This window comes from Vigna unguiculata, chromosome 11 (genome assembly GCF_004118075.2).
Source record: "Vigna unguiculata cultivar IT97K-499-35 chromosome 11, ASM411807v1, whole genome shotgun sequence".
NCBI classification, from domain to species: Eukaryota; Viridiplantae; Streptophyta; class Magnoliopsida; order Fabales; family Fabaceae; genus Vigna; species Vigna unguiculata.
The window spans coordinates 13,319,817-13,391,905 of record NC_040289.1 but is presented as its reverse complement, the minus strand read 5'-3'; the positions used below and the strand labels follow the sequence as shown (position 1 = coordinate 13,391,905).

Sequence of the window (72,089 nt, the reverse complement as noted above, 5' to 3'; positions counted from 1 at the left end):
ACTGGGAAGCCCAGACAGGCTGGGTGGCCCGATGATCTAGAGGCCTGACGGCCTATACTGCACGATTGTGCCGTCAAGTTCATCAATATGGCCCGGTCCAACCCATCTAGGTCATTGGCCCAATGCTCCAAATGGGTCCAACGACTCGAACGGGCCCGACGAGCTAGATGAGCCAGACAATCCAGACGGGTTCGACGAACCGGACGAGCCCAACAACTCGGATGGGGCCAACGATTTGGACACATCTGACAACCCAGACAGGCCCGACAATCTAGACGGGCCCGAGACTCAAACGGGCCCGACAACTTGTATGGGCCCATTCAAACCTTCAGGTCTATCCGAGTCGTTGGGACCGTTTGGATAGTCTGGCCCGTACGAGTCGTCGAGCCCATTTGGATCGTCGGGACCGTTCGGGTCATCGGGCCTGTCCGGGTCATCGTTCTCCTCTGGGTCGTCGGGCCCGTCTAGGTCGTCGGGTCCGTCCGGGTCATCGGGCCCGTCCGGGTCGTCGGCTCGTTCGGGTCGTCAAGCTTGTCCATGTTGTCCCGCACTTTCGGGTCATCGGGCACATCCGAGTCGTCGGGCCCGTCCGGTTATATGGGCCCAATGATTTGGAAGGGCTAGTTTGGGTCGTCAGGCTCGTTTGGGTTGTCGAGTCCATCCAGGTCGTCGGGCTCGTCCGGTTTGATGGATCAATGATTTGGAAGGGCTAGTTTGGGTCGTAAGGCTCGTTTGGGTCGTCGGGTCCATCCAGGTCGTCGGGCTCGTCCGGGTTGTCTGGCCCGTCTAGGTCAAGCCCGTCCGGGTCGTCGGGCCTATCTGGATCGTCGAGCCCGTTTGAGTCTTCAGACTTGTCTGGGTCATCGGGCCCGTTTGGGTCGTCAACCCGTCCGGTTCGTTGGGCCCGTCTGGGTCGTCGGGCATGTCCGGATCGTGGGGCCCATCTGGGTTGTCGGGCCTGTCCGAGTTGTCGGCCCGTCTGGATCGTCGGGTCTGTCTGGGTGCCTGTCCGGGTCGTCGGACCCGTCCGGTACGTCTGAGTCGTCATGCCCGTCCGGATCGTCTAGAATGTGAGGTTGAGTGAGAAGAATTTCAAATTTCACATATTTTGAGGGTATTTGAATTTCTACTAATTTAGCTAATTGAAATCCTTCAAAAAAATGTTTGCATTTGAAATGCTTTTTAATTTCTCTATCCAAACAAAGTATTTCATTACAAAAAAATCTAAATTCTTCAAAAAAATGAATTGCTTCATTAAAATACTCTATCCAAACACACTCTAAGATAATTTATAAAAATAATTTTATCATATATGCAAAATATATTGTGCAACTTTCTTTCATAATTCTTTCTTTGAACAATATGAGAGGATAACAAACTTCTAATTTCAAGGCAGCAAATGCATTACGCCTTTCACGAAATTAAGTAACGATTACAAAACTAAGAATTCTATTGCAAACAATTACAAAACTAAGAACTCAGGAAAAAAAACAAATGATTACCTGTTGTCCAAAGTAACGAAAACAATGTTTATCCTAATCCCTTAATAGCACGCTCACAGACTCAAAGCTTCTAAGGTTTCATATGCTCACATGTGTAGCTTTTAAAGTTCTAGAACACTTCTGGATATTTGTCTAGTGATTTGAGAATTTGAAAATAAGGTTTTCGAACACTTCTTCAAAATCAAAGCTTCTCGAAAAGACATAATTATACGAAACTTTCGAGTAACATAAGTTTTATGTTTTTAATTTATCGGTTAAATATGTTTTTGTCCCTTAATTTTCAGTGAATTTTGGAATTAGTTCATTTCGAAACTTTGAACCAATTTAATCCTTCATCTTTCGAAATACGTGGATTTAGTCCTTTCAATCAAATTTTGTCAGGTTTATTTGATGTTTCGTACGCATTTCAAGATTATATTTGAGTTGTTTATATTGTTTGACACATTTTTATTTTAATGTTAAGTCAAATACTACTATGAAACTTGCTTGAAATGTCAAATAAACTTAACAAAATTTGACTAAAGGAACTAAATTTATGTACTTCGAAAGATGAAGGACTAAATTGGTCCAAAATTTTGAAATGGATTAATTCTAAAATTCACTGAAAGTTAATGACAAAAACATATTTAACCATTAATTTATTTATTTTGCTTTTATATTCACTATTTAAAATTTGTAGTAAAATAATTAAATATTAGATTATGTTTTAGTGTATAATTAAATTAAGTTAAATATTTATATTTTATAAATGAAATACTTACATACAATTTATTTTTACTTGTAATGTAGTGTAAATAATTTATTTGTCTATTTAAAATTTAAAAATAAAGAAACATATACAAGAAATTATATAGTAAAATATAATAAATTTGTAATAATATAAATTAATTAATAATAATTTTATTTTAAATTAATTAAAATATAAAAAAACAGTTTAAGAGATAATAAATAGTTAAAAAAATTAATTAATCATTTCATTTTAAATATAATTAATAATAATTGTTTTAATACTTGGTATAACATTTAAATGAAAAATAAAAATATATTATATTAGTTAAATGTTATTTATCATTAAAAAAAGGGTTAAAATGTTTGTGGTCCTTAACTTTGTGTGTTGGAATTAGTCTATCTTTGAAACTTTGACTGAATTTAGTTTTCCAACTTTAAAAATTGAATGAATTTAGTTATTTGAATCAAATTTAGTTAAGTTTATTTGACATTTCTAATACGTTTCATAATAACATTCGAGTTGTTTATACCATTTAACACATTTCTACTTTAATGTTAGTTGAGAAACATATTTGAAATGTCAACTAAACTTAACAAAATTTAGTTAAAAATGACTAAATGAGCGCATTTATAAAAATAGGAGACTAAATTGATTCAAAGTTTCAAAAAAGGACTAATTTCAACTTTCACTAAAAGTTAAGAAAACAAAACCATATTTAATTCTTAAAAAATTATATAATAAATATAATTTATAAATAAAAGATTAACTTATATAATAATAAATTATATCTTAATAATTTGTTAATACATTGATAACTTTTTAAATTTTCTTTAATAAATTCATTTTTATTAGAATAATTTGGATATTATTTTTTGTTAAATAGAAATTTTATTTGCTAGTTACGGATTAGTCATAAAATCAATCCCTAGCTAAATGGATTTTAATTTTGGGAGAGAATATTAATAAATCATAGTTAATTAGTTATAACTACGATATTAGTTGTCGCTAATCTCTTGGGCAAATTAGTGAAAAATATCTTTTTTGCTAATTTCCTTAGCAAATAAGTAAATTTGTTGTATTGATACAAAAACTGAAAAAAAAAATTAATTCTATGTTATTCAAATAAATTCTATATTAATTTTTATTTCAATAAGAAAATTTTTTTGGATCATTATTTTTTATTTAATTTTTCTTTTAGTAAAAAATAAAGTAGAAAAAATATTTATTTAAATGAATATTCAAAATTGTGATAGTAAGATATTATAAAAAAATTAAAAAATTATTCTATTTGACTTCCATATTCAACTATTGGTACTCATAATCAATTACATTAACTTTTAAAAAAAAAACCTTTTTATTGGAAAAGAAATATAAATAAATAATAATAAGAATAACAAATAAAGTTGTTACTAGCAATATTACAATTAATAAATTAACTATATAAATAAGTGCTTATTATATTTATTTTTCATTGTTCTTCAATTAATCTCTGTATTCACCTCATTTTTAATTTATCTTTCTTTTTTTTATATTTCTTTCTTCCTCTTCTAAACAAACATATGATAAGAAAAGAAACCCAGAAGTGATCCAATAAATTATCCACGTACTACTATGTGTGTACCTAATTAAGGACGTAAGTGAATGATTTGGTGTCGTGGTGCGTGTGTGATCATCACTTTATGACTTTAAGATAGGTGCATGATTAAGAGCATGATGCTAATTTTTCGTAGATTTGGTGATTGAAGCTAATTACCAGATTAATAATGTTACGTTAGTGGTCCTTTTCTAGACAAACTTTGCAGAGTGTATGGTGAAGGTTTGCAACCAAGGGTGCATCGTTATGAACAGTGGTTGCTTCTCTTTTTTGTTAATCGTGCATGCCACCAATCACCATATGCGCATCCTGTACCTATCATAACAATCAATCATAACCTCTCTTAGAGTCAAACTTCATATACTTTTCATATGTTTCTTTAATTATGCTCTTTCATGTTAAAACTAAAGCTATTGACTTATATATTTTCTCAATAAAGATTAAAGAAAAAAAAGTTGAAAACACAAACCACATGTATTCAAACATTAAAAATATATTTAAACTAACTAATTTTACTGTTCAATCTTTATCCAAATTTTTCATTTTTCATAAGTAGTGTGAGAGTTTTTCTTCCTCTTAAGCACATGTTGGATGACTTTATATGTGAGTAAACATATGAAACAAGTTTAACCTCTTTAATCACCATTAAGATTTTGTTATGACTTTTTCTTATTGAAAAAATAAATGATCTACCAATGGGGTGAGGGGCCAAGGCTACCCGTCCCTATGAAACTTCACCACTGTGAATGAATCATTCAGATGGTGTATATAAGTGCAATGAGAAAATTTTACTACCAATTTTATGAAAATCAAAATAATATATTCAAACTAAACATAATTTTAATGTTTAATCTCCACACAAATTTATTGGAGTTCATTCTCATTATATTGTACAGTATCATAGTTAACATTCATTCCTTTCACATGCACATTGCATCATTCTCACCATATACGTGAACAAAGGACATGGAATAAGTACACCTTGTTACAATTATAGATTTAGGGCTAACTGTTTGCAAATATGTTATTGTCCAAAAACCTATTTAAGATACGTTCTCAAATTGTCCTTCAAGTTGTAAAAAATAAGAAAAGCAAGATTTTTTTTACCTTTATGTGTTTTTGGTTTCTTCTCTCTTTACGTTTCTTCTTTTCTCCTTTGTGGAAGCTTGCCACATGATTTTTGTGTGATGTGGTAGTTATCACTTATCATGGTTATTCATTCTATGATGACAGATAAGTACCGTATCCAATATGATATCAGAGTAGGTTAAGGCATGCTTTGTTCCACTGCTTTTTCTTTGTTCTTGCTAACCTTTTTTTTCTTTCTTGCCTGTATGGGTTCAACTACCAAATCAAAAGTGTCAATGGATAAAAACCTAAATCCTAATAGTCCTTACTATCTTCATCCTGGAGAAAATCTAGGTTTAGTATTAGTTTGTACTACCCTTCTCAATGATCACATACCCTATACCCATGGCCAAGCACTTTCAAGAAGAGTTAGAGTCATCTATGCAAGGTGAAGCAAAGCTTTATTTGTTAGACCATTTTGGAGTATCTCTAGTAGATTTGAAATATTTAGACCTTGTATTATGGGTCATGTAGGATTTCTTTTAGGCATTATATTAAAATGGCTAAGTAGTATAGGGTTTTTTAACAATATTCTTCCTTAAGTTGTAGGGCAATGTTTGCACCTAGCTTAAGCTAATCTTAGGTGATTAATTTTGTAACCCTAGGTTGGTGGAAAGACATGGTGGCCACATGGCAAGCTATAAATGGAGAGTTTTCTTACAAAGGTAGTGGTCATGTGTCACTTTCCTAGTGGAGAATTTTTGCTAAAGTGGCTTTCCACATGACACTCTAGGAGTGGAGAGTTTTTCTAAAAGTTAGAGTGTCACATGTCATGCTCTCCTTCACCAAGATGTGATTTTTAGGATTTGGTGCAAGGTATCATTTTTAGTGTTTTTGGTCTACTTTGGAGACACCTTATTCTATAAATAGAAGTGTCTCCCCCCATGTATTTTCACCTATGAATTGAGTAATGTTATGCTGCCAAAATTATGTCATACTACTTATTTAGGTTACCAAAAGGATAAAGCATACCATGTGGTCTTCTCTAGCTACCTTCCTCTTGAGTTGGCCCAACCTCTTTTGAGAATACACTAAACACCATCATAGCCTCTCCCCTTGCTTGAGTCAAATAGCTTGGAGGAGGAGTCATCATCTCACCACCCCAAACATCATAAAACCGAGACACCCACCACCCTTTTCCCATAGCTTTCGCACCATAATCTTCTTCAGAGATCTCCATCTTGTCTTAAGTCATATAGCTTGGAAGGAGCTTTTTTGTCACTCAATGAGACAAATTATTCTTCTTGTAGTAGATGTATAAGGCACACCTTCTTATCAAAGAATAAAGTGGGTTTATAAATGGGAGTATTGTTGTTGTAGAACTAGAAGATAACAAATTTTTGAAGCTTGGCAAGGTGTAACGTGAATGGTGCTTTCTTGGATCACAAGAACCTTCTCCCTAAAAATTTTTGAAAGCATTCTATACATAAATACTGCCAAAGATCTATGGGAATATTTGAAGGAAAGGTTTTCCAAGGGAGATTACTTCAGGATTTCAGACATGTTACAAGAAATCCACTCTATTAGACAAGGGGGAGGAGTGTTTCACTAATTCCTTACTAATTTAGAGGTTCTTGAGGGAAGAATTAGAATATTTAAGACCAATATCTAATAGTGTTTGTAGTTTCCAATCATTTGAGATCTATGTTAAATACAAAGATACAAATATGTTATGTGTTTCTCTAAAAGGATTAGGATATGCTTACAACAATGCAAGTCTCAAATTCTAATGATGGATCCACTGCCAAGCATCAACAAAGCTTTCTTTTTGGTTATACAAAAAGAGAGGAAACTCATTAGGAACATATTGAATGAAGGTAAAATGCTCTTAGATACTATTGAGAAGAATAACAATTGGAAATCGTAGGACACCTTACCTGATATACCGAATATTCTATAAATATATGTATTAAGGAATATAATGACATAATCAAACTACCAAGATTTAGTCACATATAATGTTAATATATGAATATTTGCACCAACAAATACATCTCAGAATATCTTTCAACCACTTTAGGCTAGTAAAGTTAAATGGGTCTTATTGGGCCGCATCACTTAGCTATTTGTTGGGCCATGTACATAAGCCCCCAGTCTTGGGAGTTTGATTGGCGTGTGAGGCGTGCTTGTTGCGGCACTGATTGGCCTATTAGCCGAGTTGTGGTTGGCTTTTACGATGTTGCAGGCAGGTGGATGGGCCAGTGGAGGTCTAAGGGGAATGAGTTGATCATCTCCAATGGAGGGCTTAAGGGATTGATGGTCCGCATGTAGTACCTTGTTATTTGCCCCACGATGGGCGCTAGTGTTTCGATCCCAAGTCCACCGAGTGACATCGTTAGGGTCAAGCACCATGCATCTAAGGTATTGTCCACTTTGAAGCCGGTACTCCGTCATGGTTTTATCCTTAAAAAGTGCCTCAGATGGTGGAATGAGAAAGGGATATTTAAACCACCTTAAGCTTCAATTCTTAGCGATGTGAAACTATTGGGTGCGGTAGGAACAATTATAATCATGATTCTCCAATTAAATAAAAATATTGTTGAAGATAATTACCATCAAGGTTCTCCCATTAAAATTAAGATGCATCTGAAATTAAAAATATGTTTTATAAAATTAAGATCATATACAGTTATGTAATTTGACATGAATTAATGAAAATTATAGTTTATGAATAATTTAGTTGGGATATTCTCTTTTTAATTTTAGTTGATAGATCAAAATCTTAATAAATATTCAATCTTCATAAGATATTTCGTTTTAATATATATATATATATATATATATATATATATATATATGATTAAACTGAAATCTTATACCTAAAACAAGATAGTGAAATTATATCTACTTAAAACACATAAAAGATAAAAGTGGATGTGACATTTTATGACATTCAAACTACAATAACTTCTCTTTTTTCATTCCACCTACTACTGGTATAATTGTTATTTAATGAAAAGTATCAAAATAAATAGTTTATTACTTTAATAAACTAAATAAGATTTTAAAATTATTAAAGGATCAGATTCAACACAAAAATAACTTAAAAGAAAGTAGAATTTAACAAAGAAATCGACTTTTAATTTGTTATATATATTTTAAATTGTGTGGTTAATTCATACTATATTTTGAAACTTCATTTTTCTTTAAAGTTGACAGTTAAACTAGTTGTTTATATTGCTGAAAGTCATAAAAGAGAAAATAAAATTGAATTTATGTGTTTCGTTCATATTAAACAGATTAAATCACACAGACACACATTTCATGTCAGCAATGATATAATTTGAATGAGAACATGCTTAAGTTAAGATAAAAAGAAAATATTTAGGACCAAATCGAAACTTCACTAGAACAGGAAAGTACTACAAAATGAGATTTAATTTAGTCTTAGATTTTTCATAAAGACATGTGCAAAAGTCTTTATACAACCAATTAAGCATTTCAAAGTGAAAAAAAGAATGCATAAAAGGTTAATTTCTTTCAAGTTTTATATAACATTGCCAAGAAAAAAAAATGTTGATACAATTACTCATGCTATAATTAATACATATATAGTACACAATTCTGCTTTGCACAACATACCAAACATATCAACCAATAGTGAGAGTTCGGTGGCAAAGTTATTTTGGTAAACCCAGCGAAAGATATTATTTTAAATTAGTAGTATTATTATTATATAGTGTGCCATAATGTTTTTAAATGAGTGGGATATTTTATAGAGATAACATAACTCGTTTGAAAAAAATAATATCGTGAGTTGCATTTAAGTTTATCACATTATCAGTGAAATTATAATCAATTACTTGGAAATTAAATGTATATAAAGGTGTTAAAAAAATTGACCCCAACTAAATTATACTAAACTATACTTAATTATAAAATCAATTCTAGCTTATAATAAGACTTTCACTAGTAACAAATAATAGTAATACAACTTAACCCGATTTTTGTCCAATTTTCACTCGACCAATTTCTCAAGCAAAAATATTTTTCTAAAATAAATTATGTTTCTTCTTCTTTCGATCTCTTTCACTCATTGAGTGGAATGTTTATTGAATATTAATACTTATATAATTGATTTATGATTTTAGTTAAATAAGTTATATTATATAACAATGTTTATTGAAATTGATGAAATCGTATTATATGAAAATGGTTGTTGAGATTGATGAGAGTAATTTGAATTTGTGGTCATGTATCTAAAATAATGTGTGAATTATTGTTTGATTTGAGTATTAAGTATTGACACCTAAATTGTAGTATAGATCACCTTGTTTTAATGGTCTAAATTATATAGATTAAGATATTAGGTGATGAGAAGTAGAGGAAGGAGTTCTTACACGTCATGACACATGTAGATGTGCGACTGGAGTTATATTGAACTTATCTTGATTTCATGATTTATGGGTTCACTTGTATATCTACGTCTTAGATTGGACTAGATGTTAGTTTATGGTAGGACATAATAATTTGCGTCTTTCGAAAGGCGTTAGTTGATATTTCACTTGTTGAATATCTTTTGACATATAAATCCATGTGTAGTCTATATGGTTCTTGTATGGTGTGTTTGATTGAAATCAGATTATTTATGAATTGTTAATAAAGTTATTTTTTTTATATTACATTCTTTTATGTTAAGAATTTATTTCCAATAGTTTACCTTTGCATGTGTTGTTGTGGTGTAAATATTTATATTTATGTATATTTTGGGTAAGTTTAGGTTGTATTTTGTATTGATATAATCTTTGTACAAGCCCTTTGATGGATTTATAATATAGTTAATAGTTTAATTTTTTAGGGTGTTACATTTATGGTATCAGAGTGGTCCATCCTTAAGATGACCTAAGAGTTCTGGGTTTATTGTGTTTCTTTTACATGTAGATAGATACATTAATACATCGAAGGCCTTTTGCATAAGTTATTTTGGGCTTTTTATGTCATTCTTAAGTCCAATATCATTACAAGGCATGTAAATTTACATCCATGAAAAACATACAACATAAATTTATGTCAGACCTATAGTAGTGTTCAACGTAAATTTACGCTTGACCTGTAGTAATGTCCAACATAAATTTATGTTGGACACTACTACAGGTCCAACATAAATGTATCAACTTTTAAGTTAGACGCTATTATGTCCGATGTAAAAAAGTTTGTCATGTCTAAAAAAACCTACAATGAAATGAACATTTATGAGTTTATTTAAGTTTAATGTGTTGCATATCAAATGAAGGATTTTGGTAAAGTGGAAGAATAGGTGTTCAACAAAGAAGCCAAACTTAGGACAGAGGTTGGGTGACACAGGAAGAAGATTGAGTTGTACAAGTTAAAGGATATTCAGTACCCTTATAATCTAGATACCATTGAACCTGTTCAACTTAATCCTGAGTGACCCAACCTTTGTCCTACATTTGCTTCTCTGTTCGCCAACTCTTCTTTAACTTTATAAAAATCATTCCATTGATACGCAACACCCCAAACTGAAATAAGTTCAGAAATACTCCTTTCATTGTAATTTTTTTTATTGATGGTAGAAATGAACTAAGGTGGGAACCGATGTTCGATCTTCATTTTAAATGTCATAAAAGTAAAAAAAAAAAGTCGCAAACTTTTTTACCATTATAGCATATTCATATAGTGAAAAACATGACAAACAAAGGGGATATTAATTCAAAGCCATGAGTGAGTTCTCCAATAAACAATCACTAAACAAGTACGTTGACAAATGAAATGCAAAGATTATATGTAAATCATTGTTTGAGTTGTCGATTAAGTATTTATATCTATGTTATAATAGAAATTCCCTTGTTTCAGTGATGATCCAAGTCAGATGGCCTAAAATATCAGGTGGTAAGGAGTAGATGGGGAAGTTCTCACACACTATGACATGTGTAGATGTGCAAACTTAGGTTGTGATGAACTTATCCAAATTTTATGATTTGTGGGTTCAATTTTAAATCCATGTTCTAAATTTGATTAAATGTTAAATGTTAGTAGTTAATATAAGTTATATAGAAGGCATGAGTCGATATTTTATTTTTTAAATATCTATTGACATATAGATCCATATGTAATGTATAAGGTTTTTGAATGTTTAATTGAAATTGGATTATTTGTGGATTGTTAATAAAGTTGTATATTTTATATCAGGATCTTATGTTAGATTTTTATTGTCTTTTTAATAATAGTTTACCCTTATATTTCTCTTATATGTTGTATGATCGTAATATCTATATGAGCAAATGTAGAAACAAGTACATTACAATGAAAATTTTATTTTAACATCATTATAAATGTTTATATATATATATATATATATATATATATATATATATTTTGTATGTTATGTGATATGTTTTATTTAGAGTGTCAAGAATAACTAAACACAAATTTATTTTATATATGACGGATTTAAAATATATTAACGCTACAAACATAATTATTGTTATTAACTAGTTGCTAATATGATATTTGTATAAAATTAAATGATAGACGGACAAAGAATAAACAAAAGTTTTAATTATTTATTTTAATATAAAATTTATATTTTTAAACTCTTTCGAAAATCAGAGAATATTTATAAAATATCATTGAGTTGTAAAACATGATTGTCTTGTCACTTTATATTTAAAATTCTTGATTCAAGTTAGTAGTTTATTCTTTACTGTATATTCTTCTTTTCATTCTATGGTTGTTCTATAAAAAAAAAAATATTAATCTTGTAGGATTTAATATTTAGGAGTTAACACAAATTTAGTTGAATTTCCAAAATATATAAAGAAAAATTTATCAATAAACTTGTCTTAAAGAATTATTATATATATACTAGTAAATATATATATATATATATATATATATATATATATATATATATATATATATAATACTATATATATATATATGTGTGTTTCACTTTTTTTATTATAAAAATAAAAAATAATAAAATTATTATTATTATTATAAAATTAAATATAACAAATTTTTATAATTTTTTTTTGTAAATAATTTTATTTATTTTATAATTTAAAAACAGTCAAAATGAAAAGAATAGAAAATTTATAAAAATGATAAAATTAATAAAATAATTATTTTAATTCAAAAAATTTTAAAAGATAAATTCGAAAAATAAATATGAACACTAGAGAAAGAATCCCTTGATATATAAGTGTTAATTATTAAATAATTACTAAAATTAAACAATTAGTTTTGCAATTATAAAGGAGATGAGAATCTTCCTTTAATTAATATTTTCCAAAAGGGAACCATGGATTCCTCCAAATTAGTCAAACAACAGCATGAACAAACGACATTGCAATGGACAAGAATCCAAACAATTAATGGGGAAAAGGTAATGCATATTTTGATTGGATAAAGTGATTTTTGATTAAAAAAGTGGATCTTTTAGATAGATATGTGAAATAATTAAAATGTGGAACCAACCACCAGTGTCCGGAATATTAGTCGCATTGTCTTAGCTTTGCAATAATAGCCTGAACACTCACTGGGGTCACACTGAGACAATAGATAGATAGATAAAAAGCAATAACTCACACAATCAAGGCAATGTTAGCGGTGCAAAGAACAAGCATTAAATACAAAGGCTAATCACATCATGGTTGGTGTGGTTGATGGGTTAGACCCACGCTCATATTATATATTAAGAGAAACAAATTAACAACTCTAAAGAAAGAATAGACTTAATTGATTATTTTATGTCACGGGTGGCAAAAATTATTTCCTGTAGTTTATATGAGATAAATCATAATTAAATCGTGATATATAATTAATTAGAGAGAAATTTATCATGATTATTATTTATAATTTTTAGTTCATTGATAAGCGCTTAATTTAATAATTAATAGGTTAAATATGTTTTTAGTCTTTAAATTTTGACGCAAAATTGAAATTTGTCTATATTTCAAATTTTGGTACAGTTTGGTCTCAAACTTTGATACAATTTGGTTTCAAACTAAATGAATAGATATTGTCCTCCTAGACCAATTGTGTTAAATATTTTGGCGTGTTAAACAACGTTTCAAGTCAACGTTTAAGTTGTTTACACCAGTTGACACGTTCAAACTCAGATGTTAGAGTGGAACACTGTTTAATATGTAAAAAAACAATAATGTGATTGGATTAAGATGACCATATCCATTTTTAGAGATCAAGAAGTATCAAAGTTTGAAATAGGAATGAATTTTAATTTTGCATCCATATTTAGGGACTAAAAACATATTTAACCATAATTAATGTAAGAGAATTTGTCTCGATAATAATAACTTGGTAACTTAGATACATGATAAGATAGGATAAGAAAGTAAACCAGAGGTGTAGAGATAATGTATAAAAGCAGAAGAAGAAGAAGAAGAAGAAGAAGAAGAAGAAGAAGAACAACAACAACAACAACATAAAAGAGGTGAATGAAGAAAAGAGAAAAATTATTCATGTCTGTGTGTGAGATACAACAAGAAAGCTCTATATAAAAGGCTAAAAACCAAAACAGAAAAGAGAAAAAGAACAAATAGAAAAATAATGCTTAATGAAAGCAAGTGCTGCTTGAACAAGAAAGGGAAACAAAAAAATTGAAACGAAAAACAGCTTGGAAAAACAATTTTATCAGCCCCCTTAAGCTGGGAATAAATATTCTTCATTACCAACTTAGTATATAGATGTTGAAAAGTTGTAGGAGGTGACAACTTGGTTAGTGAATGTGATGGGAAGAAGCTTGAGAAGGCCAACATTTATTTTTTCCCAGACAATGTGACAATCGATCTCTATGTGTTTGGTGTGTTCATGGAAGACTTGATTTAAGGCAATTTGGATGGCTAAGTTGTTGTCAAAATACAAAAGAGCAGGATTGTAGAAGTCAATTTTGAAGTCTTGTAAAAGGTATGTGAGAATTGTATCTCGCAAGTTGAGGCAGTAAACACTTTATATTATGTTTTGAAAGAACTCCTAAAAACAATTTGTTGTTTCTTTGATTTCCAAGAGATAATAGAGTTGTCGAGGTAGATGGAGAATTATGTGATGAACTTTCTAGTTTCAGAGCATGTTGTTCAATCTAAGTCACTATATGCTTTGAGCTAGGGAAAATTATTATTGTGAAAAATAGTGCTATTTTCTGGTGTTCCTTTTAGGTATCTTAGAATTTTGTTGGCAGACTGTTGATGTAAATCAGTAGGTTGGGAAACAAATTAGCTAAGATAATTGACAACAAAAGTAATATTTGAACTAGTGTTAGTAAGATAGATAAGAAGATCAATGAGTCTTCGATATGTGGTGGTTTCAGCTTCATTTAGAGTTTGCCAATTTTGATGATTTTGTTTATGAGAAGAGTAAGCCATAGGTGTGTAGGCAAGAGCGTAATTAAGCATACAAGTTTCTTGTAGAAGATCAAAGGTGTACTTCTTTTAATATGAACACTAGTATGATTGTAGGCAACTTCAAAATCAAGGAAATAAGTAAGGTTGCATAGATTTTTTATGCGGAAATGATGATGCAAAAGAGAAGTGATATGGTCAATTTCCTCAACATTAGTCCCAGTTTGGATAATATCATCCATAGAGATTAGGAGAGCAATGACATGAGATGCATCATGTTTCAAAACAAAGAGTGATCATGAGAAGAGCATTAATATGAATTAGATAGAAGAAAAGTGGAAAGTTTGGCATAGCATTGTCTTCCTACTTGTTTCAAGCCATAAAGGGATATTTGAAGTTTGCAAACATGTGTGAAATCAATGACCGTGAGACTAAGAGGTATAGAGGAAGGCATTACTCACATCAAGTTGTTTCATGAGTTGTAGCATCTGAATGATATTTGATCTTATAGATCCATCTACAACCAATGATAGAGTTTCCGAGAGGTAAGGTGGTGAGAATCCAAGAGTTATTTGTAGTCAAAACATTCAACTCATCCTTCATAGCCTATATCTATTGAGGATGGTTGAAGGCTTTTTTATAACTTTGAGGTTTAGGATTGGATGAAAAAGACAAAATAACATGCTTAAAAATAGAAGACAGGTTATCATAGGAAATATGGTTATGACTGGGATATTTAGTGGTATTATTAATATGGAAATCATACAAATATTTGGGAATTTTCTTGGTGCAAGTAGAACGTCTAGGCTACAAATTAATAACATCATCAAATTGATCAGTATTAGAGGAACTGTTGTGAATATCAGTAACATTTGTATCAATGTGATCATGATTAGCATGGGTATCATTAAAAACCCTACTTTCTTGATTTGGGAACTCGTGCTTCTTGTAACATATACAAACTTTGTGTGACCTATTATGTCACAATAGGTGCAAGTGTTAGAAGTTGTGGCATTAATTGTAGAAGCAGTGGTTCCCAAAGTGTTTGAAACAACAAATATGCATTGATTACCATTTTTGACATTAGTGGCTATGAGACCATCGACAAATTGCCTTTCTTATTGAATTACACAAGAGAAGATCTTCGTGACAAGTGGCATTGGCTCAAGCAAAAAGATATGAGATTTAACCTACTGAACTAATCATTTAAACCCATAAGGAACTGCATGGCTTGATCTTCCATTTTTCTTTGACAAATTATTGAATGAACTTGACAAAAGCACTTGATCTTGCAGTCACAAATAGGTTATGGTTTAAAATTGTCAATTCTGTCCCATATTATTCCAAAAGTCTAGTTAAATATTAGGAAATATGAGATCACCATGATTCAGGGTTGCTGCCTCTATTTGTAATTCAAAAATTTGAAAGAGATCCCCTTATGAAAACTTGTTCTTTAAGTCATTCCTTATGTTCGAGGCTTTCTCACTCCATCCATATTATGCTTTGTTGAATACCAACCGAAATCGAATGCACGAGTTAAGATGCAACCATGTTGTTACATCTTTTCCAAGCAGAAAAGGTTGGATCGTCTTTGTTTTCATCTTTTTTTGGTCGAGGAGTGTTCCAAGAACAAATTTAACTTTGTTCCTCGCATATATAGCAGTTATCATGGAGTGACTCCATGAATGGTAATTCGTTGTGTAAAGTAGCGGTGAAACCAAGCGCGTAGAAGGATTTTCATTTGGATGTAGATATAAAAACTAGGTGTAATACTTTCATCATCCATTTATAGAAAGAACAAAAACAAAACGAAAACAAGAACAAATGAGAAGAGAAAGAGAATGAAAGAAAAATAATAAGAGGTGAGTGGCGCAATAGAACTATTTAAATAAAGAGTTTTGATATAATAACTTGGTAATTCAGATAAATGATAGGATAGGATAAGGGTGTACACCAGAGGTGCAAAGATGATGAACAAAGGCAAGGTACTAAAACAGAACAAACAAGAATAGAAAAATAATGAAAGAAAAATAATAAGAGGTGAGTAGCACAACAAAGCTATGTTAAAGAACAATTTTAATACCATAATAACTTGATAATTCAGATAGTATAAGGGTGTAAACTAGAGATGCAAAGACAATTTAAAAAGCAAGGTACAAAAGTAGAACAGAAGGAGAAAAACATAAAAGAGAAAAATTATTCCTATCTATGTGAGGGATGTTGACATGAGAAGCCAAGGTGGTTTGCTTCTTGAAGATTTGATGAAGATTGAATGAAGCTCTTTTGAACTATCTTGAAGCCATAAACATTAGAATGAAGCCTACATTGATGAAGGAAAGAAGATTTGATGATATTCATGGTGATCAAGGCTGAAACATGTGCTCTCCATGTTGTTATATCATTAAGAAAGTGTGCTTGTAGTTTGTAATTCATGTTGTAGACCTTAAAGCATTAATTAGATGTAGTTTAGTCTTTGTTGTGTTTTTAATCTGTTGAATGGTTTTTCAACAGGTTAAAATGTCTCTTTTAATCTGTTGAATGACTTTTTAACAGGTTAAAAGGCTGGTTGCAGTAGTCTTAAACTACAACAAATTCAATCAGTTGATTTAGTTTTTAATCGACTGATTTCACTTAAGTTAAGTGAAATCAACCGATTGATTTGAAAATCAACCTGTTGAATTTTGTAACAGTTTGACTATAAAACTGTGATTTTCGAAAGAGAGGTAAGTTGATCATTTTAGAGCACGAATTGGTTCTGGAAACTTGTGGAAACTCTCTCCTTCGTGATCATAGGTGTTGCAGTTGTTGAAGATTGATCTTGGATCAATTCTTGAAGCTTTTGGCTTGGTTTGAAGCTTGGAGAAAGTGGTTTGTGGTAGGCAAGATTGTGCTACCACTGAGGTTTGATCTTTCTCAAGCTTTGTGTGTGTGCCTGGTGGTTTTCCAGGTCTGCAAGAGGGTTCTTGCTGTGCTGGTGTGATTTTTGTGTGATTCAAGAGTCATTTGTGGTGTTTTTGCATATTTTGGAAGTGTAAGGGTGGATACTTTGTAAAACTTTTGAAATAGTGCAAAGTTAAGCTAAAGTTGCCTTGACAAACTGGATGTAGCTCAGGTTTGAGTGAACCAGTATAAAAATTTGTGGTGTCCTCTCTTCTCTAACCTTTCTCTCTTGCATTTTCATTTTAAAGTTTCAAGAACTTGTGCGTTAATCATCTTTTTCATGTTCTTGCATGTTTTCATAGCATTTGAAGCATTGAGCATGTTTGTATAATCATTTGGAACTGATCTTGATCATTCTTGAGCATTGTTTCTGGTTTAAAATTCAAATTCGCATTTCTGCATTTTTCCCAGTATTTCAGTCGACTATTTTTCTGTTTCAATCGATTGATTATACCAGAACAGAATTTGTTTAGTAAAATCAATCTGTTAACTCTGTTTTTGATTGACTGAAAGTGTACAGTTCAGTACTGTTTGCATCCTAACTTGGTGATCTATTTGATTCAGTAAAAAATGGTTTTTAGCTTGCAAAGATAGCCTAAAGTTTTAACTAGCCAATTCAACCCCCCTTCTTGACTTTTCAACCATTTCAAAACTAACAAGAGATACAACATGATAGCTCTATATAGAAGGCTTAAAACCAAAAGAGAAAAGAGAAGAAAAAAAAAAACAAACAAAAGAAGAACGCTTAATGAAAGCAAGTCATGTGTGAGCGAGAAAGGGAAATAGAAAGACAGAAATGAAAAACAACTTGAAAAAACAATTTTATCATATAATTGACTCGAACAAATATGTGGGTAAATAATTCTAAATGCAAAGATTTGTTATATCAAAAGTATTTTAATACGGGTTTTAAATAATTGTATCTCATTGAGATAAATAGTAGTATGAATAAAGTTCATTAGTAAAATATTCGTGATTGGAAATATTTCTATTTGAGAAGGGATATTTGAGAAAGGATATATAAATGTAAAATAATTTCATACTTAAAAAAAGAAATGATTAAGAATTTAGGAGTAAGATGAGTCCTATATTAAATACAAATAAAAAAATTAAACAACATATATTAAAAAAATACACACAAACTCATTATTTTAAAATTTTTAAATAAAAATAATAACATATCTTAAATTGCCTCAAAAGTCATTAATATTATATCTCTCTTATCCTTTATTAAACTTCTTTATTTTGCAAAAGGAGTAGCTAAGCTTTGAATTGCAAATATATTAGACTATTTTTACTAGTGCAGGAAAGGGTTTCTACCACGGTTGTTTTGGTCATTTGGCCTCAGTTTAAGACTCAAGGCATATCTAGCCAAGGTAAAAAAAAGGTTCACCTTTCTGCCTCGGTTCTTACCCGAGGCATATCTCATCATTATTGCCTCGGTTCTTATAGCAACTAAGGCATAAAATTCGTTAAAAATTAAAAAAAAAAATCAGAAATGGTTGAACTTGTAAAAACACAAGCAAGCAGAATACGTGAGTCTCACTGGAAACGCCTCCATCACCATTCGCAGATCTCCTAGCGTTTCAACCACCATCAACGGAAACCACCTATGAGTGCAACGTCTCGTTGACCTAGAACGCAGCTCCACCAGTTCGCGAAACATCACCACGCTCATCATCGTCAACCTGCAGTTGAAAAACGCGAGTCTTTACCCAGCACCTCGCGCATCCAAACTCTCGTCCCAACAACCATTGAATCAACTACTATTCGAAGTTCACCTACACCAAAACGTGAGGAAACGCAGCAAGATGAACCCCAACCCTACGTGAAAAGCACCCAAGAAAATGGATTCAAATCGTAAAACGAAAACAAAAAAATACCACAATGCACGGACGAAGGTGGCGCAGCTGCTATTCTCGTCGGAGGAGGCGCAACATCGGCAGCAAGCGAAGAAGGCGAGCATGGCAGTGAGTATGCGATGGTGGTCACAAGACTAATAAGAGAATATGAGATTTCACGCACCAAAGGTTGTTTTCGCGCACCAGGAAGAAGATGGATCTGTTTCTGGATTTAGGGATATTTAACCCACCTTCTACCTTAGTTCAATTGAAAATCGAGGCATATCAACATCAACATCTTCTACCTCGGGTCCTAACACCCGAGGGCATAGAGTAAAAAAAAAGAAGAAATAAATAATTATTTAGTAGGCCACTTTACTGCCTCAGGTTAGTAACAACCGAGGCATAAACTGACTTTACTGCCTCGAGTCAATAACAACTGAGGCATAAAGCTTTTGTTTTAAATTCAAAAACTCCAAGTGGTGGGAGAGGGAAAATTTAGAAAGACTTTAGGCCTTAGGTCCCTCAAAACCGAGGCATAAAACAGGTTTCTGCCTTAGGTCAATTGATAACCAGGACATAAAGCGTTGCATAAATTACAAAACTGCCCCGACTTATTTATATGCCACGTTTATGCTATAACTGAGGCATAAAGCCCGAGTTCCAAAGTGCACTAGTGTCTAGAAGTACTATATCTTTTTCTTTCTAGTATCAATATTTTTTCAAAGCTTGCAACACTAAATCAAACTTACAATAGTAAATCAAGCTTGATGATTACACTAGTTTCCAATTCAGGCTTTGTCATAGTACAAATTACAAATATAAAAAGTTTTAGACCATGATTCTAAATAAAATTTATTTAGAGTGTGAGTTCTTCTAATAAGAATTGTTTGACCAATAATAATAACAGAGTCACATTAGAAATTGCTTTTCAAATTTTAATTTCTCTTCTCATTAATATGATAAATACCGAATTCCAGTATAAATTATAGAAAAAAAATTGTTTAACACCATTTAATGATCATTTGATAATTTTTTATAGAAGTAAAATAATCTTTAAAAAATTTAACTTTTATAATTTTAGGAGGAAGAAGAATTGAATAGTAATAGGAATAATTTCAAATGATAATAAAAAGCTGTTATATTGATTCAGAATTGTCAATTAATCTTTACCTTTTTTTAGTAATTCAAAAGTTAATTTTGTTCGATTAGTCCTGTTTTGAAAACCATGTTCTTCCTTTTAGTCAAAATGTTTTTCTAATGATTTCTGGTTATTACACAGACGATAGCTAAAGTAACCATTTTCTTTTAAAAATCGCAGTTTATAATTTCTAATATTTTATATAATTTTCTTTTTATTCATAAAATATTTTATATAAGTTATTTAATTCTTTGACTTGTTTTCTTTCTATTATTCGGTAATAATATTTTTTATATTTTTAAATAATTTAACTATAATAATAAATATGTAAGGTGTAATTAAGAATATACCTAACTTTAAACTTCATTTAAAATATTTTAAGATATGATACGATATTAATACTAGAATACATAATGAAAAAAAAAATTAAAATAATTCATCGAAGAATAAAAGATGATCTAATAGTTAATTTGAATTTGTTGATAAAGGATTGTGAGAATGTTAGTTTGAATGTGACAGTAAAAGCAAAAATGACTGACATGGTTGTCTGAACAGAATAATAATTACTTTGGAAGTGGATTTTGCAGTTCCTCAAAAGCCATGCATGGAGCATGTTGATATGTACCTTTTAGATTTAGTTTCCTCTCTCACTCATCACTTTTGCCTTAGAAGGAAAGTGAACACATACACTTCAATTAGTCCACACTCTTCCACCTTCTTCATTATATTTCTCAATTCTGGATTTTAACTTCTAATTAAATATTTCACTTATGTATATCTTAGTTCCTTAAGTGAAGTATGGTTTATATTCTAACACGTAGGTTATAGGTTATATTTTTATCTAAATCATAATCTGTTAAATTTAGATTAAAGTCACAGTATCAAATCGTGTAAATTATAACAATTTTAATATAAAATTATTTAAAATGGTTGAATTTTATAATATAATATAATATTTAAAGAATTGTCATATTTTATATATAAAATATAATATTTTTAACTATTAATTTTTAAATTGACATATTTTATACGTAAATTATGACATCTTTTTATGATTATAGTCCAATAATTAATTGAAATATTTATACTAATGTTTATATATATATATATATATATATATATATATATATATATATATATATATATATATATATATATATATATATATATATATATCAAGAAAGTTTAAAATTAAGTGGATACATGTTTCATTAACAAATGAAATATTGATCAATGACAAGTAAATTATTGTCAAAAAAGGAAAAAAGAAGTATATCATGAACTCAAGAATAATTATTTTTAGCAAAAAAAACAAAGACTATTAGCATAGTAAGCAATAACAATAAACACGAAGGAATTTGAACAAGTAATCAACGTAAAATCAACAACATCAAAGACTTATTTTGAAAAGAAAACAGTCAATTCAATCTCGATAACATGTTTCACTAAAAGAAAACATGACAAGATTCTCATTTTTAAAGTTTGAAGAAGAAAAAGAAAATATGACAAGATTCTCATAATGGAAAGTTGAAAAAGAAAATGCAGAAGTCCACAAGATGCTTATCATGACAAGTTTGACAAAAGACAAGATATTTTCATGAAACAATCCTAAATAGTAAAAGCAAGGACAAATTTATAAATTATATAAGTTCTTAGGGGTGACAAAGCGGATCAGATCGACTCGCACTTTGCCCGCAAAATACGGGCCAACGGGCCCGCAAGCGAGTTTGTCTATTTTTTTTTGTTTTTTTTTAATTTATCACAAAGTTTCCAACGTTCAACAAATTGAGAAACTTTAACAAGTTTACAAAATTAAGTAAAGATTTTCGAAAATTGGATGATATATTGATAATTCAACATTTTTATCATATTCATATTCGTACTTTGACATACACGATATACTTTTCAAAGTTTAGAATATTCACAAATACATAATACTTGTCTTTTCCAGTCATACAAGAATTTGGAATGTTCATATAAAAACCCAAAAGAGAAGTAATTGATGTATACAAGTGTAAGTTGTTGTTTTATGTGGGTCAGCATGCCAGACTTCTACAGGCTAGCAAGCTCAATATCCTTTACTAAAACAAGAATGATTTGATAAAAAGAGTATACAATGTAGTGATATTTTCTAAATTTGATCTACAATTAAGATACTACCAAATATCGATAAAAGAAGACAGGTAAAAAATAACTTTCATAAATTCGTAATATCCTTTGGACATTATGAATGAAATGTGATATCCACAAAGATTAAAAAAAAAATGCTCCAAGTGAGTTTCAAAACATATAATTTTTTTATCCTTATATGAAATTTTCCATAATATATTTAGATGATGTCCTAATCTTTTAAAAAAAATATTAGTGAACATATTAATTATTTAGATACATTTATTAAAATAAGAAAAAAATAGATTAGTAAAATCAACTAGAAAAATGAGGATATTTCAAACAAAAAAAAAAAAAAAATATATATATATATATATATATATATATATATTAGGTTTACGTACACCTGTATTAAAGAAATATCTTTTCACATTTATTTTTAATTTGATTTTTTAAATAATTTTGGTATTAAAATAATTATTTTATCAATTTTTTATCTTTTAAATAATTATTTATTTAAATTTAATTATTTTTTAAATTACTAAGATACGTATAAAATAAATAAAAACTATTTACAATAAAATTGTAAAAATTATTTATATTTAATTTTATAGTTACAATAATAACTAATAATAATAATTATATTAGTTTTTATCATCATAAAGAAAAGTAACTGCATGTTTTAACTAATTTATCATACATGATATTTATTGTTTAAAATATAAACTTTAAAATTATATATTTTAAGAATAATATTATTTATATTTAAAAAGTGAAAATTCATTTGCTCAAAGTAATACCCATAATCAATCTCAAACACGTGTGGTGTAACTCGCAAACTAAATAATTAACTAAAAAAAACCCAAATCAATTTAAGGTAAATGATTTTAGAAACTATTGTATTCGTTTTTTTATGAACTATATAACCAACCAAACATACTTTTACTACTAATAACAATACATGATATATTTTTTTAAGTCTATACTAGAGAGAAAAACTCAATAAGAAAAGGACAAAAGAATAAAGAGGCCATGAATTATTCAAAATTCTCCCTCCTCCACTATTCTACAATCACCATCACTACTGAACTTTGACTTTATTAATGGAAAATTTGAAGAGAAAAAATGAGAAAAAAAAAATTAATGAATAATTTGGTACAGTCTGTAATATTGTACTTTATATGAAGTATGAAATGAGGTTCAAAGTTTTAGTTGATGATGTGTGTGGCCCTCAATCAAAACTCTTCATTAGTGGACAAAATTAAACAAATTTGTCAAGTCATTTTCAAATCAACAAGATCATATGGTTATCCTTTCTTATGCTCTCAAAATTTAAATTATTAACAAATTTACCCTTTTTGGATAATGCAAGCATCACTACTATTCTATGGTTTGCAATTATTGTAGGTTCTTAGACCAATGAACCCCACACCAAAATATTGCTCCTTTTTTTTTTTTGCCAATTGGACCACTTATTCATCCCTCTCTTTATGTTAGATAAATATATTATTAAAATAAAAGTAATAACTTTAATATAGTAAACTCTAGATCCAACATTTGAATTTACGATATTACTAAAAAAATGCAAAATTAAGAAATTAATCAAAATTTTAGTTTTCCATGATAGAAAGATGAAAAAAAAAGAATGAAGAATGAAATTGTAGATAAGAAACTAATTAAGGGGAGCCTTGAGTCATATACTAGGAAATAATTTATTGGAATAAATAAGTCAACATATAAGGAACTTAGATTTAGAAGGAATGAAAAAAAGTGATTTGAAAATATAGTGTTATTTATTAAGTAGATATTTGTTAAAGTTTCATAAAGAAAAAAAAAAAGGTAGGAAATTGTTTATAAAGATGAGAAGTTGATTAGAGTATTTTCATAATATTTCATATTTTTGTTTTAAGTGTATTATAAACTTAAACATCTGTGTCTTGAAATAATTTCTGATTTTTTCTTTATAAAAGTTGTATATTGATTAATAAAATATTTATTGAATATTTGTGAATTGAACCTTGAAATAATCAATGACACTACATTTAATTATGTTTTTTTTATAATATGCTTTTTCTAGAAGAAAGTGATATCTTATAATGTATCTGTTGTTGAAAATTAACGATAACTTTATACATAAATAGAAAAGCGAATACATAATTAAAACTTAGATTTTAAGAAATAAAGTATAAAATATAAATGATTAGTCATTACTATTGTTTAAATACAATAACTATTACATAATGATAAAATTATAAAATTTTTAAGAAAAAAATATAATAAAATTTTCACATTGAGAAGAAAAACGCAACTTCATAGTTGATAAAGCATAATATGTATTTAAATTTCTTATTACAAAGTACATTTTCTTTTAATTTTAAGTTTTCGAATACTTTTTTGACAAAAAACATATAAAAATTTCACTAACCCATTATGATAATATATAAAAAAAATTGTCTTATTTAATTTCTATTAAATCTGTTAATTGCATTTTCTTCTTCTTTTTTAACTGGAAACTAATAATTGTTGTATTATTGATGTTCATATGTTCTAGAACCTTGGGTACTGGTATGTATTGCTTCACTTGCCTTCAAAGTGAAACTTGAAACCATTAGGTAGGAGAGGAACATGAATATATATATATATATATATATATATATATATATATATATATATATATATATATATATATATATATATATATATATATATATATATATTATTGTTAGTATTTATTTATGCTGTTTGATGCAACAACCAATAACTTAAATTTCAGTCACCAAAATATATCTAGTAGGATTAAGAGAATAATTAATTTCTCAGTTAAACTAACTAAATAGCTCGATTAACAATGTTCATAATCAATATGTGTTATATTTTGTTTTTCAAGACCCAATGAAAGGTAAAAACATGAAACTACAACTATGCTTATTAATTATTTAAACCTTTTAAGTCAATCACACAAAATGAACTAAAATTAACTTTTTAAGTATATATATTATATACTAAATTTCAAACTGTGTTATTAAATACTACTTGTACAACATATATTTAATTAGAGAATAAAAGGCAACATATAAAAGACTTGAATAACACCTTTCTGAAAACTAAAAAATTATGTAATTAAAATATTTAAATTTGGAATTAACAGACTTAAAATTTAGAAAAATAATTAAAAACTAAAAATGATAAAATCAGAACCCTAAAGAAAGCACTTTAGACCTAGTTTTGTAATTAGGACTCCAGCTCATTTCAGTTACCCAGTACAACTGTCAGCTTTATTTACTTCCACTCACTCAAACACACATCACTCCATTTTCCTTTTATAATAATCATAGTTTTATTTTAATTAATTAATCAATAAAAGAACCATTTTTTTATTGGTGGCTGAAATAATACCCTTCTTCCACTATCAGATCCCAACAGTTTTCTGAACGTTTCAGTACTGACTTGACATCTCTCACCCCTCACCTGAAATATTTGAATTTCTGGACACACAACACAACTATCATCACCTACTACCACGACAAAAAAACCACAATTTCGATTTTATCTTATTTTATTTTAATTATCCTACGAACACCACAACATCACACAATCATTTTGTGTTTTTTCTTTTTTTCTTTCAAATTTTCGTTTGACAATCAGAAATCAGGGAGAAAGGAAAAGGAAAATAGTACAACAACGACACCAACAGCAGCAAGTTCCTGCTCTTCGTTATACCGTGTCTGTCTATCTCTCTCTGTCTCCGTCTTAAAGGCTTTGATTCACAACCCAACACACCACAATACCTTCTCAAACTCTTCTTCTTTTTCTCCTTCTTGTCACTGTTCAAACCTTCTGACTCACGTTCCAGTTTTAGAAACCTGTGTTTCATTATTCATGCGACAAGTTTGAAATTGAACCGATTTTTCACCATCCTTTGAAGTTATCATCATTTGCCTACACAACTTTCTTTTTGTGCTCGACATTTTTTTGTTGTTGCACCAATAAGAAAGTGTTTGGAGGTTTGAATCTCAAAAGGGTCTCTTCAATTTCGCGGCTTTCGGCAATGCAGCGGCGAAAGTCGAAGTGGGGGTGGTGAAATTTCAATCGGGTTGCATATTTGGGTTTAAAGTTGATAAATTTCGGTGGTTTTCGTTGGTGGGTTGGGGGAAACTATGGTGTTATCGGCTTCACCATGTTCCTTGGCGAGAAGCTCGCTGGAGGAGATGCTGGATTCACTTCGGAGGAGGGACGAGGAGGAGGAGAAGAAGAAGGACGCGCCACCGGCGTTGCCTCCGAGGCCGACCTCACGTGCAAGGCTTCCCCCTGCACGGCGGTCGCTGCCGAAAGATTTTATGGTCAGCGGCAGCGAGCGCCGTGTCGTGCTGGAGAACGGAGTTGCTACTGATGAGGAGAGTGAAGTGAAGGAGAGGGATTTGGGGCAGAAGAGGAAAAAGTGTGGTTTTGGGAGCAAGAGGCTGAAGAAGGATGTGGAGTCTCCTTATGTGGCACTTTCTTCCAGTGATTCATCTGGGAAGGTTTGGGAATTGGATGGTGATGATAGCATATCTTATTTCAGCAAAAAGGTAACTTGTAATTAAATTGGGAGAATAGTGATTGATTCCTGATTTCAAATATTTGAAGTGTCATGTTGATTAAAGCTAAATGCATGTTTATAAACAGCTGTTGTAGAAAAAGTAATTCATAATTCTTTGAAAGAATTAGAGAAGTTGAACAAAATGAGTGAAAATTTATCTCAATGATGCTGCATTAATGGCTCAACATTATTTATATATAGAATAGAAAGAGCAAATTGTTTAATTTCAAACAACAAAATTTGATAAAAGGAAGTGGTTGTTTCTACAAAATAAGTTAAACCGATGGTTTTGATCTTAGTTCTTGTTTCTTTCTTCTCTTTTGGTTTTTGATTTTGGAAGGATTTTTTTATTGTCTTGTATTGAATCTCGTTTTAAAATTTGCCTTCGAAGATAAGTATTTTGTCTGTGGTTATTGCGTATTTCAGTTATAAAACTGTACTTCTTGTTCTGTCTTTTAATATGATTGGTGTAGACTGATACGTTGTTAATGGTATGTGATGTGCTTTTCTGTTAAATTTGCTTTCGGTTTTTGGTTGTTTTCCCAGAAGCTTCGTGTTTGGTGTAGGCAACCAAGAGGGCAGTGGGAACTAGGAATGGTCCAATCAACTTCAGGAGAGGAAGCATTCGTTTCACTCTCAAATGGAAATGTAGGTTTCTATGGCTTTTGTGTCTTTGGAAATTAATGTGTAATCTTGAATATGGAATGTTATAGGCTGTTTGTGCCATTAACTTTAACTTGTTCTCCAGGTTATGAAAGTGGACAGATCAGAGATTCTACCAGCAAATCCTGATGTTTTGGAGGATGTGGATGATCTAATTAAACTTGGTTATTTGAATGAGCCATCGGTTCTTCACAATCTTAAATTAAGATATTCTCAAGGGATGATTTATGTATGTGTGCCTGCTTCTCTTGCTTTTCTTCTGAGTAATGTGATATCCTCTTACAATATCTTCCTATTAATCCTTCTAATATACAAAGGAAGTTTTAATTATTAAATGAAAAGTAAATGTAAAGTGTCTTGAAAACACAAAATATTTTTCCATCTGTATTAAGTATGAGGACTAATGGGAAGGTGCTACATGTGGGTTCAGAATTATTCTTTTCTTTTATTTCTATGGTAATGTATATGCTCTCATGTGCTGCTGCTTGTGCTTTTTGAGTGTGTAGAGTAAAGCAGGGCCAGTTTTAATTGCACTCAATCCTTTCAAAGATCTTCAGATGTATGGAAATAAATATGTCTCAGCCTGTAGCCAGAGAACTATGAATAGTCCTCATGTTTATGCTACGGTAGATGCAGCTTATAACAAGATGATGAGAGGTTAATGAAATTATTCCTTTCTCTCTCCTTCTTCACAATCTTTGTATTGTACTAGAATGTGACATTTATAAGGGTTTTCTATTTCTTTTTGTATCTTACAGATGAAGTAAATCAGTCTATTATCATAAGGTCAGCTCCTTACTGCATTTAGTAGCTCTGTTTTGTGCATGACAGTCCTGAACTCATCAGCATTGGATAAGTAATAATAAGATATGATCGCTGGTGTACTTGTTAATAATCATTGTTAGAAATTTGTTTGCAGTGGTGAGAGTGGATCTGGGAAGACAGAAACAGCTAAAATTGCAATGCAATACTTAGCTGCTCTTGGTGGTGGTGGTGGTAATTGTGCCATAGAAAATGAATTTCTTCAGATAAATCGTATTTTGGAGGCTTTTGGGAATGCAAAAACAGCTAGGAATAACAACTCTAGCAGATTTGTGAGTATATACTTTTCCCCACAGTATAGTGAAACTTAGTAGTTTTTCTATTGTTTTATTATTGAAGGCTATGCAGCACTTTGGATCATGTTTAAAGTTGAGCCGTTTAATTGATATACACTTTAATTGGTGCAGGGAAAGTTGATTGAAATTTACTTTGGCTGCACGGGTAAAATATGTGGGGCTAAAATTCAGACCTGTAAGCATGCTCAAGTTGTACATGTTACTGCAAAAGTGCTTATTTATGATCTCCATTTCTTTTGCAATTACTGAGTTGTTTTTTTTTCTTTCATGGCTGCGTTTGTCATATGCAAAAACCCTATGCTAACTGGAACAGTATTGTTGGAAAAGGTAATTTGTGGTGCCTTGTATGAGATAAAAGTGAAATAATTAGGTTTGTTTTCTCTGACTTCTGAAATAACCATGCTGTTTGAGCAGTCCAGAGTTGTTCAACTTGCCCGTGATGAGAGATCATATCACATATTTTATCAACTTTGTGCTGGATCTTCATCTGATCTTAAAGGTATATTTTCTATGCAATGTTCAACTTGTTGGTATAATTGTATACTTTTATCTCTCATAATCATTTCTTGCATGACACAATTATTTTGCTGTGTTATTTGCAATGTGTTGAAATGACCACAATCACAGTCTTAACCTTGATAGTCAACTAGCCCACTCTTTTGTACATTATGAAAGAATTGAAGGTTAAATATATTTTTGGTCACTAATAAATTATCAGATTTTGTTTTTGGTCCCTTCTGATTTTTTTTGAACTGTTTCATTCCTAATAAATTTTGTATTTTATTATTGGCCTTTAAAAGCGGCAACTAAAGTACTTTATTTTATTGATTAAAGAGCTATCTAAACCATTTTTGAGACTAAACAAAATAAAAAATGTATTTGGGTTGATTTTTTTTTTTAATTATTAGGGACCAAAATAAAATCTAATAATTTATTTTTGATGAAAAACATATTTAATCTAATAATTACGTGTTTTTTATGCTAAATGAGTTCTCGTTTGTGATATATTTTTGGGGGTTTACCTACCCTTATGGTTACATTTGTGCAGTTTACATGCTTACATCATAGAACAACTCGTATCATATGATTTTATTCTGTGTTGATACGACGAAGATTATTCTATAAAAGAGCAACTGTTGAAAATAAGTCAGAAATCTTTTATGTTTTTATCACTATATCACTATTTGGGGACAACTGAATTGCTCAATTACCACTCTTCTGCTCTTCCCTCTTTAAAATCTATAAGCTAATGTTTATATAGACATTTAATTTTAGTACGCATTAACTGGCATCAATTTCTGCTTTTAAAATTACATTATCTTTGCAGTGTATTTATTTTCTTGATCAAACATAATTGAATTTACAATTATTTTGACTGATGTAAAATCATTATCTTTCTCTTTGCAGAGAAACTGAATCTTAGAGCAGTAAGTGAATATAAGTATCTAGTTCAGAGTGACTGCATGTCAATTGATGGTGTTGATGATGCCAAAAACTTTGATCAGCTGATGGTATATGACTTGACAGTTAGTTTGGTTTTCAATAAAACTCTTTAACTTCGTCAATATTCCCCTAAGATCTCATGTTATTTTCCCCGTGGCATATGCAATATCCCTAGGAAGCACTGGATGCAGTTCAAATCTATAAAGAGGATCAGGAGCTGATCTTTAAGATACTTGCTGCAATACTCTGGTTGGGAAATATATCATTCCAAGTAGACAGAGACAATCAGATTGAGGTTGTTGACGATGAAGGTAAGATTGGTAGAGACTCTTTAACTTTTATGTATGTTCATTTGGTGTCATTGAGCTCTCACTCAAAGCGGACTAGGACTTACCTGGGATTCTTTGTAATGCTATATCAGATACAGTGCACAAATTATGTTTTGGTTTTTATTGTGTTGGTAAGGAATTTGTAGCAGTTCAGTTATACTGATTGAATTATTAACCCTAGAAGGCATATATGTAATGTATTTTACTTACAACTAATGAACAAGTTCAATTTATGTAAATAATCTAATTCTTTTGCAGCTGTAAACAGTGCTGCCCAACTCATGGGTTGCAGTTCCCAGGATTTAATGACAGCATTATGTACCCATAAAATCCAAGCTGATGAAGATACTATTGAAAAAAAATTGACATTGAAGCAGGTGTGTTACCTATTTGAACATTTCATTGTTTCATTTTCTTTATGTCTATTTGGGTAGGTGGGGTAGAGCATACGGGAAGTGTGTGAAAGGCAAGGAGTGAATCTTGGCCATATATGAATGGTTGAGATTGTTTTACTCAAATCTAATCTTAACGCATCCATTTTGGTTGTATGGTCAAGAACCATGATTAGCTCCTCTTTTAACAATTGATTATCTTTTTCACATTTTTGTATAGGCAATTGAAAGAAGAGATGCTATTGCAAAGTTTATCTATGCAAGCTTGTTTAACTGGCTCTTAGACCAAGTTAACAAGTCACTTGAAGCGGGTAAAAAATGTACATGGAAATCCATAAGTATCCTCGATTTTTATGGGTTTCAGACTTTCCAGGTGAGCAGTTTGTATCAATGTGCCTGTTTAGGCTTTAAAGAATGTTGCATATGTTCTAATAGTTTCTTGTATCACTTTTTCAGAAAAATGGCTTTGAGCAGTTTTACATAAATTATGCCAATGAAAGGATTCAACAACACTATAATCGCCATCTGTTTAAACTAGAGCAGGAGGTTGGTGATCTTTCAAGAGTTAATATTGCTGGGTATTTTGACGTTTATTGCCTTTAATTTGAATAAAATAGTGTGATATAATTCCGTGAATTTGTTTCCTACACATTAATGTCTTAAAAATATGATACGGTGAAATTTGTTTCTTTACATTTACATTTTTACCACTTCTGTATTCATTGGAAAGAACAGATTTGGACAAGATTTCCATAAACTATTGCCCAATACTAATGCAAATAAAACATATTTTGAACAGTGTGGTTGGTGTAATAGTTAAACATGTTGGCTCCATCAAAGATTTTAGTTCAATCATGAAGGACACATTTCAAATAGTTATTATTGTTTGGTACTATTGTTGTCTAATCGGAGTTGAAAAACAATCAATTGAGAACAGGTACATTTTTGCTAATGCATAAGTTTATTATCAAGTGCTAAGGGTGTGTTATTGTTATGATCTTGGTTATTTTAAGAAAGTTCTCAAACAATTGACGTTCAGGTCTCCAAAGAAAAAAGGATAATATATTTGTTTTTATTAGATGTACAAAGAGAAACCGAAAAAAATACACGTATGTACCCAAAGGAGCCCTCTCTTTTCACCCTCTCTTTTCACCCTCTCTTTTCACACTGGGCACTTCCAGTTGAAAACAAAAAATAAATTGATTATAACCGCCAATAAAACCCCACCGCCAAACGAAAAATAACTAACTTTTCTTCCTCCTTTTATAGACTTGAATGGTCCTTTTGGGGATTTCATTCTCATGTGTAACAGTTCTTCATTAAGCTTGATAAGCATAACAGCAATATTGCATTTTTAATTTCATCAGGACTATGAATTGGATGGCATTGATTGGACTAAAGTAGATTTTGAGGACAATCAAGGGTGCTTGGATCTATTTGAGAAGGTACTATTTTGGTTTAGTTTCTAAATGCTCAAGTTATTCCACTTTACTTGGAAACTGAGCTGTTGCTATGGTTGTAGTTTGATTTGTTTCCTCTTCCAGACACTGTTTTTCTGTAAATCATATTATAATGTATTTATTTTATAAAGCTGGGTTCAGGTCCCAATGTTGGCTGTGTTCACATAATTCTGGTGATTGGTGTAATCATTATGTTATCTGTTGCAAAATGTGCAGAAACCTCAAGGTCTACTCTCTTTGTTGGATGAGGAGTCAAATTTACCAAACGTTTCTGATTTGACATTTGCGAACAAACTTAAGCATCACTTGCACCCTAATCCTTGCTTCAAAGGGGAAAGAGGCAGAGCTTTCCGCGTTCGTCACTATGCAGGAGAGGTTAGTTTTCTCACTATTTAGGGAGCCACATAAGTTAGTTTGGACAAAATCTTCTTTTTAATTTTACATATATGAGTTAGTACTTCAATTTACTTGTTTAGATTTTGCATTCTTTTCCACAAGATTACATGTATAAGTATAAGGCTATAGTATAACATATGGGCAGCAGAATCACAGTTTTAAGCTCTTGTATATCCAGAGTATAATTTTGTCCAGCATGCTATTTGCATATGGTCTTAGTCCTCGGTCTCTGAATATAGTTCTTTAATTGGTTTCTAAACATGGTGTTTTGCTCTCTTCCAAATTACTACTTTATTTTAGGAGTGTTTGATTCGTTTTCCTCCAATATATAACATGTTTAAATATTTGGTCCGTTATTTCACTTGCTAGAAACAGTTTGGTACACATGTCATTCAGATGCTCAATGTTGAGAATAAAGAAAATAAGGTTTGAGATCAACATGCAATTATTCATCCGACATTTATTTTTAATCTTGAGCTCGTTTTGTTAAGTATCTATGAGTAAATCCTTTCTATTTGTATGTATCATGGAAGTCATTTTCCTTGGATGCACAGTTCTAACGTCTGGGTCTCTATCAGGTTCTGTATGATACAAATGAGTTTTTAGAGAAGAACAGAGACACGATGTCTTCTGACTGCATTCAATTCCTGTTATCATGTAATTGTGAACTGCTGCCGTTGTTCTCCAAAATGTTTAACCAGTCTCAAAAGCAGAGTGTTGCAACAAAGTTCAAGGTACTTTTGTAATATTTCTTGAGCTTAATTAAGATTTCAAAAGAAATGACAAAGACTCGTTAAAGAAGATATAAACATGATAATGTAAGCCTACTCTCCTTAAAAGGAAATTATTGAATAACAGAGTACAGAAAGTATACAGAGAAATAGTTGAGGGCAATAAATCTAACTAGTTTCATTCCTTTAGGTTCAATTGTTCAAGTTGTTGCATCAGTTGGAGAGCACCATGCCTCACTTTATTCGCTGCATAGCACCAAATACTAAGCAGCTTCCTGGCATTTATGATGAAGGTCTTGTCCTACATCAGCTTAGGTGTTGTGGTGTTCCAGAAATTGTTAGACTTTCAAGGGCTGGATATCCTACTCGAATGACCCATCAAGAGTTTTCCAGAAGGTAGTTGAGAAACTTCCTGTGGTTCTTTGATAAACTTGAACGATAGGTTGATTTTTGTTCCTTGATGTAACTAGGTATGTGTTTATGCTTTCTGAGGCCAACGTATCCCATGATCCATTGAGCATCTCAGTTGCTGTTTTGCAAAAATTTAATATCCCTTCTGAAATGTACCATGTTGGCTACACCAAATTGTATCTTCGAGCAGGGCAGGTATGTCTAAGGTCTTAAGTTTTATTTGCACGGCTTGGAAGTCATTTTTCCTACTTTTTGTTTTCTTCCACTGCATCATATTGGTTAAGTTTGTAACTAGCTGTCCATAGTTTTACACTGAAAACATATTTTTTGCTTAATTGCACTTTGAAGAGCCGTATGCCACTTAGTTTTGAACCATGAGTCTTTTTCTTATCAGAATTCCAAATTACATTGATGATTTGGTTTAGTTCATTTTCATTCATACTGTGATTTCTCTGATTTAGTTATCCTTGTGCTCTGGTTGCTTTTGTAGATTGATGCACTGGAGAATATGAGAAAGCAGATTTTGCAGGGAATAGTTGGGATTCAAAAATGTTTCCGTGGTCATCAAGTTCGTGGTTGTTTCTGTGAACTTAAGAATGGAGTGACAACACTACAATCCTGTACTGCCAGTATCTTTATTATTTTTTCATTTGGAGGAAAACTATATATGATTATATGCACACTTTTTTTTTTTTCATTTTATGAACATTTGAGCAGTAAATGATTTTGTAATGATAAAAAAAAAACGTTGGTGCATATTGGCTTGTACTTTCAATATATAATTCTAAAATCTATTGATGCTCATTCAATTAAGAACTTTCGGTGCCTAAACTGATGACTCAAATCATAGAATTGTCAAAGGTGATTAGTGATTATTCATAACCTTGGTTCTAGTTTGTTTCTAAATTGCTAATTTGGTTGCATTGCAGTTATTCGTGGAGAAAATTCAAGAAGGAAATATGGTGTCATGTCGAAGTCTTCAATAACAATTTATTCTAGAAAACTGGAGGAGATCCATGCAATCATACTATTACAATCTGGTTAGTAGTATTGATTCTGTTTACTGCAATGCTTACTGTTGAGAATAAAGAAGATAGGGATTGAGATTAATCTCCCTTGTGTATAAACCACACATAGGGTAATCTATTTATAATAGAGAGAGGTACAAGTAAAAAGAGTAATTGAAAATAAAAAGATTAAATAGAAGATATTGTTTGATATTGTGGTTATCAATATCTAACAATATCTTAATAATATCAAACTATATCTAACACTCCCCCTCAAGCTGGAGCATACAAATCGTATGTGCCAAGCTTGTTACAAATATAATCAATTCTAGGCCCCCGTAAAGACTTCGTAAAAATATCTGCTAACTGATCACTTGAGTTAACAAACTCAGTCTTGATGTCTCCAGACATAACCTTTTCCCGAACGAAATGACAATCAATCTCAATGTGTTTGGTCCTCTCATGAAAGACAGGATTAGAGCTAATATGAAGGGCAGCCTGATTGTCACATACAAGTGTCATTTGAGTAATATCTCCAAATTGTAACTCTTGAAGCAATTGCTTGAGCCAAACAAGTTCACAGGCAGCTGAGGCCATAGCTCTATATTCTGCTTCTGCACTAGATCTTGCTACAACACTCTGTTTCTTACTTTTCCACGAGATCAAGTTACCACCAATGGAGACACAATACCCAGATGTAGATCTTCTATCAGAAGGAGATCCTGCCCAATCAGCATCTGAATAGCAAACAACTCTTGTATGGTTATTAGAACCATATAACAATCCTTTTCCAGGAGATTTTTTAATATACTTCAAGATGCGAATGACTGCATTCCAATGATCTTCACATGGAGAATTAAGAAATTGGCTTACCACACTGACTGCAAAGGAAATGTCAGGACGAGTAACGGTAAGATAATTCAATTTCCCAACCAATCGTCTATACTGCTCAGGATCAAATATAGGCTCCCCCTGATTTGGTAGAAGTTTAGTATTGGGATCCATGGGTGTATCAACAGACTTTGAACTCATCAATCCAGTTTCCTCCAGAATATCCATGGCATACTTTCTTTGAGATATAACAATACCATCATTGGACTGTGCCACCTCAATACCCAAGAAATATCTGAGTTTGCCAAGATCTTTGGTCTGAAAATGGTGACAGATATGTTGTTTCAACTGAGAGATGCCATGGTTGTTACTCCCTGTAAGAACGATGTCATCAACATATACTATCAAGTAAACACATCCAGCACTCGAGTGTTGATAAAAAACAGAATGATCTGTTTCACACCGAGTCATACCAAATTGTTGAACAACATTGCTAAACTTTCCAAACCAGGCCCTAGGAGATTGTTTTAGGCCATATAGCGATTTGCGAAGATGACATACCATCCCAGAAGACTCCCCCTGAGCAACAAACCCAGGAGGTTGCTCCATATAAATTTCCTCTTGCAAATCACCATTGAGGAAAGCATTCTTAACATCCAGTTGATAAAGAGGCCATTGTTTAAGAGCGGCCATGGCGATAAATAAACGAACAGAAGCCATCTTTGCCACGGGGGAAAAAGTATCTCCATAATCCAACCCAAAAATTTGAGTATAACCTTTGGCTACAAGACGAGCTTTGAGGCGATCAATAGTACCATCAGGTCCAACTTTGATAGCAAACACCCACCTGCAACCAACAACAGATTTCCCAGACGGCAACGGGACCAGTTCCCAAGTTCCACTATTATGAAGAGCACTTAATTCATCTGCCATGGCCTGACGCCAACCAGGATAGGCTAAAGCGTCACGGACAGTTTTTGGAATGGTCACAGAAGAAAGAGAGGAAAGACATGTATAAAAAGGTAATGACAAGCGATGATAACTGAAAGCAATATAATGGGGAGAGGGATTACGGGTAGAACGCATACCTTTTCGAAGGGCAATGGGAAGGTCAGACTCAGGTGTCAGAGCCGGAGGAGACAGAGTAGTTGGCACTGGAGTGGAGTCACATGGTGGTGGTTGTGATCGATTACGGCGACTATAAACCTGAAGAGGTGGTGGAGGAGCAGGTGACTGTGGAGTAGGAACCGAGGGTGAAGAAGACACAGTAAGAGGGTCACAAACAATAGGAACGTTAAAGGTATTAGAAGAGTTGTCAGGATTGGATGGAGTCAGAGGTGAAGATTGACTCTTAAAATAAAGGGAGAACTCATTAAAGGTGACATCTGCAGACACAAAATAACGGTTAAGAAAAGGAGAAAAACATTTGTATCCTCTTTGTGATCTTGTAAACCCTAAGAAGACACACTTATGTGATCTAGGAGAAAGCTTGTCAAGACCAGGACTAAAATTATGAACAAAACATGTAGACCCGAAAACTCTTAAAGGTAAGGGATGAAGAGGTTCATGAGGGAATAAAATGGAGTGAGGTATGTTATTCTTTAAAACCGAAGAAGGCATACGATTAATGAGATAACAGGCAGTAAGAATGGCATCACCCCAGAAATGTTCAGGAACCTCGCCATGAATTAAAAGAGTGCGAGTGGTTTCCATAAGATGTCTATTTTTACGTTCAGCTACACCATTTTGTTGAGGGGTATAAGCACAAGAAGTTTGATGCAGAATGCCGTGAGAAGCCATAAATTGTTTGAAAGAATGAGAAAGATATTCACGGCCATTATCACTACGCAAAACTCTAATAGAAACACCAAACTGAGTTTTAATTTCATTAAAAAAAGATTGAAAGATATGAAATAATTCCGAACGATGTTTCATTAGAAATAACCAAGTGCATCTGGAGTAATCATCAATGAAAGTAACAAAGTATTGAAAACCTAAAGTAGACTTAACGCGGCTAGGACCCCAAATGTCAGAGTGAACCAAGGCAAAAGGGGACGAAGCATCACGTGTGACACTACGAGGAAAAGAAGTACGAGTATGCTTGCCTAATTGACACGACTCACAATCCAAACGAGACAACTTGGACAAGGCAGGGACAAGCTGTTGTAACTTGGCAAGGCTTGGATGACCAAACTAAGCATGAATAAGAGAGGGAGACTCCATAACTGCACCAATGTGTGTAGAGGGACGAAGATGATAAAGACCATGAGACTCATATCCTGTGCCAATCACCTGTTTCGAACTCCGATCCTGTAAACAGACAGAATTGTTGGTAAAAGAAACAACACAATCAAGAGAACGAGTTAGGCGACTGATGGACAACAGGTTAAAAGGAGACCCAGGGACATAAAGAACATTATCAATGGTTAAAGAAGGAAAAAGTTTAACAGTGCCAACACCATGAGATGAGACTCTAGAACCATCAGCGAGTGTAACAGAAGGTAAAGGATTAGTAGAGGATAAAGAAGAGAACAAAGATTTGTTACCAGTAATATGATCAGTGGCTCCTGAATCAAAAACCCAAGGACCAGGAGAAGAAGATTGAGTCAGACCAACAAAAGATGTACCTGTGTGAGCAACTGATGCAGTGGAACTAGAAAACTGTTGATCCTTATACCATTTGAGAAATTTGTTGTACATAACAAGTATATCGGATGAAACAGAAGAGAGTTCAGAACGGAAAGAGGTAGCGAAAGACGCCATAGAGGAACTGGAAGACACGCGGCTTCGAATGCTCGAATGCGGCTTCGAATGGCGCGTGAGGGATGATCAAAACTGTATGGTCGCCGGTCGGAACTAACACTCCGGCGACGACAACGGTGGTGGCGACTTCGGCGGCGGCTCCGGCGACGGCTTCGGCGACGGCTCCGGCGACTACTCCGGTGGCGGCGCCGGCAGTGGCGCCGGCGGCTCCGGTGGCAGCAGCGGCGGTGGCGGCAGAGGTGGAGGCAGCGATAGCGGAAAAAAAAAAAACCTTAAGCTCTAGATACCATGTTGAGAATAAAGAAGATAGGGATTGAGATTAATCTCCCTTGTGTATAAACCACACATAGGGTAATCTATTTATAATAGAGAGAGGTACAAGTAAAAAGAGTAACTGAAAATAAAAAGATTAAATAGAAGATATTGTTTGATATTGTGGTTATCAATATCTAACAATATCTTAATAATATCAAACTATATCTAACACTTACCATTATTATTGAAGATGAACCTGATTTGCATATTATCTGTTTTCTTTTCTTGAAGTAATTCGTGGTTGGCTGGTTAGAAGGGATGCTACTCATGTAAATAGGTCAAAGAAATATCCTGAAAATGCTAAACCTAGGAGGAAGTCCTTTATGAAGATAATACCAGAAGTACAGGTAATTTACATTGCACTTAACATTAGTGTTTTTTACCGTGTCTTAAGTTAGATATCTCCATCTATTGGGTTATTTTCCAGTTGTTGTATTACGTTAAAATGAATGTTTTCCAATTCTTATTTATTCTATCAGACTAAAACTTATGACAATTAGAGTTCCAGGTTATGAGGGAAATTGAGCCTACCATATATTAGCTATGTTTGTTTAGCACATAATTCTTAGATGTTGCAAGAGATTTTAATTGGTTGGAAGACTCACTTTTCAAAGAACCAACATGGAATTGATGTACCCTTTTAGAGGCTTAATGCAAAAATATTGGAGGAAATGAAAATATCTAATGATGGTTGCCATTTACATAGAAAAGACCTTGTGGGGGAGGCATTGGAGGATAAGGTGGTTGTTGCTTAAATTGAGGCCATGCCATCAAGGATATGTACGACGAGGTTAAAGCCAAGTGTTGTTTGGACTATCGGAAAGGGGCAGTTGTTTGATACAGTTAACATATTGATTAGTCTTAGATAACCAGAACAGAGAGAGAAGAAGAGAACTGAACAAAACTATTTTATTGAATGTGAAAACTAAACTAAGTCATGTACACCGAGAATATTTGTAAGAGATTGGTTATGTTAGTAACCACAAAACCTTACAACTGTCATAAAGAAAACTAAACAGAATGATAGAGAAAACAACAGTTGTACAAAATACATCTTATTACTCTAATAGCCCCCCTCAAACTTAAGTAGAAGGTTTTTCAACAGAAAAATGCTTCACATTAAGTTTGCTACAAAGAACAACAAAAAGTGTAGAAGATAGGGACTTAGTTAAAACATCAGGCCCACTGATCCAGAGCTGGAACATGAGAAATAGCCAACTGTTGAGACACAATCTTCTCTCTAACCAAAAAAGAAAATCTCCACGTGTTTAGTGCGATTGTGAAAAACAGGATTGTGTGCTATAGCAATTGCACTCTGATTATCACATAATAATTAAGGTGTTTGAAAAGAAACATTGAGTTCTGTAAGTAATCTAACAATCCACGTTAGTTCAGCAGAGGTTTGTGCCAAACTTTTGAACTCAGATTCAGTACTGGATCGTGCAATGATTTGTTGCTTGCAAGACCACCAAGAGATCAAAGTTTGGACCCAGAAAAATGGCTGTCCCTGATATAGACTGTCTGTCATCAGCATTAGAGGCACAATCAGCATCACAGAATGCTGTCAAGGAAACTAGATTGGTCAGCACAGTGGGTTGAAAGTGAAGGCCATGAAACATAGTGCCTTTTAGATATTGCAGAAAGCGTTTGACTACAACCCAATGAGAGTCTAAAGGGTTAGCCATAAATTGACAAACTTTAATTACAACAAAAGCAATTTCTGGTCTAGTAAGAGTAGTATATTGGAGAGCTCCAACAACAAACCTATACAAAGTCAGGTTTGAGAAAATATCAGCACCTTCTTTGGATAGTTTACAATTGGATACCATAGGAGAAGAGATAGGATAAGCTTATGCCATGTTGGTTTATGAAGTAAATCACGAATGTACTTGGTTTGAGTCATGGAATAGAGCTTTCCAACAAATGTTTGACCTCAAGACCAAGCTGTTTCAGAGAAAAGTTTGCATTGAGTTTAGCAGTGATAGTGTGAATTAGACTGAGTGAGGTGCCACTGGCAAGAATGTCATCAACATACACCAGAAGATAGATAACATAAGATCCATAATGATAAATGAACAGAGAAGTGTCACAAGAGCTAGAGACAAAACCCAGTTGCTGGAGAGTAGTTTGCAGTCGTGTAAACCATGGTCTTGGGGCTTGCTTTAGGCCATAAAGGCCATAAAGAGACTTATCCGAAGCTTCAAACCCTGGTGTTGCATGTAAACAGTTTCATTTAAGAGCCCATTGAGAAAAGCATTATTAACATCAAGATGGAAGAATTTCCACCTATGAGAATAATATGTATAGTAACTAGTTTAATGACTGGAGAGAAGGTTTCATGAAAGTCAAACCCATGAACTTGATGGTGACAATTTAGGCAGTAGCAGAAAATACTAATTAACATCTTTACATGAATTAGAAGACTTTGGATACAACTCAGAATAAGGAAATCTTCGCTCATCAAACAGAACATCTTTAGAGATAAAGATGCGCCCATTGGAAGCCAAACACTTGTATCCCTTGTGAAGATGAGAATAACCAAGAAAAAGACACTCTTCAAACCTGAAGTCATGCTTATGATGCTTATATGGTCATAACAAAGGGAAACAAGAATAGCCAAAAGTCTTAAGGAAACAATAATTTGGATTTTTACGAAACAGAACAGAAAAAGGAACAACAAACTGAAGAGATACAGTGGGGTAATCTATTGATAAGATAGATTGTAGTAGTAAAGGCATAATCCCAAAAATGCAAAGGAAGAGAAGCTTGATGTAATCTATGTTTTCGTTTAATGACACCATTTTGATGATGAGTATGAGGACATATGAGTCTATGAACAATGCCATGATGGGCTAAATAACTTGTAAAAGGACGAAACTCACCACCTCATTCAGATTGAACTTATTTAATTTTACAGTTGAGCTGCAATTCAACCACTGTTTTAAAAATCTGAAAAAACTGATAGAGTTTCATTTTTAGCCTTTAGAGGAAAAATCCATGTATATCTAGAGAAAGCATCAACAAAAGCCACATAATACTTATAGCCAACATGAGATGTAATATGAGTAGGACCCCATAAATCAGTAAAAATGAGTTCCAAAGGAGAATAAACAGATTTAGACTCATGAGAAGGCAACCTATGAGATTTACCACCCCAACAAGATTTGTAGAAAATAGAATCAATTTTATTAGGCAATGAAAGATTACAATGTTTGAATACAAGATTCATAATATGGCTGTTAGGATGACCTAATCTAGTGTGCCACAAATGAACACTAGTGCTGTCAGAAACAACTTTATTTACATTATTTAAAGCAGCAAAAATAGAAGATGAAGCAGCAGAAAGCAGAGATGGTGACTGTCGAGTGGTTGAATTAGAGAAAAGATGAACATTATGGAATGAGTAGAGTCCATCGGGTCCGACACCTCCATGAAGAAGAACCTTATTCGTTCCTTGGGATTTGACAAGACACTTATCAGAATGGAACTCAAAGAAAACAAAATTATCATTTGCAAATTGACTAACACTCAACAAATTTTTGGTAACGGAGGGAACATGCAACAAATGATTTAACCTAAACAGAACTCTAGAATAAAAAGGAGAGACAAAAAGAGAAGATCCAGCACCAGAAATACTTAAACCTGCACCATTGCCTGTGAAAATTTGGTCTGGTCCATCAAAATGTTGCATTTGTTTTATGTTTAGAGGTTCACCTGAAACATGAAGACTAGCACCATAATTTGGTATCCATGAAGTATTATCTTTACCTTGAGAATCAGATTGTACAACCATGGCACTAGGGCCAGTAGTGGTAGTGGATGTAGAGTGGCCAGTAGTGGTAGTGGATGTAGAGTTTGGATTTAACTAAGTATTAGAGCCTTTATAGGAACCAATGGAGTAGGGAATGAACTGCTGTGTGGCTGGATCAATGAACATCAAGGATTCATGAGGTTGAGATGAAGAAGCAGACCTGAAGTGATAGAAATTGGCTGTATGACCAAACTTTAGACAAATTTGGCATTGAAAGTTGGCAAACTGCCACCATGACCTTGTGCAAAATTGCTCCCTCCACAAGAAGAGCCACGAAAACCACCTCTCTGATTGGTACCACGAGAGTAGGAGCCTTGAGTGTTGTTGAGAATAAAGAAGATAGGGATTGAGATTAATCTCCCTTGTGTATAAACTACACATAGGGTAATCTATTTATAATAGAGAGAGGTACAAGTAAAAAGAGTAACTGAAAATAAAAAGATTAAATAGAAGATATTGTTTGATATTGTGGTTATCAATATCTAACAATATCTTAATAATATCAAACAATATCTAACACTCCCCCTCAAGCTGGAGCATACAAATCGTATGTGCCAAGTTTGTTACAAATATAATCAATTCTAGGCCCCCGTAAAGACTTAGTAAAAATATCTGCTAACTGCTCACTTGAGTTAACAAATTCAGTCTTGATGTCTCCAGACAAAACCTTTTCTCGAATGAAATGACAATCAATCTCAATGTGTTTGGTCCTCTTATGAAAGACAGGATTAGAGCTAATATGAAGAACTTGATTGTCACACACAAGTGTCGTTTGAGTAACATCTCCAAATTGTAACTCTTGAAGCAATTGCTTGAGCCAAACAAGTTCACAAGCAGCTGAGGCCATAGCTCTATATTCTGCTTCTGCACTGGATCTTGCTACAACACTCTGTTTCTTACTTTTCCACGAGATCAAGTTACCACCAATGGAGACACAATACCCAGATGTAGATCTTCTATCAGAAGGAGATCCTGCCCAATCAACATCTGAATAGCAAACAACTCTTGTATGGTTATTAGAACCATATAACAATCCTTTTCCAGGAGATTTTTTAATATACTTCAAGATGCGAATGACTGCATTCCAATGATCTTCACATGGAGAATTAAGAAATTGGCTTACCATACTGACTGCAAAGGAAATGTCAGGACGAGTAACGGTAAGATAATTCAATTTTCCAACCAATCGTCTATACTGCTCAGGATCAGATATAGGCTCCCCCTGATTTGGTAGAAGTTTAGTATTGGGATCCATAGGTGTATCAATAGACTTTGAACTCATCAATCCAGTTTCCTCCAGAATATCCATGGCATACTTTCTTTGAGATATAACAATACCATCATTGGACTGTGCCACCTCAATACCCAAGAAATATCTGAGTTTGCCAAGATCTTTGGTCTGAAAATGGTGACAGATATGTTGTTTCAACTGAGAGATGCCATGGTTGTTACTCCCTGTAAGAACGATGTCATCAACATATACTATCAAGTAAACACATCCAGCACTCGAGTGTTGATAAAAAACAGAATGATCTATTTCACACCGAGCCATACCAAATTGTTGAACAACATTGCTAAACTTTCCAAACCAGGCCCTAGGAGATTGTTTTAGGCCCTATAGTGATTTGCGAAGACGACATACCATCCCAGAAGACTCCCCCTGAGCAACAAACCCAGGAGGTTGCTCCATATAGATTTCCTCTTGCAAATCACCATTGAGGAAAGCATTCTTAACATCCAGTTGATAAAGAGGCCATTGTTTAAGAGCAGCCATGGCGATAAATAAACGAACAGAAGCCATCTTTGCCACGGGGGAAAAAGTATCTCCATAATCCAACCCAAAAATTTGAGTATAACCTTTGGCTACAAGACGAGCTTTGAGGCGATCAATAGTACCATCAGGTCCAACTTTGATAGCAAACACCCACCTGCAACCAAGAACAGATTTCCCAGACGGCAACGGGACCAGTTCCCAAGTTCCACTATTATGAAGAGCACTTAATTCATCTGCCATGGCCTGACGCCAACCAGGATGGGCTAAAGCGTCACGGACAGTTTTTGGAATGGTCATAGAAGAAAGAGAGGAAAGACATGTATAAAAAGGTAATGACAAACGATGATAACTGAAAGCAATATAATGGGGAGAGGGATTACGGGTAGAACGCATACCTTTTCGAAGGGCAATGGGAAGGTCAGACTCAGGTGTCAGAGCCGGAGGAGACAGAGTAGTTGGCACTGGAGTGGAGTCACATGGTGGTGGTTGTGATCGATTACGGCGACTATAAACCTGAAGAGGTGGTGGAGGAGCAGGTGACTGTGGAGCAGGAACCGAGGGTGAAGAAGACACAGTAAGAGGGTCACAAACAATAGGAACATTAAAGGTATTAGAAGAGTTGTCAGGATTGGATGGAGTCAGAGGTGAAGATTGACTCTTAAAATAAAGGGAGAACTCATTAAAGGTGACATCTGCAGACACAAAATAACGGTTAAGAAAAGGAGAAAAACATTTGTATCCTCTTTGTGATCTTATAAACCCTAAGAAAACACACTTATGTGATCTAGGAGAAAGCTTGTCAAGACCAGGACTAAAATTATGAACAAAACATGTAGACCCGAAAACTCTTAAAGGTAAGGGATGAAGAGGTTCATGAGGGAATAAAATGCAGTGAGGTATGTTATTCTTTAAAACCGAAGAAGGCATACGATTAATGAGATAACAGGCAGTAAGAATGGCATCACCCCAGAAATGTTCAGGAACCTCGCCATGAATTAAAAGAGTGCGAGTGGTTTCCATAAGATGTCTATTTTTATGTTCAGCTACACCATTTTGTTGAGGGGTATAAGCACAAGAAGTTTGATGCAGAATGCCGTGAGAAGCCATAAATTGTTTGAAAGAATGAGAAAGATATTCACGACCATTATCACTACGCAAAACTCTAATAGAAACACCGAACTGAGTTTTAATTTCATTAAAAAAAGATTGAAAGATATGAAATAATTCCGAACGATGTTTCATTAGAAATAACCAAGTGCATCTGGAGTAATCATCAATGAAAGTAACAAAGTATTGAAAACCTAAAGTAGACTTAACGCGGCTAGGACCCCAAATGTCAGAGTGAACCAAGGCAAAAGGGGACGAAGCATCACGTGTGACACTACGAGGAAAAGAAGTACGAGTATGCTTGCCTAATTGACACGACTCACAATCCAAACGAGACAACTTGGACAAGGCAGGGACAAGCTGTTGTAACTTGGCAAGGCTTGGATGACCAAACTGAGCATGAATAAGAGAGGGAGACTCCATAACTGCACCAATGTGTGTAGAGGGACGGAGATGATAAAGACCATGAGACTCATATCCTGTGCCAATCACCTGTTTCGAACTCCGATCCTGTAAACAGACAGAATTGTTGGTAAAAGAAACAACACAATCAAGAGAACGAGTTAGGCGACTGATGGACAACAGGTTAAAAGGAGACCCAGGGACATAAAGAACATTATCAATGGTTAAAGAAGGAAAAAGTTTAACAGTGCCAACACCATGAGATGAGACTCTAGAACCATCAGCCAGTGTAATAGAAGGTAAATGATTAGTAGAGGATAAAGAAGAGAACAAAGATTTGTTACCAGTAATATGATCAGTGGCTCCTGAATCAAAAACTTAAGGACTAGGAGAAGAAGATTGAGTCAGACCAACAAAAGATGTACCTGTGTGAGCAACAGATGCAGTGGAACTAGAAAAAAAAACCTTAAGCTCTGATACCATGTTGAGAATAAAGAAGATAGGGATTGAGATTAATCTCCCTTGTGTATAAACCACACATAGGATAATCTATTTATAATAGAGAGAGGTACAAGTAAAAAGAGTAACTGAAAATAAAAAGATTAAATAGAAGATATTGTTTGATATTGTGGTTATCAATATCTAACAATATCTTAATAATATCAAACAATATCTAACAAGTGTAATTAAGAGAAGGCGTGACTAAGGACTGTGTGTCCTGAACATATTTATTTAACCTAGTTTCATGACCACATAACAATGCTTCAATTTCTGCTATAGAAGGAGTACGTTTCTTGCTTTTAATGATAGATACCACTGGTGCATAGTCTGAAGGGAGACCTTCCAAAATAGGATATTGTAATTAATTACATGCCTGCTGTTAGAAGTTAGAAGATTCTAGAGATCTCTTTGCAATCATTACTTCATGATTAAAGTTCTCTACGTAGAGGTTGATGTACTGTTCAAAAATTCAATTCAATAAAATCTTCTCATTCCAACTAACTTGAATGATATTTTCTTAGATTTTTGGGAAACAATTACATGAAATATGTCTATTATCAATTGGTTGTTTTCAACCTTGAGGATATGGTTGTTTTAAGCAGGGGTAGTAGTATTTGGACAATGGGAAAGGGGAAGTTAGTTGACGCTAGGATACTGATTAATTACTTTGTAAGTTGATGAGTTAAATAAATAAGAGAAAGTAAGGACAGAGAAGGTGTAGGGCAGGGCGAGGGAGGAATGTTCATTTTGTAGATTGAGCATTAGCTTTTTGTGAACGGAGAAAGCCTCTCTGGAAAGGAAAACCTTGGAAGGGCCCCCCTATTTCTCATTCGTTTCATTCTATTCAGTATAAATATTTATTTTCTTTCTTTTTCCAATCCGCAGTTCGTTACTCATGTGACCATGAATGATATCCCTATGTCTATAGGTTTACACCAAGGGTTTCTTATTCCTTTTATTTTGGTTTTGAATGTTCGTATGTTATGATCATATCTAGGAGTTTGTACCTTAATGCATGCTTTTTGCCTTTTTGCACAAGATATGTTTCTAATGGTAGGAGTTGGGAGATGGAATTGATGGTAAACTAAGAGTATGGGGAAAGCTTAGGAATCTGTTGAAAATAAAGAAAATAGGGATTGAGATTAATCTCCCTTGTGTATAAACCACACATAGGGTAATCTATTTATAATAGAAAGAGGTACAAGTAAAAAGAGTAACTGAAAATAAAAAGATTAAATAGAAGATATTGTTTGATATTGTGATTATCAATATCTAACAATATCTTAATAATATCAAACAATATCTAACAGAATCACTTGGTTTCCATTTAAGTAGAAGCATAATGGAGCATATATAGTCACAGTTTAGTTATTTTGGATAAATGAAAGAAAATCAGGGAGATGCTGAAAATATGATTCTGAGTTGTGTGGATCAATTACGTTTATATACTTTGGCACACGAATGGAAATATGTTATAAAATTCTTAATCCTTTAGAAAACTAGAGAAGTAATGATTCAATTGGCTATAACAAATTGCCCGTCACGCAAGATTAAAAACAAAGTGCTCTTGCTTCCAACTTTTATTATTAAACTGCTGGAAATAAAAAATATTGTCTTTATGTTTCGGTAATTGTACTATTTATCAGGGTAAACTTGTAGCTTAATGCTGCCAATTTGCCAAACGCTATATTTGCTGTGTGTTTCAAAATGTAACAACCCTTGCCCTCCTTTTTAATTTAGCAGGATTTGTCCAAAGAGCCAGTTCAGAATCTGCTTTCAGCTTTAGCAGAGCTCCAAAGGCAGGTTGACAAGGCTGATGCAGTTGTAGAGCAAAAGGAAGAAGAATATATTGAGTTGAGGGAACAGCTAAAACAATCTGAGAGAAAGAGGATTGAATATGAGACAAAAATGAAGTCAATGGAGGAGGCTTGGCAAAAGCAGATGGGATCTTTGCAAGTAAGTTTTTATTTCAGACAAGTATTTAAGTTCTGACATATGAATGTTATTTTAATGGATGCAATTGATTGGTTGATCCAAACTTTTGACTAGTACTATATATGCACCTGTAGTCTACATATTCCGTACCCAGCAATTAGATTCTAACATATTCCCTCCTCTCGATAACAGATAAATTATTATCACTCAAATTATTTGTACCAGTTTTCTCAAAGAAGAACTAGTTGGTATTATGAAAGACTAGTTTGATATACCAAGTTGGATTTAGCTTTGAATTAGTCATTGCTGATGATATATAAAACGGTTCCTAAGAAGTTAATGTGTCTGTTTATTTTCAAATCTAAAAAACCTTCATTTTTACATGACAAGTCAGATGCTGCCCAAGGATTTCATATCCAACTTAAACTCTGATAGATTCTGATTGCAATTTCAACGCAGATGAGTCTTGTTGCTGCTAGAAAGAGTCTTGCTCCTGAGAATGCTACTGTTCAACCTGTAAGACATGATTTTGTGTTACCTCGTGGTTATGATTCTGAAGATACGTCCATGGGATCAAGAACTCCAGGAGGGAGCACACCAATGCTTTCTGGCAATCTGTCTGTCACTGATGCAGGGAGACAGGTCAATGGCACTTTGACTACAGTCAGCAATCTGATGAAGGAATTCGAGCAACGAACACATGACTTTGATGATGAAGTAAAAGCTTTGAACGATGTCAAACCGGGGCAGTGTGCAAACAAAAACTCAGTTGAAGAACTTCGGAAACTTAAACATAGATTTGAAGGGTGGAAGAAACAATACAAGATCAGATTACGTGAGACCAAGGCAAGGCTTTATAAATCAGATCCAGAGAAAAGTTGGCGAGCATGGTGGAAATTAGGCTCCAGGGCATAAAGGGTATTCAGTTTTCAGCTTTTAAACAGTCTTTGCTGAGAATAGAAACTCTAAAGATTCATCAACAATGGCAAAATGATTGGTGTTGTGAACTTTGTCCTTTTTGAGGAGTGGCTTCTATATCTTGGTGGAACACTTTTGATGGAAGTGTTACCAATTCACTCGTTGGTGAAGGAAAAGAAATTGTATATCTACCAATTTTGTTACATGGGGGAAGTAATTAGGTTGTGCATAGTTGTAGAAGATGGCATAGTTTGTATTGTCTAGTCTATAGTTGGTTCTGTATATTTCTTTTTCACTTTCTCTTTTGGGGTGAAAAACAGTGATGGATGATTTGATCTAAAACTCAGCTTGAAGATATTAATAGTGAGTTTTGGTATCTTCAGTGTTAAGGGGGAAAAATAGTGTCTGTTTTATTGTGTTTATGACAACGATTCTCTCTCGTGTTTGGTTAAACAGATAAAGGTAAGTTCATAGATATCTATGTTTCTTGCACATGCATAATGGTCTGCGAATATTGCATATTTTCCTACAAAATATGGTGTCTGCAATTGTGTGTTTTTTCTACCATGAACAGTAGTTGGATAAGCAAATGTGTGGATCTGACTATCCTAAGACGCAATACTATGTGAGGGCAACTTCTTCATGCATCTTCATAGTTTCAATCTGTATTTTTATAAATTTTTTATTCTGAATTATGTAATCTAAAATATAAATTTTCCATTTTGGATTATATTATTTAAAATGTATTTTTTATTTATATTCTGAAATATACAAGCTAAAATATAATTTTTTATATTTTGGATTATACTATATATTTTAAAGTTTATATTTTGAAATGTATAATTTCAAATTCAAGAAATTATGTTGCAGATTATTCATTCCAAAATGTAAAATTTATAAAGGTGGAGATTTTTTTTAACGGTAACATAATATGTATATACAAAAAGATTCCTGTAGTGTCTTTTTGATAATTTTTTATAATAAAATGTTGATTTGTTTTGTTTAAACTAAAGTTGAATTAAACCAGGTCAAATAACATTTCACTTTTTTTGTTTAATTTAGGTGATTTTTATAAAATAAATCAAGTCAAACACTAACACTTATTATCTAGTTGCATGTCTATTATCTAGTATGCTCCATTATATAAATAACATAATAATAATAATAATAATAATAATAATAATAATAAATAATGAATAGTAATATTTATCACATTTCTTTTGTATATAGCCATAAATGGTATCTTATCATCAATTAAGTGTGATGACAAGCTGAAAGCCACCAATGTTCATAATTGAAAGCTACAAATTAATATAAAAGTAGAGTTAATTTGTTTGAATATAAAAGTAATTAAAATGAGATGGAGTACAAATATTTTATTATTTAAATTTTTATAAGTGGAAAATAATTAACTATTTAACTTTATTTTATAACTATTTTTGTTTTTCTTATCTTTAAATTTTTGAATTAGTTATTTATCATTTTTAAAATTTAACTTCGTTAGAGTAAAAATATGATAGAACAAACAAACTAACAAAGTGTAATGGCTTAGAAAATGATATTTAGCATCGGTATAGTTTAAAATAACGAGGTTCAATTATTTTAATATTAAAATATTTTAATACAAATAGAAAGTTTTATAAATGAGTTTCATTATTTTAAAACATATAATCTCTTTAGAAATTGCTTTTATGAAGTTCTCTACATACACTCTTCATGTTCTTACTTTTTGTTCCTATGTTTGAAGATCCAAGGTTATAGGTTTGATCATTGCGATGAGCTCTTCAAATCCAACCGATCAAATTCTTCATTCAAGTAAGTTGATTTTCTTTCCTTTTTCTTGGTTTAAGTTGTTTTCTTCTTGCATGTCGTATTTCTTTGCTTGCATGTGTTCTTTGAGTCTTCTATATGAATCTTTGTTGATCAGTGATCATAATGGTATGACTTGATCATGTTTGTGATGTTTCTATGTGTAGATAAAACATCTTATGAGGTTAAAAGCGTTTTGGCATTTAGAGCAGTTAGAGCTGTTTTACAAGGTAAGGGAAGCTAAATTGTAGTTATTCTTGAATTAGTCTTTAATGGTTGATTTTGACAGTAAAATTGTAATTGCATGATCAAATTGGTTGATTGAAATGTCTATGATTGTGAATTCATGGTTGTTTGATCAATTGGCATGATTGATAATTATAACTAGTTGAAATTTGCTTGCAAATTTGTCTTGACATGCCTAAGCTGATATTAGAATTTGTATTAGTGTTTAATTTGTTGATTTGGATCATATGGGTCGAGGTAAATGACTCATCATGTTTTGGTTCAAGTTTTATTTGTGAGAAGCATGAAAATCTTGGTTTGATTGTGGTTAGAAATGCCCTTGTGAGATCTTTGAATTGAACTAATTTGGCACTCCCTAAGCTAAGAGTCTGAATTTTAAAAGTATTATGAGGTTTCTTAAGTAGGGATTAACTCAAGAAGTGACAAACTACTTAATCAATGCTCAAAGAGAGAGTTTAGGAATCTGATACACTATCAAACGCTATTGTGTTGAGAATAAAGAAAATAGGGATTGAGATTAATCTCCCTTGTGTATAAACCACACATAGGGTAATCTATTTATAATAGAGAGAGGTACAAGTAAAAAGAGTAACTGAAAATAAAAAGATTAAATAGAAGATATTATTTGATATTGTGGTTATCAATATCTAACAATATCTTAATAATATCAAACAATATCTAACACTCCCCCTCAAGCTGGAGCATACAAATCGTATGTGCCAAGCTTGTTACAAATATAATCAATTCTAGGCCTCGTAAATACTTAGTAAAAATATCTGCTAACTAATCACTTGAGTTAACAAATTCAGTCTTGATGTCTCCAGACATAACCTTTTCTCGAATGAAATGACAATCAATCTCAATGTGTTTGGTCCTCTCATGAAAGACAAGATTAGAGCTAATATGAATAGCAGCCTGATTGTCGCACAAGTGTCATTTGAGTAACATCTCCAAATTGTAACTCTTGAAGCAATTGCTTGAGCCAAACAAGTTCACAAGCAGCTGAGGCCATAGCTTTATATTCTGCTTCTGCACTGGATCTTGCTACAACACTCTGTTTCTTACTTTTCCACGAGATCAAGTTACCACCAATGGAGACACAATACCCAGATGTAGATCTTCTATCAGAAAGAGATCCTGCCTAGGCGAGAGTGATGCTCTAGGCGAAGGAAGAGCTCGCCCAGGCGAGATAGGCTCGCCTAAGCGAGACTTCGCAAGTGAGCTGTTGTAGCATGCTCGCTCAGGGGGAAGAATTGGCTTAAGCGAGACAGGCCCGGTCGCTCAAGCTAAGTCTTCTAGCCCAGGCAAGTTTAGTGCAGTTTGTAGGTGTGGTACGCCTTGAAACGAATGTGGATCATGAGATGCTGTGCCATGAGCGGGTAGGTTCATGGATGGTGGTTGACATGTTATGGTATGAGCGGGGAGGTTCATACCCAGTTACTCTCATGTGAGGATACAAGCGAGGTAGGTTCGTATGTTCCGTGCTCACATTTGAGAGATGTTGCATGCAGGGAGGTACATGACTGGTGGATCACATGTGTTGGACTACGAGTGAGCAGGTCCGTAGAGCAGCACTACGAACGGGGAGGTTCGTAAAGGCAGGACCACAAGTAGGCAGGTTCGTGTGAGCATCATGAATCCTGAGTCCATGGCTAATTATGTTGTGTGTTGTGAAGGTTGAAAGGCCTTGGGGTTAAATGTCTTGGCCAAGGTCTAATTATGATAATATAACTGGGTGTTTATATATTATTTAATCTTATGTGATTTCTTATATTATTGCACTCACCCTTTATGTTTGTGCTTAGCGATGATCGTGTAATTCTTTACACGGGAGCAGTTGATGATACAGGTGATGTTGCTAATGCATGAGACCGAGAGAGGGGATAGCTTGGGTTGGAGCTAGGAAAATTTTTATGTTTTTCTTTTACCTTCTCAGAATATTTTATTGGAATTTGTAATAAGTTATTACTTTAATATTGGTTTGAATTTCCCGCGTTTGGGAATTATGAAAATATGAGTTTACTAAATAAATTGGTTATTTATTTAAATTAATTAAGTAATTTGTAGTAGGGACGTTACATTTGGTATCAGAGCAAATGTTTAAGATTTTAAGGACTTAGGGAGTGAGCTTACTCCGTTTGTGTGTGAATCTATGTTATAGTATTGAGTGATAATGATTGTTTGTCTGAATCTATGTTATAGTATTGTGTGAATCTATGTTATAGTATTGTGTGAATCTAACTACTAGCTACTAGCTCTAGCTCTAGCTACTAGCTACCAACTCTAGCTATTACCTACTAGCTGTTAGCTACAAGCTACAAGCTACTAGCTCTAGCTCTAGCCAAAGCTTGTAGCTACTAGCTACTAACTCTAACTACTAATTACTAGCTCTAGCTACAAGCTACTTGCTACTATCTACTAGGTATTAGCTACTAGTTCTAGCTACTACCTCTAGCTACTAGCTACTAGCTCTAGCTACTACCTCTAGCAACTAGCTACTAGTTCTAGCTACTACCTCTAGCTACTAGTTAGTACCTACTAGCTCTAAGTACTAGCTACTAGCTCTGGTTACTACTTAGTACTTACTAGCTCTTGCTACTAGCTATTAGCTACTAATTACTAGTTACTAACTCTATTTAGTAGTTCAAGCTATTAAGTCTAGCTAATAGTTACTATCTACTAACTACTAGCACTACCTAATAGCTACTAGCTCTCGCTACTAACTACTAGCTACTAGCTACTAGCTAATAGCTACTAGCTACTAGCTCTAGCTACTAGCTAGTAGCTCTAGCTACTAGCTACTACCTAGTAGCTCTAGCTACTAGCTACTAGCTACTAACTACTATCTATAACTACTAGCTACAACCTTCTACCTACTTGTCACTAGCTACTAGATACTAGCTATTAGGTCTAGCTACTAGCTACTAGTTCTAGCTACTAGCTATTAGTTACTAGCTACTAGCTACTAGCTCTAGCTACAACCTACTAGCTCTAATTATTGGATCCTACCTAGTTTTAGGTGCTAGGTACTAGCTCTGGCTTTTTATCTACTAGCTACCAATTCTAGCTATTACCTACTAGCTACTAGTTAAAAGCTACAAGCTACAATCTACTAGCTCTAGCTACTAGCTATAAGCGCTAGCTACTAGCTACGCACTACTAACTACTAACTCTAGCTAATAGCTCTTGCTACTAGCTATTAGCTCTAACTATAGCTATTAGCACTAATCTACTAGCTACTAGCTACTTGCACTAGCTAATAGCTACTAGCAATAGCTACTACCTATTACCTACTAGCTACTAGGTACTAGCTCAAGCTACTTGCTAACTAGCTCTAGGTACTAGCTACTATCTACTATCTACTAGCTCTAGCTACTAACTCTAACTACTAGCTACTGGCTACTAGCTACTAGCTACTAGCTCTAGCTACTAGCTACTAGCTACTAGCTATAAGTTATTAGCTACTAGCTACTAGCTCTAGCTACTAGTGACTAGCTCTAGTTACTAGCTATTAGCGACTAGCTCTAGCTACTAGCTCTAACTACAACTTACTAGGTCTAGTTGCTAGCTACTAGATCCTACCTACTAGCTCTAGCTACTAGCTACCAACTCTAGCTACTAGCTACTAGCTACTAGCTCTAGCTACTACCTACTCGCTCTAGCAACTAGATGTAGTTACTAGCTCTAGCTACTAGCTAGTAGCTCTAGCTACTAGGTACTATCTACTAGCTACAACCTTCCACCTACTAGCCACTAGCTAATAGATACTAGCTACAAGGTCTAGCTACTAGCTATCAGTTACTAGCTACTAGCTACTAGCTCTAGCTACTAGCTACTAGCTCTAGCTACAATCTACTAGGTCTAGCTACTAGCTACTAGATCCTACCTACGAGCTTTAGCTGCTAGGTACTAGCTCTAGTTCTAGCTACTAGCTACCAATTCTAACTACTATCTAGTATAGCTACTAGCTACTAGCTACAAGCTACAAGCTATTAACTCTAGCTACTAGCTACAAGCTCTAGCTACTAGCTACTAACTACTAAGTCTAGCTACTAGCTACTAGCTACTAGCTCTAGCTATTAGCTACTATCTAACAGCTACTAGCTACTTGCTACTAGCACTAGCAAATAACTACTAGCAATAGCTTCTACTTACTACCTACTAAGTACTAGTTACTAGCTACTTGCTACTAACTTTAGCTACTGACTACTACCTACTAGTTCTAGCTACTAGCTACTAGCTACTAGCTCTAGCTACTAGTTACTAGCTTTAACTACTAACTACTAGCTACTAGCTATAGCTACTAGCGATTAGCTTTAGTTACTAGCTATTAATGACTAGCTCTAGCTACTAGCTAGTAGCTACTAGCTCTATCTACAACCTACTAGCTATAGTTGGTAGCTACTAGATCCTACCTACTAGCTCTAGCTTTAGCTACTAGCTACCAACTCTAGCTACTACCTACTAGCTACTAGCTACTACCTTCTAACTACTAGCTATAGCTACTACCTACTAGCTATTAGCTCTAGCTACTAGCTACTAGCTACTAGCTACTAGGTCTAGCTACTAGCTCTAGCTACTAGCTACTAGCTACTAGCTACTAGCTCTAGCTACTAGCCTGAACATTGGCCCAATGCAAAAAAGAGGGGCCCAACTTATAATGGAGGAAAAGCATAGTTAATATCTTTATAAATACATCTGGACCCCAACCATTAAAGGTACGCTTTCATTAATTCACTAATCTATGATTTCACTTTTGAGAGCCTGTGTTGACTTGATCGTCGGAGTCCATTCCGCCAACACTAAAAGAGAACATATCCAAACCAAGGAGTAACCAGTACAAGAAGTCAACGATTGGGGTAAGATATGATTTGTGCTCCTTGATACTCTATTATTGTTTTCGTAGGAACAATTGGCGTCCAACGTGGGGCACGAGTTAGTATCTTACCACAACAATCCGAGAACTCGCAAGGATGCTTTCCACACGTAGTAGAGCTAGAATCTCGAAGGAACTTGAGGCAGGGCCAAGCATGCCTACAAGCAACAACTTGAATTTGGCCGCTATTCTGGAAGGGCATGCCAAGATGCAACAAGAGCTCGCTGACCTTAAGAAGCGTAGTGTTGACGAGATGGAAGCACTAAGACATGGGAACTCCAGGCTGAGAAGGAAGATAAAAGTTGATCCCACCCAGAAGGGAAAAAATGCTGAAATCTCTACTCCTTAACCCACTGAGGAAGAAAGCGAGTACAACCATACTCCTCGCACTACCACTACCCACCACTCAACATCCATTCACGCATAATCGAAACCTTTCTCCCCAACCAATGGGAAGTCATCACATTAGAACGCTACGCTGGGGACACTGACCCCGACGAGCACGTCAAAATCTATGTCACTCATGTCGACTTGTACAAAAGTGAAGATGTCGTTTTGTACAAGGCCTTTCCCATCACCATCAAAGGACCAGTCCTTGAATGGTTCACATCCATGCCTCCATACTCCATTGACTGTTTCGACACCCTATCCCACTTATTCACCACCTAGTTTGTCGAAAATCGCCCCTATCAGGCCACACTGTTGTCCCTCCTAAGCGTTCAACAAGAAGATGACGAAACGCTTCGCACCTTCATTGACCGATTCAGAAAAAATGTTCTCTGAATGGAAAACCTGACGCAAGAAATGATCCTGCAATGCATGGCACTAGCTCTAAAACCAGAACCATTCGCAGACAATGTTTGCCTCTGACCAACAGCTACCATGCACGAGCTCAAGTTGCGCGTCACCGACTACATCCGCATGGAGAAAATGAAAACTCTACGCACTCGGTTCTGTGTTGAGTACCAACCTACAGGCTCTAAACATACGAGACCAGCCACTATAAGCCCCATGACCCCAAACCACCCAACCAACCCCAATACAGACCCCGCGAACGTCGACCACCTCGATTCTCTAGGTATGCACCGCTAACTGCCCCCAATCCCGCATTCTGGATGGAGCCCTTCAAACAGACTTGATACCCCCCCCCCCCCCCGCAAAACCCTCAACCCCCAAAACACCGAAATGACCAAATATTGCAAATACCATCGCAATAACAGTCACACACAAACGAATGCAAGGCGCTACAGGATAAAATTGAAGAACTGATACGAGCCGACCACTTAAAAAGATTCGTTAAGCGAGAAGGCCATCCCAATACCAAGGCTATCAACCATCGCGACTCAACCAATACCTAACCTACCTACACCCACCAACAACATGATGACCATAGAAACAACGCGCAAGCCCACATCAATATCACCTCCATAGACCCTCCCCGCTTAGGCAGCACTATCAACACCATATCTGGAAAATTCATTGGTGGGGGGTCCACTTCCTCTGCCAGGAAGAAACATCTCTGAAGGGTACAATACGTCAACTTCGTCTCTCGCTCTCATAGAGGTCATCGAATGCTGCCAATTACCTTCACTGACACCGACTTCCAAGGCATGGATCACGAACAAGATGACCCTATGGTCATCACCTTGGAGATCGAAAACTTTGCAGTTAAAAATGTGTTGATCGATCAAGGCAGCTCAGTTGACATTTTGTACTGGATAACTTATCAAAAGTTACAGTTACCCGCAAAGGCTATGATCCCCTATGATGAGCCCATTTACAACTACATAGACCTCTCCATGCAACAACCTATTATCTTAATCCCAGGTAATGCATATTACACCTAAATTTTTCATACCAAGCCGATGAGAGACCTATAGCTAAGGGACCACTACTAGAGTCATGGCTAAGAGGATACAAGAAAAATTAGCCTCCTTTGAGCATGTAAGGCCCAAGATGAAGTTCACATCGACCAAGGAGAATGTGAAGATCTAACCTAGGACTCTTTATTTGTAAATACTAGATTAGGTTTTAATTTTGGAATTTGTGTTTTAGGCCCAGTAGAGTAGGATTTTCTTTGGGCCATGTATTGGGCCTTGGAGGGTTTTTTGGACTTTGAAAGTGTTTTGGGCCAAGAGAGATTTGGGCCCATTTTAATGGGCCTTGAAGGAGGATGCATGAAGCTTCTAGAATTTGTGCTAAGCTTGTCGATTAAGCTTCTCCTTTTACGCCTATAAGCATGTCTCATGTTAATTGCTTAGTTGGCAAGTCACACCATCCTCATGCTCTCTTTTTGGCTCCAAATACAACATTATAGACCCTTTTTCCCCTCCTTTTTCTAGATCATCTAGCTCTCCTTTCCTCCTATAACTAGAGAGCTTAGGACCTTGTAAAAATCATTTATGAATATAGTAGAGAAACTTTGTTGAGATGACTCCAAACAATTCTTCTTTGTTGAAACAACCTTGGCTAAAGTTTCCCTTAGTGGCTTCCTCTAGCCTTCTTTCTTGACTGTTGGCCTAACATCACTTGAAAGCTCTCTCCAAACACCATTTTTGCACCTTCTCTTCCCCACATCATCTTGCTTTTGCACCTTCATCATTCTCCATGAAAGTCTCACCAGTTTCGCATGGCTTCTACTTGGTTCCCTCCTTGAAGATGGACTTATCACAAGTACCACTATCTTCTTTGTTCTCATCGATATATTTTTTATTGTCTTAGATATCACTATGACAAAAGTTCCAATCCAGATAAGGAGGTGTTGATTGGTTTGTATGAAACATTTGAAAGAATGGTTTAGGATTTAGCACAAGAGTTACAATTGATCAACAACTTTGAAAGTAAGGGGGGCTAAGGGTTTTCTGGAATGCACATGGCAATAGCAACTAGAAACAAGAAATGACTCGATAATGAATTTACTCATTACAACTTTTATATGATTTACATTTTTTAATTACATTATATTATAATTCAATACTTCTTTGGTGGGAGAATTATAGAGGAGAAGGTAAAGAGTTACAAAAGATAGTCATGAAAATTTTGAGTCTCATATGTAGTACAACAAGGAGTGAAAGGAATTGGAGTATATTTGACCAAGTTCGTACTAAGAGAAGAAATAGATTGGAACAACAAAGATTAAATGTTTTTTCTCTATGTAAAGTACAATCTTCAACTTGAGTTGAGACAAAAGAGTAGAAAAGAGAAGGGGGAAACTTATGATCCTATATGTTTTTCGAATATTGAATTAGATGATGAATGGATTATAGAAAAAGAAAATCCTTGTTTGTTTATTCATTCCTCATGGATGGATGTACATGAGTGTTTCTATGTCGAAGAGGCACCTCCAAACCAAAAAAAGGAAGAGAGGTAATTATTTCTATTCACAAGTTAAAATTTAAATATTTAACAAACTAGAACTATAAACTTTATTTCTTTTTCTTTTTCTAATATAAAGCTAAGAAACTTAAATGTCAAGACCAATAAAAAAGGAAAATCCATAGTAGGAGATGAGGAAGAATTTGAAGACATTAATGAAGGGGAAGAACTTCCGATAGAAGATGAAGATGACTTGAGTGATGTAGATCTTGGAGATGATGATGATGAAATATGAATGATTTAGAATAGAATGTTTTTTTAAGTTGTTTAGGATGCAAGCAACAATTGTAACTATGTGTGTATGTGGTAATTATACAAATAGCAACAACAACAACACTTATTTTTTTTATGACTATAATGTAGTATTTGTTAGTAGCATATAGCCGTAGTTGAAGGAATCTTAGATAGTAACCACATTGTTTTTTGAAGGTTATGTTGCTGAAATTGTGAATATACAGTAAATATACATAGATACAACCACTCTATTTGACTATGAGGTTGTTTTCTTATTAATTGTCTTTTTTGTATATTTACATATCTTATAAGTATTTTTTTAATGTTTATAAAGCATATGAATCACGATTCAAAATTTAAAAACTTCGATACATGATACGATTCACAATTCAACTACCATGGTCTAGAGCATTTGGTTATGATTATGTAGTGCTTTTCTAGGTTAGAAGCTTAGAGGGACTTCATTTATCACTTTCAATAGCTCAAAGATTATGGTGGACCAAAGGGTTTCAAGGTTCTACAAGAGCGAGGTGGTGCTACTGGTGAAGTTGGAGGCGAAGGTTAAGGCCCAAATGGGTATATTACAAACCCCAAAGTTGAAATTCAAATGAAACAAACAAAAAAACCAAAGAGTTGTTTATACCATATTAAACATTCCAAAACATAATAAATTTTTTTGGATTAAACAATTTGGAATATACTTTCAAATTCGGAGACACATTCTAGATTAGATATGCTGAAAATATGTTTCTATTCCAAGATATTCCATTCAAAATGTTTCCCTAGATTCAAAAGTATATTTTGAATTACTTAATCCAAAATTAATGCTTCAAAGATATTTAGAATGTTTAATCCAAAACAGGTTTATCCGTAATCTACTTAAAATCCTTAAATCACACATTTCAACATGTTTATCCGTAACCTACTTAAAATTAAATCACTCATCTCACTCTACCAAAAGAAGGTAAAGAAAGAGAGGTTTGACAACATTCTAATGAAGAAGGTGAGCGTTCTGATGAAGAAGGAGACAAGGTTACCTTCTCATATTTTACATATAAATTTATAAAAGTAAAATTGAAAAATATCATTTTATGGGAGTGCGGGAAGAAAATTTGGAGATGTAGGAAGATATATGCTGAAATAAGAACAACGTAGAAAAAAAATTGGATGGTGTGAGAAGGGACGGTCTCCAAAATTTCTTTTGCTCTCCAAATTTTTTCAAATTTCAAAAATACTCTTTGACCATCAAAACCATGTAAATCATACCCCATATATATATATATATATATATATATATATATATATATATATATATATATATATATATATATATATATATATATATATATATTTCTTTTTTTAATTTAAAATTTTATTATTTTAATTTAAATTAGTTTATTTATTTTATAAGTATTTTTATAATTATTTTATTTATATATATATATATATATATATATATATATATATTATTTATTTGAATTTTTTTAATTCTATTTAAAATTTAAATTTTAAATTTTAGTTATTTTTTCTTTATTTTTTTATTATATATTTTTAATATTTTTATATTTAAATTTACTTTAATATAATTTATTAAAAAAGTTAATAAAAATAAAAAATAAATATAATTTAAAAATAAACTTTAAATTTAGAAAAATAAAAACAATATATATATATATATATATATATATATATATATATATATATATTTGGAGTCGACTTCTGCTATTCATATACTTCCAAAAGTCGAATTTTAATATATTTTTTTTATATTCGAAATTTAAAATTTTTGATCAGATGTTGACTTCCAAAAGCATATTTATTAGAAGTGATGCATTACTGTGATTAAATAATTAAAGATAAATTTGGAATTTAAATTTTTTTTGATAGTGCAGAAGAAAAAATATTGGAGGTGCTGTAAGAAATGATAATGGACTTGGGCTCCCTTTTTTAGTGCTCTGTCTATTTTCTTTGTTCTAATCATCACATTTTTTAAGGAATTTCCTAAATTTTATTTTCTTGTCTGAAATTAAAATATTTTTAATTTTTAATTTTTAAAATTTTCAAAAAAGGAATTCATTTCATCTCTTTTTATTTACTACATAATTTTCTGAATTTTTGTAAACAAATTTTATTTACACAGATAAAATTGAATGTTCACAAATATTGATAAATGTGTACATTAAAACTAAAAATGGGTGTCTCTATATACCTACATTTTAGTGACAGTATAAGCAATTATATAGTTTCAAGAACAAAATTATTTGTAAAATATAAATTTGAAATAAAAGTCCGAAGAAGTATAATTTTACGAGTTAGAATCAGAAGGGAGGTAATATATTATTATTTCAAGAACAATATACCAAAAGGCTTCTTAACAAGTTAGGCTATTATGACTTTAAGTTAGTACGCACTATTTATGATATTAACTCTAAATTAAAGAAAAATAGAAAGAAAAAAAATTCAACCTCAATATGTCCGAATATGCCGAAATCATTAGGAGCTTATTACATTTAACGAACTTTTACGACAAAAAATTGACCCTATCTTTTAAATACAAATATGATAATAAAAATCTAATCCTAAATAACATGGTGATTGAAGACTTTGAGATCGTCATGAATTCAATATCTGAAAAGTGAACTGGTGAGTGGAACATTATTTTAACCATTTTTTTGTTAATTCGTGAAGATAGAAGAAAATATATACAGAACAGAATGTTATATGAGTATTGATAAAATCATAGCAAGTAAAAGAAGTTACAAAAAAGGGTTAATCCTAGAGTACTCATATGGGTATTGTAAGTATGTTCTAACTTCCAGATTACCGTCCTTGTTTTAGGTGAGTAACAAACAAACAACCACATTTCAATTCCTTGTCTTCTGTTTTATGTACCTTTCATGTTTGTTTGTTGCAATAACATTTACTATTATTATCATGTTCTAACACTGTTTTCATTTCATTTTAAACACTCATTGTATTTATTGCGGAGAGGGGATGTCTTGAAACACACAATAGGTTATTCTTTCATTGTGATTTCTTTTTCTTCTTTCTTGTTTTGTTTGTTTTTAATACAAAGTTCAGCCGAACTTCAATTTACTGTGATGAGTACTGCAAACTAGCAGATATATTCTAATTTCATTTAGTATAATTTTGAGACAAGCACCACCAGAGTGTGAAGGAGGTGACATAAAAAGTACATAACACATTCATAACTAAAATAAATACTCTCTACATTGTACCTATGGGAAACTGTACAGAGTTAATTACAGATAATATTATTGTATGAAAGTCATGGCACTTTACCTGGTCCACATTGAAGCTTAACAGTATTAGGTAATCCAGTATACCCCTTTATTTTGTTGTATGGGAAAGTAACACCATACTATTTCTCCACAACCGGCACCGTACTGTACGAGTAAGAGTAGCTCTCAACGTTGGAGTTGCCCTCTCTGAACTTCATCCAAGAAACCCTCCAAGTTTTAAGCAAATTTTGCCTGCATGAAGATCGCAGCAATCAAATGAAATTCACAGCAATCAAATAATCGAGATAGTTGTCAAACTGAAATTGCAATTTTAAAGTAGTTTCCAAAATACAACAGAAAATGAAGTAATGAACTGCAAGTTTTCAACTAATGCTACAATCATACGGGTAAATATCGGAAAATTCACAATATGGCTGACAATCTTGCAAATCTACTAGTTCCCACATTTTTGGCTAACAAAATCTAACAATCATAAGTTAAATATACAGTTAAATTAAAGAGATAAATGCAACAAACACATATTTACTACTGAAAGTCACTCTACTGATCGATAGTTTGTAAGGCAGACCCAAAAAAGAACTACAAGATTTTGTAATCAACATAGATCATATACTAAGGAGGGAAACAGGTAGATTATCTTTCTTAATATTTCTTTTCTTTTTCCATGCTCCATGTACCTCCAATAGCCCAGGCTGAGACATTTTAATAGAGCAGATAGGACCTAAGCTTAATGCCAATTCATTGCGTGAACTATATCTCGTATTCCCAAAATTGTAGGCAGTTTTCTTGCACTACAAATGCTGAAACAATTATATCCATTAATTATGTGCAGTTTTAATGTTGCAGACACGCAAATACCTCTCAGGTTCAACATCCCTCTTAGCAAGCATGAATGTTAAGAAGACAGGAACCATTGCTGCAGCTAGATGCTTAAGTGTGTGACCACTGACAATATGGTGTGTCCATCCATAGATCACCTCATCAGTAGCTTCTAGCACTTTAGCTAAAAGATAAAACCCTGGAAAGAAATTATTTAAAATATAAGCATGGCTTGAGCTTATAACAAACATTAAGAGGAATTATATCATAACATAAATCCTAACCTGCAGCCCAGAGCCAATATGTTGAATGTGTGTACATTGGAGGTAACAAAATAGCCATTAGAGGAATGGCAATGCAAGGCACAAACTGGACCAGAGCATATGGACGAAGGTCATCAAAGAACCTAATGGAAGACAAGAATAATTATTTCAAGTTTCAGGTAACTAACTCAGCTGAATGGTGAAGTGCTTGGTACGTATTTGATTTCATGTTGAAATACCAAGTAACATGGTTTTAGGTAGATTTAGACATGATTGGTTACACGTTGAGAAATTGATTATGGATCAAGAATAGATTGAGTTGAAACAACAGTTTAGATAGCTTTTCAAAATCAATTTCATTTGGTTTGTCAACGTTAACCCAAACACATACTTAACAACTAACCTCAAATTGAAATCACATAAATGAACAATAACATCGAAAATAACTAAACTAAGTTTTGACACTCTGAACTGTTCTACGAGTTGATTATCCCCATGATGAATCATGTAACTACATAAAAATGGCAAACGCATTGGCATAATCAACACTACGTTTTATGCTTTATCCATATGAAGAACAGCTGACTTCTACTTAAAAGACAAAATTCTGTCAAATAAAATGCAAAACAAAGAGCTTGCCTCCAATACACAATGCTTATTATACCAGCCAAAAGTAGAGGTATAATTGAAACCGTTCCCTTCCTCTCATCAATCCGCTCAATGATGAATATTGCAATGATGGATGTGAAAGCAATAGTCATCTGCAATCATAATCAGCTTGTAGATTAAAAAGTTGACTCGTTAAAATGGGCCAAAAAGAAGGGATGGCAACGGCTTTCAGCAGAGGCAAAAAATTTGCATAAAACTAAATTCAAGTCTAACTCACTGGCAACCTATCCCACACAAGGCGAGCATCATCTGGCTTGAGATGATAGTACGAAGATCCAACTGCAACAGCAGCCACACCAACATAGAAGCAAGTCCAACCCCATATTTCACCTTCCAAGCTTTTAGCACGCATCACAATCACAAACCACACAACAAACAGGATCAAGATTTTTGCCAGCAGTGATAAATTGGGTTGCTACAAAAAACTAATCGACTATAGTACCTGAGTCTAAAGTAGTTTCCACGATAACAGAGTACAAGTCCAACGAGACCAATAACCAGAAAAGGGAAATTTGATATCACATTAAGTGCATTAGGAATACCTGAAATGAACATTCAAAAGAATCTCCACTCAATTCACACCAATTCCTCCAAAATCATAATCAGTGGAGTAAAATTCACCTTTTTAGGCGACCCATTTGAAAATAAGCAAAACAAGAAAAAAGGGTAAACAGTAGAAACAGAATAGGGCGAAAAGTGAATCCGAAACACAGTAGAAAGTGAAGAGGGTTACCCAAGAATTTGCGGTGGTCGGCGAAATTATGATACTCCTGAGACTGAGGAATGGCTGGGGTAACGATCATAAGTACGAGGAAGCAAAAAAGTGCAACCAGCCACGCATAGAGGCTGCGATTTCTCATGGTTTGGGGGCGCAGATGCTGAGCGATACAAGTTTCGTATGAGTTGGGTTCTAGAACACATTTTCTTTTCCTTATAGAAGAAGTTTGTATTACCTCACACCTTAAAAACAAAAACAAATAAATAATAAAAATACTTATCTTATTTGATTTCAGACTTTATTATATATATATATATATATATATATGATTAAACTATTTAAGTAATTGTTATACTATAACATGACATAAGATAACAGGGATAAACTTGGTTATAAAAGTTCTTGGTGTTCTTTCTAAATTAGACTATTTTGTTTTTATCAAATAAAAATAATCTTTTTATTTGATATTAATATAAAACGCATAATTAGTCTACTTAAATTAATGGCACAATTTCTTTTGATAAACATTGTTGACAGATGTAGCTTAAATTCTAATAAATCAATAGATTTATTTACTTGTGTAGAAAATGGGGAAATAAATAATTATATTATTTTAATAATATTAGAAATGTTCATGGATTGATTTACATCATTCGGAGGAAAAATAAAACCTAGAGCATTACTCAACCTAAATCGACTAATTAAAAACTCTATTAATGTAATTTGCATCCACCATAATTCACGTATGAAAATGCCGTTTTTTTTTGAAAAATAAATATTTAAATTTTATATAAAAAAAGCACAACCTTATGTAGTTAAAAGTTTCAATAAAATAAGATATCTTTTAACAATTTTTTATAAGCACTTATTAGAAAAAATAAGAAAAAGACGATGATAACTCTTTTTTCTAAATAAAAATTATATTATGTATATATTAAATGGTAGAAATTCTTGTTAACTTTTCCACTTTAATTAAACATGTGAATAGGATCATTTAAATATGTTTTAGAAGAAATGTCACTTTTTCACGGTACCATGATATTTACTTAATTTTAGAATTTAGGATTCTTAGAACATATTTTTAAGGTTATGTATGATAAACACTTAATGAAAAAGGATCAGAATCATAGGCTTATTTAAAGTAGATGCATTACTCTTGATTCATTTAACCCAATTTCCATTTTTTGTCCAAAATTATTTCTAAAGCCCAATTTTCTCCAAGACCAAATACATGGCCCAAAGAAAACACTATTTTACTGGGCCCAAAATACAAAGCCCAAAATAAAATCCTAATATAGTATTTACAAGGAAAGAGTTATAGGCTAGGTCTTCACATCTTCTTTGGCCCATGTGAAGTTTATCTTGGGCCTTGCATGCGCATTTGTGACCCATTCCTCTTGTATTCTCCTTGTCATGGTTCTTGTTATAGGTCATTTGGCTAGAGGCATCTCATCAAGCCCAATATCCCAAGATGCCTTTTCTGGGCGAAATATCCACGTAGTGGCAAGTCTTGGTAGCATGATCGTGCTTGAAACGTTAAATACTCGTAGGATTAGTGTATCTGGTAAGATATCACATTATAACGATAAGTAACCACCAAAGTTGGTTAATATCTTCTTATCTGATTTATCGTTGGGTTCTAAGGCCCAAAATGTGAATCATCCCCCTTCTAAGCACAAGAGATTCACTCCAGCCAACAAGAGTGACCAAATCCCTCAATTGGATCTAGTCATTCCCAAAAGGGGTCACGCTCCCAATTTCGGTAAGAAAATTTGGCGCCCATCGTGAGGCCTAGTAAAACTTTGCCTCGACCTCACATTGGCCTTGCCTAGATTTGAGTCTAGGCTACCCTTCTCTATTGATAGCTCAGCCAGGCAAATGGCGTGCACTCAAGTTCAGCATCCTTGCCCACCCCTTGCTTCGCTAGCACCTCACTAGTAGCCTTTAGGCCCAACACCTCGGCCTGAAGCATCTACAAGCCCTCAGACCAACACAGCAGTTTCACCTTTGACGGCCGAGCTCGGTGTCATTCTCTTTGAATGCATAAGCCCACCTCTTCTAATGTATTATGTGTTTTTTTATCGTGACTTGATTATAATATATTTTATTTTAATAATTATGTCGCTCAAATTTTTATTAGACTATTATAAATTATTTTAATATTATTAAAAAAAATAGGTATATTAATGGAGAATAAAATAATATATTCATATTTTACACATGATAAGAGAGAAGCTATTGACAAAGATGAAAACAAGATAAATTTTATTTCTTCACATATATTTTGAAGCATTATATTAATTATTTTTAATTGTTCAATTAGAGGAGCCATTTCTTTGAAGCACTTTACTAATGATCCAATTTAATAATAAAAAAATTACATTACTTCGGCCCCTCCAAAAGATTTGGTCAAGATTCGCTACTACTTTTAAGACTGATAGTCGAAGCCCTTAGATGACATGTACTCTGGACACAAAAACCAAACACAATCAAAACACAAAACTGGTGCCATGATAAAGCAAACCTACTATCTTTACCCTCAAAATACAGAGTAGGGTTAACGTCAAGGACATACAACAAATCATTGACATCCATAGGCTAAGGAAGCTGCCTAGTGAGCTCAACTCCCCTGACTTCCTTGGCACTCAAAACACCATCCAACACTAAGGTGAATTTTTGAGGACGCAACTAGCACACATGGAACCGAGGCTCTAGGGTACCCGAACGAAGGAAATATTGCACAACAAACTCGGGAGAAGCGACTTTTAGCTTAAAATATTTGCCTTTGAAATTCTTAAATGATTGGGAATACATGGTAAAGAGGGGACCATACCCAGGGACACCATTCAACGAGACCTAACCAACTTCAGCCTCGTGCTATAGTTGATAAAAATACTTAAACATATAAGGGGTAGGAGTCAGGCCTAGGTGCTCGCGCACAATCTCAAACGCTTTAACAAAACCCTAGCTATCGAGGAACTAAAAATGTATTTAATCCAAAATTTAAACTCCAAAACTTTATAAGTATCTAGAGATAGGAAATAACTTATAAGTATTTATAAGTGTTCTTTTAAATCTAATGACATTAATTTTTTTTAGACCTTGTTAAACGTTTTTTCAATATTACATTTGAGCTAGAAGATGTCAAATTGGTATAAAACAACTCGATCGTCATCCTAAAATGCATGTGTGTGTGTTCTTTTAAATGTAATGACATTTTTTTTTGGAGGTTGTTAAATGGTTTTTCAGAATTACATTTGAGCTAGAAGATGTCAAATTAGTATAAACAACTCAAACGTCATCCTAAAATGCATTTGACAAGCCAAAAACATTTAATGCACTTGGATTAAAAAAACTATATCTATTCATTTTTAGATTTTGGAGACCAAAATGTATTAAAATTTGAAATAAAGATGAATTCTAATTTTGTGTCTAAATTTAGCGATTAAAAACATATTTTATCCTTAAATTTTCTTATATTTTTTAAGGAAATAAGTTCATTAATATTTTTTTTCTAATATTGGTGTGGATAATAGACTTCATTTCTTTTCCTTTGACAGTTTACCTCTTAACATTAGGTTGCTTCAGCCTCTCCAAATTCAGGTTTTGTTAGTTTTGTATTATTTTCTTACATGAGTATATATTTTTTCTTACGTTTGATGAAACTTTAATTCTCTAATTTAGTGGGTTGTTAAAGTTTTATAATGATATCAACCATGATTTACAAACAAAAATAGTATTTGGAGACAAAAAAATATATACAGAAAAATCGTTCAAATATTTACGTAATCGTGTGTATTTTTCAATCATATATTTAAATGACTAATTAAATATTGTGCAAAGATGTTTTATAACATTCCTTTTTCATGTTTAAACTCGGGGATCTTACATATAGTACTAGTCCTATATTAAAATGATCTATGTTTTGGTGAAAGTGTATAATCTTTTTCAATATTTTTCCTATTATTGTTTTCATATAAGAATTTTGTGTTTACGACTAAATGTTTTTATTCATCGTTAGTTTGATTGTATAATTGAAAATTAAATATTTCCGATTAAATTTTATTTTGAATCCAACTTACAAAAAATTATATATATATATATATATATATATATATATATATATATATAAATGTTAAAATACCGTTTTGGTCCTAATTTTCATCAAGTTTTATTAAATAAGTCCTAATTTTGATTTTGTTTTCAAATATGTTCCAATTTTGTTCAATTTGGTTCTATTTTGCTAACACCTTTTAAATCATTAACAGTCATGAACAGTGACTACCACGTGTCACTTCATGTTTTTTTTATTATTTTAATATTTTTAAAATGTCCATGTGTCAACCCAGCAGCGTACCACGTGTCAAAGTCAATGTTCTATATTTAATTTGGTTCCTATATTTATTATTTTTGTTCAATTTAGTCTCAATTTTTGTTAACATGAACCAATTTGGTCTCTCTCCAAATTGAAACCAAATTTAATTTTTATATTAAAATTCACATTTTTTATTAAATATTTTTATATAATAGATTAAAATTCACATCATTATAACTTTGATATAAAAATTAAATTTGGTTACATCTTCGATAGAGAGAAAATTGATCAATTTTAAACAAAATTGAGACTAAATTGAACAAAAATAACAAATATAGGGACCAAATTGAATATAGAACGACTTTGATACGTGGTATGCTATTGGATTGACACGTGGACATTTAAAAATTAAAAAAAATTAAGAAAAATTAAAATATAAAACTAAATAAAAAATAAAATAAAAATTCAAAAAAACCATGAAATGACACATGACAGTCATTGTTCATGACCGTTAATGATTTAAACGGTGTTAAAAAAGAATCCGATTGAACAAAATTGACGAAAATTAAGACCTATTTGAATATAAATTAGGACTTATTTGACAAAACTTAACAAAAATTGGGGCCAAAAAGATATTTTAACCTAAAAGAAAACATTAGTTATTTGTATTCTACTGCATACAAATAACTATTATATATATATATATATATATATATATATATATATATATATATATATATATATTTCATACTGTAACTTTCTAAAAGAGAAACATTTGTGATAACATTATTTTCATAGATTCCTCGGATAACCTATGCTAGCCATAGGAACCATGAATGTAAGTTCCTCGATATGAACAACTGAAGCACAAGTAGTTAGGTGATAAATTCACATGTTCTAACTATGATATTAACCATTTACAATCGAAGAACAATCATGTATTTAGAAGTAAACTCCTTGATTTATGAAACAATATGTAAAAGAACTCACTGTACATACAGAGAAACATCATTGTCACTGCCTTATATACAGGTATTGAATGTGAGCAATCTTTTCCCAATCTTTCCCTCCTTTCTGGCAACGTTGTTCGATCAAAGGGCAGTTGCCCCGAATCGAAAACTCCGAAATTGATTTGGGAAGACCCTCTTCTGGTAAGCATCGAAGGTTGGGGCAGTCACAAAGAGTTAGTGTTTTAAGAGATGATAGTTGACAGAGACCCTTGTTGCCAAGTGTTTTAAGATTTGGACAATGAGACATGGTTAAAGAAGTAAGAGAGACTGGTAACAAACCTTCGTCAGGAAAAGATTCAGCATCCACTTGTCCAATCGATAACCTTTCCAGCAAGGAATTGGCTTCCAAAGCTCCTTTGAGTGAGCCAATAAGTCTGGAACAGTTAATGATTGTCAAGTATTTTAGATTTGATGGTAAACCTCCTACAGGGAAGGACTCAAGACTTGGACAATCTTCTATCAATTGGTTTTGGAGAGATGGGAGAAGCATATGTATTTTTCCAGGAAATGATTCAAATTTAGGGCAATTAATGATGTCCAGACGTGTCAGATGATTATGGATGAGACCCTGTGATAGCATTTGAAGATTACGCAACTCATTGAGCACAAGATTCTTGATTGTTGGGAATAAATGTAATGGAAAGTTCCACAGAGAGATATGGAAACTCAGTGTCAATGCTCACTATCTCATCAAGTTTTATAATCCTCAAGTGCTTGAGACATGGCAAAAGTCCAAGAGAAGGTAATCATAGGCAAGATTTACAATCCTTCAACACTAAGGACACCATATTCCACAATGAATTTTCTAGTAACCAAGTTGGAAATCGTTTGCCACCATACCTATAGATTGACAACTCCTTTAAGTTTTTAGGAGGTTGTAGATTTTCAATTACATCCCCTTCTTTTATTGAATCAATAGAGTTCCCATTCTTCCTCCATCGCAACTTTAGTTTCACAAGTTGTGTTTTATTCTTCAAATCTGCTTCTAATGCATCAAGGGAATACTCAACATTCTGCATCTCCTCAATTGATAGACTTCCACCAAGGTTGAACTCTCCTAGTTGTTGAATACCGAACTCCCTGCTATGGCCAACATTAAAGTGACTCATCATTACTTTAAGATTTTTCAGTTTTCCCAAATATGGTGGCACCTTCGTTAGTTCAGTACGTATAATTTCAAGCCGACACAAATTGGTAAGTAAATGCAAATTTGAAGGTAGCTCCTCCAAATCCATACAGTAGTTCAACTTCAGTATTTGCAAATGGGAGAGTGAACATATGTTTCTAGATAATCTTTTTAT

The 72,089-nt window shown here is 33.1% G+C and overlaps 2 protein-coding genes and 1 pseudogene across 4 annotated transcripts; 1 reads left to right on the top strand and 2 right to left on the bottom strand.

Annotated features, from left to right (window-relative positions):
- Positions 1–25,715: 25,715 nt before the first annotated feature.
- LOC114168987 (myosin-2-like) lies at positions 25,716–49,685 on the top strand. 3 transcript variants are annotated; one of them, XM_028053993.1, is made up of 24 exons: positions 25,716–26,873; positions 27,431–27,532; positions 27,633–27,776; positions 28,054–28,204; positions 28,306–28,333; positions 28,467–28,641; positions 28,777–28,840; positions 28,979–28,992; positions 29,080–29,164; positions 30,073–30,176; positions 30,284–30,419; positions 30,696–30,814; positions 31,050–31,202; positions 31,286–31,375; positions 32,197–32,274; positions 32,506–32,664; positions 33,264–33,419; positions 33,607–33,812; positions 33,887–34,022; positions 34,318–34,447; positions 34,757–34,867; positions 38,975–39,090; positions 48,082–48,294; positions 48,733–49,685. In XM_028053993.1, exons 1-24 carry the CDS (start codon positions 26,463–26,465, stop codon positions 49,186–49,188), a joined length of 3,537 nt encoding a protein of 1,178 aa, XP_027909794.1. In that variant the 5' UTR covers positions 25,716–26,462; the 3' UTR covers positions 49,189–49,685. The 3 variants fall into 3 exon arrangements, with proteins under 3 accessions (XP_027909794.1, XP_027909793.1, XP_027909795.1); XM_028053992.1 differs by having other exon boundaries at positions 48,079–48,294; XM_028053994.1 differs by having other exon boundaries at positions 26,600–26,873; positions 27,451–27,532; positions 48,079–48,294.
- A 12,981-nt stretch (positions 49,686–62,666) lies between these two features.
- On the bottom strand, positions 62,667–65,693 carry LOC114168393. The gene is made up of 7 exons (XM_028053187.1): positions 65,479–65,693; positions 65,188–65,287; positions 64,963–65,083; positions 64,716–64,837; positions 64,098–64,219; positions 63,853–64,012; positions 62,667–63,225 (listed from the first exon to the last, which is right to left on the bottom strand). Exons 1-7 carry the CDS (start codon positions 65,603–65,605, stop codon positions 63,114–63,116), a joined length of 864 nt encoding a protein of 287 aa, XP_027908988.1. The 5' UTR covers positions 65,606–65,693; the 3' UTR covers positions 62,667–63,113.
- Positions 65,694–70,539: 4,846 nt separating this feature from the next.
- The window catches only part of LOC114169570, a 3,500-nt pseudogene continuing 1,950 nt past the window's right edge, over positions 70,540–72,089 (bottom strand).

Bases quoted from the DNA above. Each gene is read 5' to 3' on its own strand.
- LOC114168987 (XM_028053992.1), top strand. From the start codon at position 26,463: ATGGTGTTATCGGCTTCACCATGTTCCTTGGCGAGAAGCTCGCTGGAG. The intron at 26,874-27,430 runs GTAACTTGTAAT...TTGTTTTCCCAG, and splicing joins TATCTTATTTCAGCAAAAAG to AAGCTTCGTGTTTGGTGTAG. The intron at 27,533-27,632 runs GTAGGTTTCTAT...CTTGTTCTCCAG, and splicing joins TTTCACTCTCAAATGGAAAT to GTTATGAAAGTGGACAGATC.
- LOC114168393 (XM_028053187.1), bottom strand. From the start codon at position 65,605: ATGAGAAATCGCAGCCTCTATGCGTGGCTGGTTGCACTTTTTTGCTTC. The intron at 65,084-65,187 runs GTACTATAGTCG...GCGTGCTAAAAG, and splicing joins GGAAACTACTTTAGACTCAG to CTTGGAAGGTGAAATATGGG. The intron at 64,220-64,715 runs GCAAGCTCTTTG...GTCTTCCATTAG, and splicing joins ATAAGCATTGTGTATTGGAG to GTTCTTTGATGACCTTCGTC.